The sequence below is a fragment of the Musca autumnalis genome, unplaced genomic scaffold (genome assembly GCF_047663935.1).
Source record: "Musca autumnalis isolate F117 unplaced genomic scaffold, ASM4766393v1 scaffold_2, whole genome shotgun sequence".
Classification (NCBI taxonomy): domain Eukaryota; kingdom Metazoa; phylum Arthropoda; class Insecta; order Diptera; family Muscidae; genus Musca; species Musca autumnalis.
The window spans coordinates 39,598,142-39,664,703 of NW_027411755.1; the positions used below are offsets into that span (position 1 = coordinate 39,598,142).

General features: G+C 37.2%; 2 protein-coding genes across 2 annotated transcripts; both read left to right on the plus strand.

Annotated features, from left to right (window-relative positions):
* Positions 1 to 17,186: 17,186 nt before the first annotated feature.
* Positions 17,187 to 34,705, plus strand: LOC141393942 (uncharacterized). Its single transcript, XM_073967585.1, has 9 exons — positions 17,187 to 17,343; positions 17,408 to 17,523; positions 17,586 to 17,606; positions 32,473 to 32,529; positions 33,051 to 33,458; positions 33,517 to 33,636; positions 33,801 to 33,869; positions 34,059 to 34,466; positions 34,526 to 34,705. Exons 1-9 carry the CDS (start codon positions 17,257 to 17,259, stop codon positions 34,647 to 34,649), a joined length of 1,410 nt encoding a protein of 469 aa, XP_073823686.1. The 5' UTR covers positions 17,187 to 17,256; the 3' UTR covers positions 34,650 to 34,705.
* Positions 34,706 to 48,811: 14,106 nt separating this feature from the next.
* LOC141392733 (ficolin-1-A-like) lies at positions 48,812 to 54,049 on the plus strand. Its single transcript, XM_073965616.1, has 5 exons — positions 48,812 to 48,863; positions 48,920 to 49,032; positions 49,093 to 49,200; positions 53,250 to 53,660; positions 53,814 to 54,049. Exons 1-5 carry the CDS (start codon positions 48,819 to 48,821, stop codon positions 53,956 to 53,958), a joined length of 822 nt encoding a protein of 273 aa, XP_073821717.1. The 5' UTR covers positions 48,812 to 48,818; the 3' UTR covers positions 53,959 to 54,049.
* The last annotated feature ends 12,513 nt before the right edge of the window (positions 54,050 to 66,562 follow it).

Here is a 66,562-nt window from a genome sequence, read left to right on the forward strand (position 1 = left end):
AAATTAAAAATACATATTTTTTCAAAAAGAAAATATCATTTTTTATTTAACAAAAATTAATTTATTTTTAATTTAAAAATAATTTGACAACTTTTTAAATACATTTTTTTAAACTTTGTTGCTATTTTGTTACCAGTTTGTTTCTCTGTGTCGGCAAAAAAGTGAAAACGATAGAAAAGCGCGGCCAAACCTATGACCAAATACAGGTTACCCATGTTTGTGTTATTAATTTCAATGTCAAAATTTGTTAAGATTCCCTTCCGAATTTTACCAACGCAACTCCTCACACCGTAACCTGTTTCAACGGCGAAAAGCGAAATACTTAAGACAAAGATGGTATGAAGTGAATGCGAATTATTTTGCATTGACTACTGCAAACAAGTGACTTCAATGCTTGACTGGGGTGGATGGAGGTGCTGTCGAGTGCAGATCAATTCATTGCTACTACGATGGTAGGAAAAGTCCGTTTGAAAAAGGTGAGTACAATCGGAAAAATCGTGTCGTGTCGTGTCGTGTCCCCCATCTATTGCAGCTGAGGAGCGTCAGCTGCCACGACAAACTAGAGTAGTTTTGGCTCAATTACACTCGGGATATTGCAGTCGCCTAAATTCTTATTGGGCGGAAATCGACCGCGCAGTGCAAGACATCTATCTGCCCAAAAGACATCTATCTGCACGACACAAAACACTGCCCAGACATACCTACTCATCTAACTCCAGTGCACCTGTGGTTACATCTCATCGAACCAGCCACTTTCTTGGAACTGGAGATAGACCCGGATTGAACAGAGGAACGAACATACAAACATAATAGTAAACTCTGTTACAACAACAACAACAACAATTGAACCTCACACACTCCTCTTTGATGGACATTATGCATTAAGATTGGCATTTGATGCGGCTTATAGGCCGGCGGTATTATGGGTTACAATTACTGTTAATGGAATGAATGAAGAAAGTGAATCGTATAAGCAGATTTTCCTCCCTTCTGTCGTTATTAGCAAAGACATCGGAGGAGGTGGAGGCAGAGCCATATAGAGAGCCATTCAAATAAATTAGGCTTTTGTTAAACACGGTGCGCCTTAACTGATTTTAAATGAATGGTGCTTACACCTGGGAAGTTTTTGCGGTTTCTCAAACTATAGTGCTCATAGATGAGAAAAATAAAAAAAAAACCATAAAAAGTCGCCGGAGGGATTTTCAAATAAATTGCGGTCAACGTTCACATTTTTAGGTTTTCACGATTTTGCTTGGATACCATTTTTGAGATATAGAAGTTCAAATTTTGACAATTTACTGGTTGTATCGTCTCCTTATAAAAGAAGGTCATGACTGCAATATACCAACTTAAACTTATATATCTCGAAAATGGTACAACCTAGGAAAAAAATTACGAAAACCAATCTTATAGAGAATTTTCACAGCTATAAGATTTTCGCTAGTCACATTTTCGATAAGACTTGCCGTTTTCAAGCGAATCACGAAAACCTAACAAAAAAACTAAAAATTTGACCTGAACTTCTATATCTCAAAAATGGTAAAACTTCCGAGGAATTTTCACTACTACAACATTTCCATTAGCCCTACTTCGATAGGACTTGCGGTTTCCAAGCAAAATTGCGTAACCCTAAAATAAACCTACAAATGTGAATTTTGACTGTGATTTATTGGATTTTTTTTTTTTTTTGATTTTTCTCATCTGTGAACATTGCTGTTTCAGAAACCGCAAAAACTTCCCAGGTGTAAGCGGTTTTCTTTCATGACATTGTTTTATAGGGGGCCATACAGTCGTACTGATTGTCCTAATTTGAACTTATATATCTCAAAAATGGTAAATCCTACGGAAATACCATTGGGGTCAATCGTGTAGAGAATTTTCACTGCTATAACATTTTCTTTAATCCCATCTCGATAGGGTTTGCGGTATCCAAGCAAAATCGTGAAAACCTAAAAAAGCCCTAAAAATGTGAACTTAATATAATTTTCTATTTCTGCATTAAAATTTATACTTTTTTACTATTAAATTAATAGCTGAAGGTTCAAAACACTGATATTGATTGAAGTTGACAAACATTTCCGTCTTTTTACTCATTTTAATTGCATCATTTTCTCTTCTGGCAACGCAACTACAGTTGAGTTGCTATCCAAAATCGACCCCTTATTTGAAAATCCCTCCGGCGATATTTTTGTTTTTTTTTTTTATTTTTCTCATCTATGGACATTGTAGTTTCAGAAACCGCAAAAACTTCCCAGGTGTAAGCACCTTTAAAAAATAATAATACTAAAAAAATTAAAAACATTTTCTTTATAATAATTTTTTAAAATTAAGTCATTTTTCATTGTTTTTGAATATAATATAACATTAAACATTATATAATATGTATTTAAATATATATTTTGAAAAATGTATTTTTAATAGTTTTTTTGATTAATTTTTTACTTAATTATTTTTATACCCTCAGCATTTATGCTAACGAGGGTATATACACTTTCATACAGACAAAATGTGCCTCATCGAAATAATGGTTTTAGACCCCAAGTATGTTTGGACGAAATGTGTTTCAGACAATTTGGAGTCGATTTAGCAATGTCCGTCCGTCTGTCTGTCTGGCCAATTTTGTCCAAACTTAGTTTAAGTTCGAAGATGGGTTATATCGGTCCACTCCTTCCGGTACCTTCCCCACAAAAGTTCGAAAATGTTCGGAAAATTTGTGCCCACGATAACTCTTGAAGGGAGTAACCGATTTGGCCTATACTTTGCACATCGTTAAATTTCTACCAGACTTAGATGAGGTTCTAATATGGACTCAATCGTTTCACTCCTTTGGGTACCTTCCACACAAAATTTTGGATAAGTTCACTTTAAGGTCTGCTCTCGAATCACTTTAATTTTTGTTGGAGCAACTTGCAATTGCGATGGTAAACGTTTTTTTTTTTCAGTTACAAGTCCATACTTCTTGAGAAAACAGCCCAAAAGGTTGTAAAAACCCCTAATTCACCATATGTAGTGGCTGGAGAACACGATAACTCTCGAACTGATTAAGCGATTTGGTCCGAATTGGAAGTTTAAATGCACATAGGCTGAGGGTATATATCTGTTGGCAAAGCCGACGGATACTTTTTTACTTGTTCTGTTTTTTTTTTTGCATATGGTTTTGCATATGCTCATTTTATGCAAATATGTAAAATTATGCACGATATGCAAAATATGCAAAAATTTCTGGGCCTAATTCGTTTTATTTTGTGATAAAACGAATTTCTGTCTAATCAGCTTTTCTCTACTACCATCCTAACCATATATGCATTTGCATAGGATTCCGCTGTCTATTTATAACTAATGAAATAATTAAAATTATTTTTAAAATATTTATCATTATTCTTTTTAATTTTCTTTAATACTACTTTTTTAACACAATTTAAATGTAACGTCTTTAAAACTATTTTTTATTTATTTTACTTATTTTAAAAAATAAATATTTTTAATATAAATTAGAGTTTTGTTATTTGTAAAATAGTTACTGGTTTGAAAAAAATAATAAGAAGGAAAACTTTTAAACTTTTTATAAATAAACATTGACATAATATACACATAATTTTTTACTTTGTTATTTTTTTATTTAATACAAATAATTACGTTTTTTAAAAATTTTCTGTTACATTATTAAAAGTTAAAAATTATTTAAAAAAAATTGAATGTGTTTTAATAATTTCAAAATTATAATTCTCAAAAAAAAATATTTAAATATTATATAATTTTAATAAAATATATTTAAAAGAAAATATTTTTAAAATAATTTATGGTAATATTTAAATATAATTTTTTAAGTATTAAAACACATATTTTGTTTCAGTTATTTTTTTTACTTAATTATTATTTTTATTTAACAAACTCATGAATTAACAAGTAAGAAAAGTCTATAGTCGGACGGAGCCGACCATGGGATACCCTATACCACTTTCCCTGGACAATCGCTCACCACGGAACTTCTTTTCAATAATTGTGAAAATTTAATTATCAAATATCAGAGATGTAATGTATAATACTTATGACCAAAACCAAAAAGTTATCTAGCATGACAAAGACATTTTTGTAGCAGGAAAGGAAAATTTAGTTCACACAAACTAAAATGTAATGAAACCCACTTATGTAGTACTACTACTTCCGTTGTTTAACCGCTACGTTATTGAAATTTTTACCAATTTCACACAAAAGTTTCAGTCCATTTAAGCCGCTAAGTATTATCTGATCTTCACGTTGGTTTGTACGCTTCTTCTTCATCATAAACTCAAACTTTGTTTAAAATTTTGCGGGTTATTATTTTGACTTACAGAGCCGCTACAAAATTGGTTAAAATTTTGTTTTTGGTCCATTTCATTCCCTGAACATTTCACGATCATCAGCAAAAACTAATCATTTATATTCCGGCCCGAACCCAACCTCCTTAAAAAATTCGTAACAATCGGACCATAATTGTGGCCTTAAGCTTGTTTACAATTTTTAATGGACGGGCACACATCGCTAAATCGCTTTATCTCGTCGAGATATGAATTTTGGCATACCAAATAAGGGGTCTAGGACGAATACGAGTATATCGTGGTGTTACATAAACTTTTGGAGAGACAATATGTAGCATGGGATAAAAATGTGGTTCTCAACACAGAACCCATTATATATTAGGCAGTAGGCCCGTTATCTAGCAAACACTTTATTGCAATTTACATCAGAAGAAAGATCAGTAGCTTTTTCCCATATGTAGGCTACTTTGCGAAATATATATGTCCACAAGGAATTAAAATATCGACCAAAAATAAAATTTTTATATTTTTCATACAAAAGTAATGGTCCATTTCACCCGTTAAAGAATATCAGATCATCATTCAAAATTGTAGGCATCTTTTTCGACCTATACTCTTACCCGGTGCAAAATTTCGTGACTATTGATGTATAATTGCGACTTCTAGCGAGTTTATTATTACACTACAAACAAATAACGGAATATATAAGGCTGTAACTCTGTTATCTGATCATGCACACCAACATAATTGGCATCAATTGAAAGGTCAAGCGTTCCACTTTCAAGTATATCTCACTTGTCCGGAATGTCACTTCCAGGAATTAAGGCCGGTCTATCGCATCTTTGGTTTTCTCCGAGTCAGAAACGTTTTTCATTAAATATAAAAATAATAGTAACTAAAATATTTTTTATTATTTGAAATTTTTTTTTTTATTTAAAATAAAAAATATAAACTAATAATATAAATTAAAATTATAAATAAATTTATTTGTTAAAAAAAAATAAGTTGTAAAAAATATTTTTATTTATTTTTTACCAATTAAGATTTTATAATATTTTAATTTAATTACATTCATTTCATTTATTTTAGCATTATTTATCAATGTGTTTTTTTTTATTTTTTATAATAATTTTTTTTTATTTCTTGAACATGGTATAATTGTTTTTGTTAACCAAAAATGGCAACATCACACTACAAAAAAACCACCTTTAAGAGATAACAACAAATAAAAAATATGTATAGTAATTAATGTATTAATTTACCAAAAAATACTATAAAAAAATACCCTAACAAATTTAAATAAATTTTATAAAAACAACAACCACAAAAATGTTTATAAAATATGGCTTGTTTTCTCTAATAAAAATTAAGTGCTACTTTTTTGACAGTTAAAAAAAAAGAGTTTAATTGGAAAAATATCTATTAATAAAATGTCGATGTAATTTTTTAATAATTTACTAAGTAATTAAATTTAAATTAAAAAAAAAATAAGAAAAAAAAAACAAATTAAATTCTTGACAAGACTTCCTCGAACCTCCCAAAAAGGAAACAAAAAACCAAAATAATTTACAAAAGAAAGAAATGAAACGTTTATTGTATAAAAAAAGAAGTAAAATAAAAAAAAAACAAATTAAAAATTAACATTTTTAATTCAATGTTTTGTTTATAACAACCCAAGTATATATATATATATATATATATATATATATATATATATATATATATATATATATATATATATATTTTTTTTTTTTTTAATTCAAATTTCTAATATTTACAGTTTTCAATTTTTTGTTTTTTGTTTTTTTTTTTTTTTTTTTTTTTTGGAAAATGAAAATAAAAGGTGGGAAACCCTTCTCAATCTTGGTCTTATGACCTGTTGCACCAAGAAGATCCGAATACGAATTCGTTCGAACTACTACCAAACTCCGGTTTTTTGTAAAATATTTGATTTAATGTTGTTTTCAATCAAACAAAAATGTTCTACAACAACAGAAAGTATGTAGTACTAGTTCCGGTTTTTGGCTGTAAAACGAGGAAAGTTGCCACACAGATTAGGGCAGGGTGGTCAAAAAAAAAAAAAAAATAACCAAAATGTTAAAGAAATGGTTAAGTATATTTCAATGTCAGAGGTTCACTTCACATCACCCCTTTAATAGTCAGGGTAAGAATAATAAGGTCTGGTATCGGTCTTCTCATTAGTCCAGCCATTAGGAAGACATAATTTCCTTTTAACCCAAGCGTTTTGGACTTCAACAAATTATCTCCCCAAAATAAAAAAATCCCATAATATTTTTACTTTTACACCACTGTGCAAACCTTTAGTTTTTGTTTATATTTTTCTATTTGATGTTTCTAAAATAGTTTAAAATTGTACATAAGGAAATGCATTAATATTTGATAATAAAAATTACAAAAAAAAACTACATGAGAAAAGAAAACAACAAAAAATATATAAATATACAAACAACAAAAACAAGTATTACTAAGAAACCTATTATATAAGATTAATTATAAATAAAATAAATAATAGAAAAACAAACAAAAACACAAAAACTATAAAATCATTAAGAAAACAAAATCTTACAAAATAAATATATGTGTGTGTTTAGTTTCTATAAAAGAAAAAAAAAACAAAAAATAATGTTTATAAAAAATTTAAAAAATTTTATTTTGTCTATAAAAAATTTAAAGAAATATTAAATACTTTTTCTGTTCTTGTAACCACTGCCATAGAACAACAACACAACAAACATTAACCTAACAGCTGACATACATAATTTGTATTTGTTTAAATTAAATAAAATTTAATTAAACAACAGTAAAAAAACACAAAAATAATAAACCCAACCACACCACACCAAAAGCAGCGCAACAACAAGAAAATAGCAACCAACAATTACAAAAACAAAACAACAACTAATATTTAATTAATTACATTTTGGAAATTGGTAAACTACAACAACAACACAAACATCTTAAACAAAATAATTAAAAAAGCAAATAATGTATTTAAAACAAATCAACAACAACAACAACCACAAATTGATAATAAGTTAATAAGAAGTCAAACTATAAATAATGGAATGAAACAAACAAAAAAAAGAAATTAAGAAAAAGAAACAAAAAATAAAAAAAAAACTATTTTATAAAATAAAAATTTGTTTTTATTTAAAAAAAAATTCGAGTGAGATTCGAAGCAATAAAAACCTAGAATTTTTAAAGAATTTTTAATGGCCATTAGAAGCAATAGACACGTGGATTTTTAAATAATTTATGATGGCCATTCGAAGCAATAGAAACGGGGATTTTTTAAAGAATTTAAAGAAGGATCTATAGAAGCACCCTTTCATTCAGAAAGGATCTATAGAAGCACCCTTTCGTTCAGAAAGGATCTATAGAAGCACCCTTTCGTTCAGAAAGGATCTATAGAAGCACCCTTTCGTTCAGAAAGGATCTATAGAAGCACCCTTTCGTTCAGAAAGGATCTATAGAAGCACCCTTTCGTTCAGAAAGGATCTATAGAAGCACCCTTTCGTTCAGAAAGGATCTATAGAAGCACCCTTTCGTTCAGAAAGGATCTATAGAAGCACCCTTTCGTTCAGAAAGGATCTATAGAAGCACCCTTTCGTTCAGAAAGGATCTATAGAAGCACCCTTTCGTTCAGAAAGGATCTATAGAAGCACCCTTTCGTTCAGAAAGGATCTATAGAAGCACCCTTTCGTTCAGAAAGGATCTATATAAGCACCCTTTCATTCAGAAAGGATCTATAGAAGCACCCTTTCGTTCAGAAAGGATCTATAGACGCACCCTCTCGTTCAGAAAGGATCTATTGAAGCACCCTCTCGTTCAGAAAGGATCTATAGAAGCACCCTTTCGTTCAGAAAGGATCTATAGAAGCACCCTTTCGTTCAGAAAGGATCTATAGAAGCACCCTTTCGTTCAGAAAGGATCTATAGAAGCACCATTTCGTTCAGAAAGGATCTATAGAAGCACCCTTTCGTTCAGAAAGGATCTATAGAAGCACCCATTCGTTCAGAAAAGATCTATAGAAGCACCCTTTCGTTCAGAAAAGATCTATAGAAACACACTTTCGTTCAGAAAGGATCTATAGAAGAATCCTTTCGTTTAGAAAGAATCTATTGAAGCACCCTTTCGTTCAGAAAGGATCTACAGAAGCACCCCTTTGTTCAGCATGGATCTATAGAAGCACCCTTTCATAAAGGAAGGGCCTATAGTAGAACCCTTTCGTTCAGAAAGGATCTATAAAAGCACCCTTTCATCCAGGAAGGGCCTATAGTAGCACCCTTTCTTCCGCAAATTGTCCTTTCTTCCAGAAAGGGTCTATAGAAGCACCCTTTCTTCCAGAAAGGGTCTATAGAAGCACCCTTTCTTCCAGAAAGGGTCTATAGAAGCACCCTTTCTTCCAGAAAGGGTCTATAGAAGCACCCTTTCTTCCAGAAAGGGTCTATAGAAGCACCCTTTCTTCCAGAAAGGGTCTATAGAAGAACCCTTTCTTCCAGAAAGGGTCTATAGAAGCACCCTTTCTTCCAGAAAGGGTCTATAGAAGCACCCATTCTTCCAGAAAGGGTCTATAGAAGCACCCTTTCTTCCAGAAAGGGTCTATAGAAGCACCCTTTCTTCCAGAAAGGGTCTATAGAAGCACCCTTTCTTCCAGAAAGGGTCTATAGAAGCACCCTTTCTTCCAGAAAGGGTCTATAGAAGCACCCTTTCTTCCAGAAAGGGTCTATAGAAGCACCCTTTCTTCCAGAAAGGGTCTATAAAAGCACCCTTTCTTCCAGAAAGGGTCTATAGAAGCACCCTTTCTTCCAGAAAGGGTCTATAGAAGCACCCTTTCTTCCAGAAAGGGTCTATAGAAGCACCCTTTCTTCCAGAAAGAGTCTATAGAAGCATCCTTTCTTCCAGAAAGGGTCTATAGAAGCATCCTTTCTTCCAGAAACCTTCTATAGAAGCAGCCTTTCTTCCAGAAAAGTTATATAGAAGCACCGTTTCTTCCAGAAAGGTTCTATAGAAGCACCGTTTCTTCCAGAAAGGGCCTATAGAAGCACCCTTTCGCTCAGAAAGGATCTATAGAAGCACCCTTTCGCTCAGAAAGGATCTATAGAAGCACCGTTTCTTCCAGAAAGGGCCTATAGAAGCACCTTTTCGTTCAGTAGCACCCTTTCGTTCAGTAGCACCCTTTCGTTCAGTAGCACCCTTTCGTTCAGTAGCACCCTTTCGTTCAGTGCTACCCTATAGTAGCACTCTTTCTTCCGCAAATTGTCTATAGAAGCACCCTTTCTTCCGCAAATTGTCTATAGAAGCACCCTTTCTTCCGCAAATTGTCTATAGAAGCACCCTTTCTTCCAGAAAGGTCTATAGAAGCACCCTTTCTTCCAGAAAGGTCTATAGAAGCACCCTTTCTTCCAGAAAGGTCTATAGAAGCACCCTTTCTTCCAGAAAGGTCTATAGAAGCACCCTTTCTTCCAGAAAGGTCTATAGAAGCACCCTTTCTTCCAGAAAGGTCTATAGAAGCACCCTTTCTTCCAGAAAGGTCTATAGAAGCACCCTTTCTTCCAGAAAGGTCTATAGAAGCACCCTTTCTTCCAGAAAGGTCTATAGAAGCACCCTTTCTTCCAGAAAGGTCTATAGAAGCACCCTTTCTTCCAGAAAGGTCTATAGAAGCACCCTTTCTTCCAGAAAGGTCTATAGAAGCACCCTTTCTTCCAGAAAGGTCTATAGAAGCACCCTTTCTTCCAGAACGGTCTATAGAAGCACCCTTTCTTCCAGAAAGGTCTATAGAAGCACCCTTTCTTCCAGAAAGGTCTATAGAAGCACCCTTTCTTCCAGAAAGGTCTATAGAAGCACCCTTTCTTCCAGAAAGCATCTATAGAAGCACCCTTTCTTCCGGAATGGGTCTATAGAATCACCTTTTCTTCCAGAAAGGGTCTATAGAAGCACCCTTTCTTCCGGAAAGGGTCTATGGAATCACCTTTTCTTCCAGAAAGGTTCTATAGAAACGCCTTTCTTCCAGTAAGGGTCTATAGAAGTACCCTTTCTTCCAGAGAAGAAACACCATTTCTTCAAGGGCAGAAGCACTTTTTTTCAGAAAGGGTCTATAGAAGCACCCTTTCTTCCGTAAATGGCCTATAGAAGCACCCTTTCTTCCAGAAAGGGTCTGTAGAAGCACCCTTTCTTCCAGAAAGGGTCTGTAGAAGCACCCTTTCTTCCATAAAGGGTCTATAGAAGCACCCTTTCTTCCAGAAAGGGTCTATAGAAGCACCCTTTCTTCCAGAAAGGGTCTGTAGAAGCACCCTTTCTCTCAGAAAGGGTCTATAGAAGGATCCATTCTTCCAGAAAGGGTTCAGAAAGGATCTATAGAAGCACCATTTCGTTCAGAAAGGATCTATAGAAGCACCATTTCGTTCAGAAAGGATCTATAGAAGCACCCTTTCGTTCAGAAAGGATCTATAGAAGCACCCTTTCGTTCAGAAAGGATCTATAGAAGCACCCTTTCGTTCAGAAAGGATCTATAGAAACACACTTTCGTTCAGAAAGGATCTATAGAAGAATCCTTTTGTTCAGAAAGAATCTATTGAAGCACCCTTTCGTTCAGAAAGGATCTACAGAAGCACCCCTTCGTTCAGAATGGATCTTTAGAGGCACCCTTTCAGAAAGGAAGGGCCTATAGTAGCACCCTTTCGTTCAGAAAGGATCTATAGAAGCACCCTTTCGTTCAGAAAGGATCTACAGAAGCACCCCTTCGTTCAGAATGGATCTATAGAGGCACCCTTTCAGAAAGGTAGGGCCTATAGTAGCACCCTTTCGTTCAGAAAGGATCTATAGAAGCACCCTTTCATCCAGGAAGGGCCTATAGTAGCACCCTTTCTTCCAGAAAGGTCTATAGAAGCACCCTTTCCTCCAGAAAGGTCTATAGAAGCACCCTTTCTTCCAGAAAGGTCTATAGAAGCACCCTTTCTTCCAGAAAGGTCTATAGAAGCACCCTTTCTTCCAGAAAGGTCTATAGAAGCACCCTTTCTTCCAGAAAGCATCTATAGAAGCACCCTTTCTTCCGGAATGTGTCTATAGAATCACCTTTTCTTCCAGAAAGGGTCTATAGAAGCACCCTTTCTTTCGGAAATGGTCTATGGAATCACCTTTTCTTCCAGAAAGGTTCTATAGAAACGCCTTTCTTCCAGTAAGGGTCTATAGAAGTACCCTTTCTTCCAGAGAAGAAACACCATTTCTTCAAGGGCAGAAGCACTTTTTTTCAGAAAGGGTCTATAGAAGCACCCTTTCTTCCGTAAATGGCCTATAGAAGCACCCTTTCTTCCGGAATGGGTCTATAGAATCACCTTTTCTTCCAGAAAGGGTCTATAGAAGCACCCTTTCTTTCGGAAATGGTCTATGGGATCACCCTTTCTCTCAGAAAGGGTCTATAGAAGGATCCATTCTTCCAGAAAGGGTCTATAGAAGCATCCTTTCTTCCAGAAAGGGTCTATAGAAGCACCCTTTTTTCCAGAAGGGTCTATAGAAGGATCCATTCTTCCAGAAAGGGTCTATAGAAGAACCCTTCCTTCCAGAAAGGGTCTATAGAAGCACCCTTTTTCCCGAAAGGTCTATAGAAGCGCCGTTTCTTCCAGAAAGGGTCTATAGAAGCACTCTTTCGTTCAGAAAGGATCTATAGAAGCACCCTTTCTTCCAGAAAGGGTCTATAGAAGCATCCCTTCTTCCAGAAATGGTCTAAAGATGCACCCGTTCTTCCAGAAACGGGTCTAAAAACACCCTTCCTTCCAGAAAGGGTCTATAGAAACAACCTTTCTTCCAGAAAGGGTCTATAGAAACACCCTTTCTTCCAGAAAGGGTCTTCCCAAGGGTCTTTGCTACGGACGACAAAAGCGAAATAGATTAACATCTGGCTTCAGTAGAAAGACCACCATGCCAATATTCTAGACTTCGGGAATGATGAGGATGACCAGCGACAAGTTGAGGACTTTGGTGACATACTCTACTCCCGGCTCATCCAGCGGTTTCAGCATTATCATGGAGATTTTATCAGAGCCAAACGCTTTGGATGACTTCGCGTTCCTGATGACATTTGCAACATCATCCATTGTGAATTGTGGTGGTTCCTCCTCGGTAGGAAGATATCTGATGTGACGTAGTACTCTTTTCATCTCCCTGTCACTCCAGGGATGCTCGGCAAACTGTGAGTTAAAATAGCTTGCACACTTATTTGGATCAATCAGTGTAATGTGCCAAAACGTGACTGAAGTCCTATCTTCCTTCTTTCCAGACTTCGAGAGTTACTTAACCATTGCCACAATTCACTTATTTCGGCTCCAATGTGGCAACCCTTCAGATGATTTAGCCACTTGTTCCGCTTATGCTGTCCGACTTTGGGGTCACTAGGGTTGGCACGACAATGCACATCACGCTCATTTGCTAGTCACGTAGTCTCTGCTGGGAAGTTTGGTTTCACTTCGGTTATTCGATCAGCAGGTATATGGGGAACGACTGCAGCAGTGATGTTGTCTCTGCTACCCGAACATCGGGTGGTTTGGGCAGATCTCTGTAGCGGTAATTAGTGAACTCTCTGAAACTAGGCGAATTAACGTTCCCGTGATTGATGAAAGTGCGACGTTCAGAGGTGATGAAATCGGGCGGTCTGCTGATGGCGACAATTATGGGGAGATGGCTGACCTCTGCTGGGTAATTTGGTATAACTTCGGCTGTTAGACCAGCAGGTCTTTGGCGAGCGATTGCAGCAGTGATGATGTCTCTGCTACCCGAAAATCAGGAGGGTTGGCCAAATCCCTGAAGCGGTGATTAGTGAACTCTCTGAAACTAGGCCAATAAACTTTCCCATGATTGGTGAAAGTGCGACATTTAGAGGTAATGAAATCAGGCGGTCTGCTGATGGAGAAATTTTATGGGGAGATGGTCTGACCCAAGAGAAACAATGGGTTACCAGGTGACGTCGTTTGTCAGACTAGGTAACATCAATGGGCGTCCGCATTGGCCGTATAAAAGGTAAAGCTATCAATCTGCTCAGCCAGCACTATACCCCTTTAGTCATTTCCGCAGACCGAATGCTACAATACATTGTGAGCATTAGACTCCCCCAAGACCAGTTGGTTATGACCTTCCAAAAGCGGGCTAATGTTAGGCACGAAACCGGAGATAAAGCTATTTATCGGCGGGATGCATACGTTCAGCAATTCTATCTCGGCAACTCCACAACTGACAGAGTCAGACTCATGCGAGATAGGCCTGTATTGAACCGACTGGTGCAATAGGAAATATAATCCGTCACCTCTACTTCTGGTGCGATCCTTCCTCAGTACGTTGTGGTCATCACAGCACTGTGGGCTGCAGTTGTTGTTGAGCTTGTGTGTGCAGTTGGGGGCGACTATGGGGGAGTTTCGTAATCTGACGATGACGACTCTGACGATGTTCCCGCAGCATACCGCAACATAGTCCCTGTCTTAGTCCATTACATGGACAAGTTCAGAACAACCTCTGAGATTCGCCAACTCCCGGCATCTCTTGCATCTCACCGAAGTAAGAGGGACCCGCTGCAGTGGGATTGACGATGTTTTTTTTGTAAGGGTTGTGGATTACTAGACCAACATCCAACCCAAGTTTTTTTTATCGTTTTTAACTGGTGTTAGAGGCAGCTGTCCAGGTGATATCACGGGGAGGTCAGTTTCCACTTGAGATGAAAAAGGGACCATGATAAGTCCGGGGCTTTGTTATGTTAAAGCCGGTCAGGAACGTTGCTTGGCAATTTTCATAACTTACGTCATCCATTATAAAATTGTTAGTTGTTGTAATTCATGCTTACACCTTGCTTATTACGCCGTTTTTATACCCTCAGCCTTTAGGCTAAAGAGGGTATTTACACTTTGATACGACCAAAAATGTGCCTCATCGAAATAATAGTTTTAGACCCCAAGTATGTTTGTACGATATCCGTTTCAGACAATTTTGAGTAGATCTAGCAATGTCCGTCCGTCTGTCTGGCTGGCTGGTACGCACGATAACTCTCGAACGGATCAATCGATTCGGTTCAAATTTTGGGTATCGAAATATTTTGTCCAGATTTGATTTAAGTTCGAAGATGGGCCATATAGGTCCACTCCTTCAGGTACCTCCCCCACAAAAGTTCCAAAATGTTCGGAAAATTTGTGGGAACGATAACTCTTGAAGGAAGTAACCGATTTGGTCCATACTTTGCACATCGTGAAATTTCTACCAGACTTAGATGAGGTTTCAATATGGACATAATCGGCCCACTGCTTCGGGTACCTCCCACACAAAATTTCGGATAAGTTCAGTTTAGGACTTGCTCTCGAATCGCTTTGATTTTTGTTGCAGCAACTTGTATTCACTTCCCCCATACGATGGTACAAGTTTCATAAGGTGCAAGTCCATACTTCCTGAGAAAATGGCCGAAAGGGTGCAAAAAGCCCCTATGACACATTGTGTAGTTGTTGGACCGCAAGATCTGTCGATTCGGTCCAAAATTTGGCCTTCGTAATATTTTATCAGAACATAGTTTAAATTCGAAGATGGGCTATATCGGTCCACTCCTTCAGGTACCTCCCCCACAAAACTTCAAAAATGTTCGGAAAAATTTTGCGCACGATAACTCTTGAAGGGAGTGACCGATGAAATCCATACTTTGCACATCCTAATATATCTACCAGATATAGATCAGGTTCGAATATGGACTATATTTGTCTACTCCTTCTGGTACCTCTCACACAAAATTTCGGATAAGTTCACTTTAAAACCTGCTCTCGAATCACTTTGATTTTTGTTGAAGCGATTTGCATTCGCTACCTCCATTACGACGGTAAAAGTTTTTTCAGGGGCAAGTCCATATTTCTTGGGAAAACCGAACCGACCGAAAGGTGTAAAAAACCCCTATGTCACCATACGTGGCGGTCGGTGAGCACTGTTCAACCGATTTGGTCCAACATTTGGTCTTCGTCATATTATATCCAAACTAAGTTTCATGGGTCATACCGACTCACAACTTTCGGTACTCCTCCCCAATATTTAAAAAATGTCACTAAAATGCTAGGACGATATCAGTTGAATGGGGCAACCAATTTGGTCCAAACTTTGGATCTCCTAATATTTTAGTTTAACTTAAAATGGCCCATATGGGTCCTCCCTAAGGGTACCTGCCCTACAAAAGTTCAACATTTGTGTCATAGTGCAGTTAATTCCTAATCCACATTTTTGTCGGCAAGTTCAAATGTCCAAAAAGGGCCACAAAATTCTAAAGAGGCCTTAAATACATTCGATCTGTCCGGAGGTAAAAAGTTTCGCTTCACATTGGCTGAGAGTATCTATCTGTTGGCAAAGCCGACTGACACTTGTTTACTTGTTCTTCATCAGATTAGCTTGTCAATGTTGATTTAAAACTTGAAATCAGAGATGAACACGAGAGTAGCGGCCTTAAATCTAAAATAAGATTCTGCATATAAATACTCTCACAGCATTCATCTACGTTTTAAATTCTTTATACATACGAGGGCGGTTCGGAAACTTCTTAGCCTATCAATGAAAGAGAATATTTAGTTTTTCAAAAATATTTTTATTTTTCAATATAATCTCCTGAAACTTCAATACACTTAGTCCAAGGCTTTTCTAGCATTCTATCCCTTGATTAAAATAGTTTTCCTCAAGGTATTCAAAATAGTGGTTTACAACTGTAATTGCATCTTCATTTGAGGTAAAACGCTTGCCAGCAAGGAATTTTTTTAGAGTTGGGAACAAGTAAACGTCACTGGGAGCTAAATCAGGAGAATAAGGTGGGTGGTCAAGCAACTCGTACTTTAATTCGTTGATTTTAGCCATTGTTAAAACACTCTTGTGCGCTGGTGCGTTGTCTTTATGAAAAATGATTTTTTTGTGTTGTAAGCCAGGACGTTTTTCTCAAATTTGTACATTTAATTGATCCAAAAGTTTGCAATAGTACTCTGAATTTATTGTTTTACCCTTTTGCAGATAGTCAATCAATAAAATACCTTTGAAGTACCAAAAAACCGTTGCCATAACCTTACCAGCCGATTGAATTGTTTTTGCCTTCTTTGGGGCACTTCCTCCAGCTTCAGTCCATTGTTTGGATTGTTCTTTTGTCTCTGGAGTATAGTGGTGGATCCATGTCTCATCAACAGTTATGAAATGATTAAAATCCATTTTATTTCGCTTAAAACGATCCAAACAAGCTTGAGAAATGTTTATTCTTATGCGTTTTTGATCGAGTTCTTCATGCAAAATTAAAAGGACTCGATTATTTGAGATGCCCATGATATTAGCAATTTCACGCACTTTTATTCGTCGATCATTTAATACCATATCATGCACTTTGGCTACAATTTCTGTTGCTGATTTTGGACGTCCACTACGTGGTTCATCTTCAATTCTTGTACGACCACGGTTAAATTCAGCAACCCAATTTTTTACTGTTGCATATGAAGGAGCACTTTCACCTAACACATTCACCATATCATTATGAATTTCTTGTCCCGATAAACCTTTTTTATGTAAATATTTAATGACAGCACGCATTTCTAATTTTTCCATTGTAAAAAAATTGCGGATGCGTCTTTTTTGAACACCTGTTTCTATATGAAGGAGTTGCCAGATCGAAACAAAATTTAACATGTGTTCATACCAGGGATGGAAGTTTCCAAAACACTTAACTGTTTTCTGTTTATACCGCGCTTTTTGTGCTAGGCTAAGAAGTTTCCGAACTGCCCTCGTATAATCGGAATAAAAATTGTCTTGATTGACTCATATTGACAAGATGGGGATTTTTCGCAGTTAATTAGAATTGCTTATTGATAAGAGATTGAGAATAATGAAAAAATATAAACTCACTTGGCAGCTCAAGATTAAATAAGTTAGTACATAATCGACGTTCGATTCGTAAACAATAATGAGATTACTTTGCTTGCTGGTGGTGTTTCATGTAGCTTTTGCTGGAGAAAATACGAGTAATGCGGATTCGACAAAGCAATATTTGGTAGAATGGAATTGGATTTTTTTGTTTCGAAAAATGTGTAATATTTTGATTTTGTTTCCAATAGGATCTAAATGATGCGGAAGACAATGCATTTTTGTGGAAGAATCTTTTCATAAAATTAAATAAAGTTGTAGAGGCAACGGAGAAATTCGAAGAAAATTTTAAGAACATAAACACAAGGTGAGACCACAGAAAACTGTTTTATATGAATGGCTTTGTTAATTGAATTTTCTAAATTTCAGATTCGATGAATTGGCAAAAACGTAAGTATTCTTATTTTATCTTGAAATATTAAAAAAAGTTAAAAATAATCAGTCGGCTTTACGACAGTTAAATACGCTTAGCCAAGATCTAGTTCGAAAAACAAATAGCAGGAGTGATGGACCTAAATGTGCCATGAACAAATCCCTAAATGTACAAAATAACGCGTAGAGCACGAGCTAGGTATTGGGGGAATGGAAAGAAGAGGCGCGTCTTTTTCGCAAGAAAAAGAAAGCAAGGGGAAAGCGGGAGCGTGAAAACATTTGAGATGTACAGGAGCCAGAATGAAGACCGAAAATTCTACCAAAGAGTATAACAACAGGCACAGACTACCGTAGAGACAAGCAAGGTAATCTGGTAACAGATGCAAGTAGTGTGCTCAAGCTATGGAAAAATCATTTTTTGCAAACTGTTGGTGTCCAATGCTAGAAAAGATGACCAAGTTACTATCGATCCAATCTCAAGATGAAGTAAATACAGCAATAATGCCGCAAACCCTGTTAGCAAAGCTACTGGTAGGGCAACCCTTGTCGTCAAGACTGAAGGTGAACGCCGAAGCTGAGAACAATCCACAACGTGGTCACACCATGACCAAAAATCATGAAATTTTTAAATGTTGGGTAGGGTGACATAGCCCTATTTTAAAGGTTTTTAGTCGATTTTTTAACAATTATTGAGACAAGGTGTATAAAATCAGTGAAGAGAGAGTTTAAAAAATTTAAAATACAATTTTGGAATTTGGTACAGAGTAATATATATTATGTATTAGTTCTTGGATATGTTTTATTGAAAATTACCATATCAGACCACGTTCGGTATGGTTATCGGTATTTGTAAGTTGTACACCACATATGCTCACATTTTGGTATATCTCAGAATTTGTAATATCCGCAATTGTTTTCGCTAGATTTTCAGTATTCGAAGATCTTAATTTAATTTCTAATAATATTTGCTATAATAAGGATTTTAGGACTTTTTGGTTGGGGAACCTCTATGCTGAAAGTGGTTAAATAGATCTATGTTTTAATGCATATCGAGATATCGCCTTTTTTTAGACCCATTTTGCAAAAAGTATTTAGTGGACAAATCTTTGACGCCCATACATTACATATTAACATCTTATAAACCTTTTAATTGGAATTTGGTATACTTTAATATGTCAAGGTATTTTAATATTTTTTAAAGTAATTTTATAAATTGAATACATCCGACATCGAATAATTCCAATTGAAAATTGTCTACTGCTATTGTGCGGATAACCTTACATAATATTTACCCAAGAACAAAATGTTTAATGTTTTTAAAATTTGGACCAAGTCTCCAGCCATAGAGGCGGACTGGGCTAAATGCTTGTCTGAGTATTTTTAAGGAAGTTCGTTGTAATAATATATTAATCTGGTTTTTGAAAGTCTGCTGAGAAACCGAAAACGTTTTAATATTAGGAGGTAACAAGTTCCACAATCGAACAATTCGGTTAAAAAAGGATTTTTATTAAATATTTATTTGTATCTGAGAGCTTCTAGAAGACGATACAAATATATCACCAATATTTTTGAAAATTTAACATAGTTGAAGCCAAGGTTTACCCTTTTAGAACACGCGACTTGTAATTGTATATTACACAAATTAAATGTTTTTGTCTAAAATGAGATGTTTTTGGACGTGGCAAAAAATATTAGCATCAAAAGTTAATTTGCGTGGAAGCTGTGGTTATATTTATGTTAACAAATAGGTAAAAATGGGTTGAAGCCAACGTGTCTTTTTTTGTTTTCTCTTGATTTGTGAATAAACCAAAGTTTTCCCGATTTTCCTGTCAAAGTAAAAGTAGAAGCAAACTAAATAAGGATCACATCACTAATGTATTACTTTTCAAAATTTGATCTGCTTCTACCATTCAATGATGCTGACATTTTGTAGTCAGATTTACAGTGTTTTTTGACATTTTCTTCTAATTTCATTCCGCAAACAGGTTTTTCAAAAAATCGTATATAGGATTGTAGAACTCGCGATTCTGAGTTATTTGATATATGTGTCGTGAATGTAGTCTGCACAGCTTCATAGAAATCTGCATCCAAATACGGAAATTTTGTGCGAACATTTTTCTAAAAATCATATTGATTGTACATTTTAGTTTTTTAAGTTCCGGATCCAATAAATCATTGCCCGTGAAAATCCATATACTAAAACCCGAGTTACGAGAAATTCCAAAGTAGAAAAATCACCTAAAAATGTTTTTGAAAATACCGCGTATTTTATCGCGTTTTCTGCGGTTCGTTTCCATTTTTTTTTGTAGTAGTTTATTTTTCTTCATTTTATATACAATACTTACAAACTATAAATAAACCAAAAAAAGTTTTACTAATATGTACAAATATTATATAGCCCTAAAAAGGGAACTCAAATAACATATATAATTAATCTTATTTAAAGCTTTTATCGTAATATTTTGTATACATTTTAATAACGTTATTTTATATTTTTATGTAATGAAAAAATTTTAACAAAAACATTACATCTTTAATAGAGAGGATAATGCGGTTCGTTTCCACTGCAATGAAACAACTAGTACAGCATTTGAAAACAGAGATTTGAAAACTTTAATGATAAAGGAGCTACCTTCATTTTATCCCAAAAATAGTGTGGGATGCTACATCCACTGTTCTTGATTGATCGCCATGAAATAGATATATATCGATGTAGATTTTCATGGTGGATATTGAAATCGGATGCGGACAAAAATTGTATTCAATTTGCGCAAGTTAGCGATATTTTATAGGGTTTGTAGTGCTAAGATGCAGCCGATGCTACATCTTAGCCTCCAAATTAAATTTCGAAAAATATATACAAATTAAAAGATATGGTCTTGCTGTACATGAAAATCACATGCGGACAAAATTATTTTGAAAATTGCGCGATTTACACGTATTTTAAAATGTATATAAATTAAAATGGGTTATGTGACCTCTATTTCCATTTCAGAAGCCTTGAGATATATCCTCAGCAACCCAATTATCTTCCTCAATAGGAAAGCTTTTATATGAATGTCTATAAAGCAAAATCCGTATATTTTAGTGGGAGATTTAAGCAAAATGAAGGAAGTATTCCTATAGATTTTTCCAAAATTTTATACTACATAATGAATGTGAAAAAATATTGTTTCAAACAAAAAAATATTTTTTTAAACAAAATATGTGTTTATTTTGGCTGTGACATCGAAACTATAACACAAATCTGTATGATTTTAGTCTCATTTGATTCGCCGTGAAGTTTTTTTCCATACGAATTTTATCGTAATTTTATAACGGGTAAATGGACCTTTATTTTGAAAAAAGTTGACTTACATTCCATAATTTATCATTTTGTTACACATTTCGCGAGTACTGAGTAACATTTAACAAATATTATGCAATATACTAACTCAAGGCACTTCCAGATAACTTTTTAGTAGCAATTGCTCGCGGTAAAATAATTAGCGTTTTTATAATAATTTTTTCTTTAAAACGAAAATAAAACCGCCATAACTTTTGTCCGCATCAACAAAAAACTAGATCGGGAGCGGATTCATACTGGGAATTTGTTTCTTAACCTATGTACCAAAAATCTTTGATGTAGCGCGAAAAAAAATTTAATTTTTTTTTTTTTTTGAAATGGAATATGAAATGTTTGACAACATTTATGATATAATCAAATTAAAAAAGGAATAGAGGTATCAGATTTCAACAAACCGATCAAATGAAACCCCTACAAGCTGAAGGAAAAACTGTGAACAATTATTTCTGCAAACATCTACCATACGCAAATTTTAATATTTGACGGAAGCTGGACATAAAGTTGTTTATATTATTTCCGTGGTACCCAGTATTACCTCAATACCATAAAGAATGTGAACACTAAATTTGTGTATAGTCCACGAAAACCCCATTTCATGCACTTCCCTTCCCATAATATTGAACTCGTCATATTTTTTGATACAGGATACCATAAACCTCAAAAATTAACTAGCAAAGATGGAGTGTAATCATTACGGAACTCCGAGTTCATTAATTTATTTATTTTTTTGATACTGGAAAGATATGGCATAAAGCCGTAATACAAAAAAAAATTGGAAAATTTCAAGCAAAAAGTTAAAAATTTTCGAACAAAAAAATCGAAATTATTTCTTACAAAATTTGTTAACGAAGTATATTTTCCGTACAGAAACTTCAGAAAATTTATGTTTTCATTTGAAATATCCGAACATAAAATTATTTTATGAGAAAGAAAAAGCTAATGATCTGTTACAGTAGCTAAAGGAATTTTTGGTCTACCAAACCATTTCGGGGGGGGGTCCACGTTTTGGTGTATCCCCCATATAACGCCCCATATATAGTACGCCTCACTTTAAGATATTTTGAATGTGTTAGTCCCATTTTGCCACAGAATCAGTTGTAACTTTGTATTTTGTGTTTCCAGAGGCTAAGAAAAATTTCTACCATAAAATGTTTATATAGGTCCACGTTTCAATATAGCCCCCATAGGACGATATTTCCCTATTATCGGTATTTTAAAGGTTTTAGCCTCATTATAACACCGAAATGGCTGAAATTTGGTAGTTAGTTTTCGTTGGGGGTATACAACTTTCCAGCTGAAATTTGTCGGTATAGATCGACGTATTCACATAGCCCCATAGTACGGTACCTCCTGATTTTCGGTATTTTGAAGGTTGTGAACTCAATATCCAACCGAAATTACTGAAATTTGGTAGTTAGGGTATACAACTTTCCACCTGAAATTTGTCGGTATATGTCCACGCCCCCATAGGACGATATCTCCCAATGTTCGGTATATCTTTTGAATGTTTTAGCTACATTATCCTACCAAAATGCCTGAAATTTGATATTTCGTCCTCCTTTTGAATGCAAAACTTTCTCCCAGAAATTTTTCGGTATAGGTCCTCGTTTTGATGTACCCCCTATAGAACGGTACATTCCAATTTTCGGTATTTTGAAGGGTTTAGCCTCATTATAACACCGAAATGACTGAAATTTGGTGGTTAGTCTTCGTTGAGGGTATAAAACTTTCCATTTGAAATGTGTCTGTATAGAGGTCCATGTCTTCATATAGCCCCCATAGAACGGTACCTCCCGATTTTCGGTATGTTGAAGGTTGCTGCTCAATATCCCATCAAAATGAGTGACATTTGGTAGTTAGTCTTCGTGCTCCACTGAAATATCTGATATTTGGTATTAAGTTTTTGATAGGGGTATGAAACATTCCACCCGAAATGTAACAGTATAGGTCGACGTCGTCAAATGGCCCCCACAGAACCGTACCTCTCGATTTACGGTATTTTTAAGGTTGTGTCATCAATACCCCATCGAAACGGTTGATATTTAATAGTCCGTTGGTGGTATAAAACTTTCCACCTGAAATTTTCCGGTATTGTTCCATGTTTTTATATAGCCCCCATAGAAACGTCCGTCCCAATTTTACCTCCAGCAAGTTATCCGTACAGGTCAACAGGTACAGGTTTTATACAGCCTCCATAGAACGGTGCTCCCGATGTTGTTAACTATCCAAATCTAGAATATCCAGGTTTAGGTCTAGTCGGTATAGCCCAATTTTATGTATTTCGCTCAATTCGGAAAATTGTAAATATTGGTCCATGTTTTGGAAAGAACAAAAATGTCGCCCCATACGAGCTGTTTTGAAGGGAGTATTATCAGTTGAGATATATGTACTACTCCGGTAAAAAACGAAATTAAACTACTTGTTCCTATTCACTTCAATACAGTTCGTGGTGGAGGGTATAAAAATTTCGGCTCGGCCGAACTTAAAGCTTTTCTTACTTGTTTGCGTTTAAAATTTACAAGTGTCATTCAATTTCCTTTGAACCCCGCGTGAATTTAGTTTTTTTACGCGACTGTTTTTGAAGTCATATATTTGGAAAATAGTAACGGGGTTAGATTCTTAACACTTTGAGCCACTTAGAAACAAAATCATTTCAACCTGGCAACGCTTCATGACCACATACCGGACTGTCAAAGATATTGCATCTTACATTGTAAAATTTTATAAAAATATATCAAACGAAGAACAAATTTGTTTCGCTCGACAATTAAAAACCGCTAACATAATAAACAGTTTTTTTTTAATGGATAACACGTGTAAAGGTATGTAAATTAATATTCTGATTAAGAATTAAAAAAAGTTAGATATTGTAAGGAATATTTGATGTAGACTTGTGGTGTATTTTTTGTGTAGTTTATATGGTTTATGGAATAGAACTCTCGGTATTGCGACGTATTCGCGAAACTATATGTATGTGGTAGAAGGTAATAGTGAGTACTATATGTGTAGAAAATTTTATCCCCGTATGGATCCGTAAACTTATAGAAAAATACTTACAGATAGCGTGACACTTAAAAATTTAGATATTTTTAAGTATTGGGCTGGGCTGGGAGTGGGACTTGCAATATGACACAAGTCGCGAAATTTGATAGTTATCTTAGTCGAGTTATACCAAGCATTGAAATCTTTTATGTTCAAGATCTCGTAAATTAGTAATTGGGACTAAATTTAAAAAGCTTGACATGTAATTATAAAGTAATCATCAAACGTCAATACGTCAAATGATCTCCGAGATTTCGCGTTTGGGTAAAACCCGTTGTGTGGGAGGTCCCCCGCCCCCTCCATTTTTCGGTATAAAAACTACCTTACGATCTATTCTAACTATCTTACGATCTATTCTAACCCCCAGTTTTTGTAAAAATTTTTATTCTTCTCACACGAATTGTCAAATTTTGTAGATCGATTTACTCGCTTTAGCGCAAATGTAGAGCGCTGATTTTTAAATGAGGAATCCTTAACGATATATGGAACGGGTATACTAAAAATTAGATGTGTATGTCATGTGGGGGCTGAGCTATGAATGCCTAAATTATTACGAATATAGACGAACGAACAAAAATAAGTTACAAAAACTGGGGGTAAGACCTAAAGAATCTACAGTCAAAATTTTATCAAATTCGGTCCAGCCATTTCGGAGGATTAATATTTCGAACATCATGGCAGAGCTGAATAATTTTCTATATATATGTAGATATATATACCTGAACAGATCAGAACCAAATTTTCTGAACGAGATTCTTAATTGATCAGGATGTACCATATCAAATTTTAAAGTCATCGGATGCAAGTTGTGACCTTAGTACGGTTTGGGTGACGTAGGGGATGAAAGATACCAAGGAACGGTCCTGACCGGCTTTAACATGGTAAAGTCCAGGATTTATCTTGGTCCCTCTCTCATCTCAAGTGGACACTGACCTCCCCGTGGTGTCACCTGGGGAGCTGCCTTTAACACCCGTTAAAGGTAGTGAGCTAACGTGTGCCGCGCGTTCACCCATAAGAACGTTAAAAACTTGGGTTTGGGCGTCGGGCTAGTAACCCCCCTCCCTAGAAAAAAGCAGCCTACTATGAAAAAACGAAAGAAAAGAAAAACAAACCCCTCTAAAGTGGACGACCCCCGCAAACGTTTTAAGGACCATGATCGGCGAATCTGCACCTGGAATGTTCGCACTCTTTATAGAGAAGGTGCAGTTTATGCGCTGGCAGATGTACTTGAAAAGTACAAGGCCGACATTACTGCCATACAGGAAATACGATGGACTGGGAAAGATGTCACAAACAAAACATTGTTCCACAACATCCCATACAGGACAAGGGAGACTTCTCTCCGTGGTGCAATGGTATGCACGCCCGCCTTGCACGCAGAAGGTCGGGGGTTCGATTCCCCGGCCAAGCAACATCAAACATTTTTCAACGGTGGCAAAATACCCCTCAGTAATGTTGGCGACATTTCCTGAGTATTTCAGCCTTGAAAAACTTCTCCATAAAGTGGTGTCTTAAGACACGCCGTTCGGACTCGGCGATAAACAGTAGGTCCCATATCATTGAGCTAAATATGAATCGGGGTGCACTCATTGATATGAGAGAAGGGAAAGATGTCACAACAACACCTAAAGGTGACGCACTGTATTATAGCTGCCATGACACAAAGCATGAGTTTGGTTGCGGTTTTGTAGTTGGTCAGAGGTTAAAACATCTGGTCTCCAGCTTCACCCCAGTGAATGAAAGACTTGCTACAATTCGATTAAAAGCAAAATTCTTCAACATCAGCTTTATCTGCGCTCATGCTCCAACCGAAGACAAGGACGAACAGACCAAAGATATATTCTACGAGCGCTTAGAAGAAACATATGACCGTTGTCCTGCCCATGACATTAAAATTGTTCTAGGCGATTTTAATGCAAAAATTGGAACGGAAAATATCTTTGGACAAACAGTCGGGAAATTCAGTCTACATAGTGAAACATCAGACAATGGAATGAGGCTGATAGACTTCGCAGCGGCAAAAAACATGGTAGTTAGCAGTACCAGATTTAAGCATCTCGATATTCATAAGGGCACTTGGCTGTCTCCAGACCAAAGAACAATAAATCAACTTGATCACGTTGTGATAGATGGAAGACATTCATCGAGCGTGTTGGATGTACGATCGTTCCGAGGAGCAAACATAGATTCGGACCATTACCTCGTTGCAGCAAAGGTACGTACCCGTAACGTTGCAAATAAAGCACGGACAGACACAGCACGAAAGTTGGACATCGCTAAGCTGCAAACACAACAGATAGCCACAGCATATTCCACTCAACTGACCCAATTGCTTAATGATAGCACTTTTTGTCCCGATAACATATCAGCACAATGCAAAATATTGCCCACTCCATGCAAACTGCAGCAAAATCAGTACTTGGATACCAGAGACCTCCACCAAAGAATCCATGGTATGACCAGGAGTGCCGTGCTGCTACCGAAGAAAAAAATGCGGCATATAGGGCTACTTTACAATCAGTAGCAACGCGTAGCGCACGAGAGAGGGGTGGGGAGAAAAGGAGAGAGGAGAAACGTCTCTTCCGCAGGAAAAGAGAGAGATGGAAAAGAGGGAGTATGAACAAATAGAGATGTACAGGAGACAGAACGAAGTCCGAAAATTCTACCAAAGAGTGAAGCATCAAACTGATGGCTTTGGTACAGGCATATCCTCCTGTAGAGACCAACAAGGTAATTTGGTAACTGATACAGATAGTGTGCTCAGGATATGGAAAGAACATTTTTCCAAACTGTTGGTATCCGACAGCAGTGAAGACGGCGAAGATACCACAGATCCAATCCCAGAAGATGGTATTGAATGTATACCGCCCAGCCAAGATGAGGTAAGGACAGCAATAAACCGGCTAAAGAATAATAAGGCGGCAGGAGCAGATGGCCTACCAGCCGAGCTGTTCAAAACCGGAGGCGACACGCTGATAAGGTGTATGCATCAGCTAGTTAGCACCATCTGGCAGGAAGAACGCGTACCCGACGATTGGAACGTGAGCATCCTATGTCCATTCCACAAGAAGGGTGATAAGACTGTGTGCTCCAATTACAGGGGCATAAGTCTGCTCCCTATTGCATATAAGATAGTATCTGGCATATTGTGTGAGAGACTAAAGCCTATGGTCAATGAAATTATTGGACCCTATCAGTGCGGCTTTAGACCTGGCAAATCCACCATTGACCAGATATTTACCTTGACACAAATCCTGGAAAAGACCCAAGAAATGCAGATCGACACCTTCCATCTTTTCGTCGATTATAAAGCAGCATTCGACAGCCCTATACGTTCAAAGGTGTTCCAAGCCATGTCTGATTTTGGTATTCCTGCAAAGCTCATTCGGCTTTGTAGAATGACACTAACTGAGACGAGATCCTCAGTTAATATAGGAAAGAACCTCTCCGAAGAGTTTATTACCAAAAGAGGTTTCAGACAAGGAGACGGCCTGTCGTGTGATCTATTTAACATCCTGCTGGAAAAGGTCATACGAGACGCGAAGGTCAAAAGAAATGGAACAATATACACGAACAGCCATATGTTACTGGCTTATGCCGACGACATTGACATCATGGGTCGATCGGTAAAGGAAGTAACTGACACCTTTGCAAAAGTCGAAAGAGAATCTGCTAAAGTTGGTCTGGCACTAAACGGCGAAAAAACCAAGTTGATGGTATCGACGCGTAATATTTCCACAAACCCCGCACCATTTGTGAATGTTGGTACCTACAATTTTGAGGTAGTAAAGGACTTCGTCTACCTCGTCACCGCCATAAACACAACAAATAACATCAGTTGTGAAATACGAAGAAGAATAGTGTTGGCTAACAGATGCTACTTTGGGCTGAGTAAGCAGTTTAGGAATAAAGCCACCTCTCGTCAAACAAAAGTAACACTTTACAAAACACTGATACTACCCGTGCTAATGTATGGTTCCGAAGCATGGGTACTTGCTCAAGCAGATAAGGCAGTGCTTGGTGTGTTCGAGAGAAAAATTCTTCGAAAGATCTACGGGCCAATCTGTGTTGACGGCGAATATCGGCGTCGTATGAACAAAGAGCTGTACCAACTATACAATGACATCAATGTAGTTGAACAAATCGAGATACAACGATTGCGATGGCTAGGCCATGTTATAAGAATGAGTGATGATGAACCCGCTAAAAAGGCGTATAAATACGGGCCGCATGGAGGTTCTCGCAGATCTGGAAGGCCAAAGCTTCGTTGGAGCGAACAAGTGAAACGAGATATTAGTAAGCTACATATCCCAGATTGGGAAAATACAGCAGCAAACAGAGAGGATTGGAGATTTTTTCTTAGTTCGGCTTATGGAACAAATGTTCTGTAAAAGGCCAGCTAAGTAAGTAAGTAAGTACGGTTTAAATATAAAATCGGATGAAATAGGTTGAAACATATATACGAAAGTTATATATATATATATATATATATATATATATATATATATATATATATATATAAATATATCTGAACCGATTCCTTCCAAATTTTGCAGATATATTTTTATGCTCACTATAAACATCAGGACGAAATTTGAAAGGTCCAGCAGCTTCCAGTGACTTGTTGCCTTAAAAACCTGTCATATTGCAGAGCTCCGATTTGCTCGTTTTTACTCGCGAGTGGGAGTACTCGAAGAGTGCGAGTAAAAAGTCCGATTTGCTCGTTTTTACTGGCAGTAATCGAAGAGTACGAGTTTTACAAGAACCTTACTCTCCACTCTTTTGTTTTGTTTGGGAGCACTCGCGAGTACTCTTGGTTTACAAATAAGAGTGCGAGTGAAAATACTCGAAATAGAGTATGAGTTTACTCGAAGAGTAAAATCGAGTGAAAAACTATTTTTTGCCGTTTGTGTAGCGAACAGGTTTTGATGTTCCTGTGGACTGAATATGGAAAGAGAAAGTTGTTCGGAGGTTCAGAGGAAGTTGTTCCGAAGTTCGGAGGAGGGTGGTCGGAGGTCCAAAGGAAGTTGTTTCGAAGTTCGGAGGAGGGTGGTCGGAGGTCCAGAGGAAGTTGTTCCGAAGTTCGGAGGAGGGTGGTCGGAGGTCCAGAGGAAGTTGTTCCGAAGTTCGGAAGAGGGTGGCCGGAGGTCCAGAGGAGGTTGTTCCGAAGTTCGGAAGAGGGTGGTCGGAGGTCCAGTGGAGGTTGTTCCGAAGTTCGGAGGAGGGTGGTCGGAGGACCGATATTATATCCCCTACCACTAAGAACTCCAAATAGCAAATTACAACCAATTCGAACCGAAAATGTAGATAAAAACTTCAAAATACCTGAAATAAGGAGGTAACGTTATATTGGGGTTATACCAAGACCTGGACCTATGACCACAATTTTTGGTGCAGAAGGTTTTTGATCATTGAGAACTCTAAATAGCAAATTACTACCAATTCGAACCGAAAATGTAGATAAAATCTTCAAAATACCTGAAAACGGGAGGTACCGTAATATGAGGGCTATACCGAAACCTGGACCTAATACCACAATATTTGGCGCATAAGGTTTTTGACCATTGGGAACCCCAAATACCAAAGTACAGCCAATTAGGGCCGAAAATTTAGATAAAAGCTTAAAAATACTTGAAATCGGGTGGTACCGCTACATGGGGGCTATGGGAAAAACTGGACCCATATTGATGGTATGGCTAAAGTATTTTTACTTACTTTTAGCATATACTGAAAATATCAGATTGATCCAACGATTATAAATAATTTTGTCGCACCTTTCCATACAATTGGGACCACTGTGGCATCGGCCAATTTTGTGAACGCGAACAGATTTGAAACCAGCATTTTTTCCTTAACTTCTACACCAAAAATTGTAGATGTGCTTCCAATAACAAAAAAAAAATAATTTTTTTCAAATGGAATTGTAAAGGAAATTTGGTTTTTACCATATGTATATAGTCATATTTGTACAACGATATAATTTTATTCTCCAATTTCTGCCGAAATTTGCCAGAATTTTCCAAAAAAAAAAAAAAAGCTATAGGCCCTTTTATTTATTATGACCGTGTTGTTATTATTCTTGCTTTGATGTGTATATTTGTATACCGGGCTGTTTCGGTCAGATGTACATGAGATAAATAAAACTAATTTATTTCATTTTTACTCTACGTTTCGTTGGTTTGATTCCAACTTCATCAGGAGTCTTTATTGAAAATCCTAAGACAAAACATTCATTTTAGTTCCAAATCATATTTCGAATTTCTTAGTTTAAAGTTTTACTTACAATTAGTTTCTCTTACATAGTCGTGGTATTATTCTTAATTATATGTGTGTTCGTTTACTCAAAATTTGTACAAATTGTTACTGGATGTTGTTCGTTTACTCTACAGTACAATGCAAAAGACCTTAGTCGATTACAAGAAGTTACTGGACTTGTACAAATTTGTACAAATTGTTGAGTAAACGAACACACCTTATAAAAAACTGGACTTCACAACACAAATTTTTGTATAAATAAAAATAATAATCACAAACTTAAATAAAAAATAAAAATATTGCAGCAAAACCTTAAACTAAATCACAGAACGTCCTCTTCAAAATATTGCAACCGAGTATTGATATTTAGTATTATCCTTGTCTTCTTTTGTATTCATACATTCACACATTCTCTCTTGGATTCTTAGACTCTCAAGAGTATATCTCTTATTTTCGTTTTTCTCTCTATCAAGTATTTTTACATTTTTAAAATCTGCTACATGGCCCCACTGTTTAGTATGTTGGGATAAAGCTGTATTTTCTTTGCATTTCTTTATGTCGTTCTCCTGTTCACTAAGTCTAACACTCAGCCTTCTCTTCGTCGTACCGACGTACACCTTATTGCACTTCTCCCCTTCTCTGCCAATGCATGGTATTTCATATACGACATTGCATTGTTGTAATTTGTCTGTTTTCGTTTTTCGGGAGAATACAGTGTGGAGTGGGTGATTTGACTTATAAGCTACTGATGTGTTGTTGTCGTTTATCATGGTTGCTAATATGTTTTTGTCTGTCAATCTGTGAATATATGGAACACTGATAAAATTTCGTTCATCGTCCAGATGCTTTTCTTCTGGTTTATTTTCTGGATTTGCAGTTCTCTGTTTTATTAGTTTGTTGATAATGTTTATTGGATAGTTGTTTTTTAATAGGATTTCTCTCATTTTGTTTGTGTTTTTAGTCATGTATTTTTCATCGCTTATATAAAAAAACTTTCTTGATTAAGTTATTGGCTGTGTTTATTTTCATGTTCTTTGGTTGTGTAGAGTAATAATTTATCATTCGTCCGGATGCTGTGGGTTTTGTGTACCAATCAGTTATTATCTTCGTATCATCTCTTATTATTTTCATGTCCATGTACGGTATTTGGTTATTCTCTTCCATTTCTACCGTGAATTTTATTTTATTGTGATATGAGTTTAATAGTCTCAAAGTTGTATCTAAATCAGGGACGAGCTTCTTTGCTTAGATCGTATAGTGAGGGCGCCCACTGAGTTGTTTTTGCATTTGCTTCTCTCTCTCACGTACAGTGTAAATGAATGAAAACAAACAAAAACATAATGTGGTTGTTGCTTTTTTCACTCATACGTTCATACACGTCTTCGCTTTGGTTGTATTTCTGTGGTCATCGCTGATCTAAATGCTTTTTGTCCAGGATGGCAAATATGTCATCAACATACTTGCAGATAAATTTGAATTCAATCCCCTTTTCTTTGAGTTCCGTGCTAATGTTATTTAGCAATGTGTCCAATACAATGTCGGCTATTGTTGGCGATAGGGGGTTGCCCATTGGCATACCATAAGTTTGATGGTAAATTTTTTCGTCATACTTGAAATAGTTATTATCTATTAAGCAGAATTGCAAAAGTCCAAGAAATCTTCGCTTCGGAATCGTCGTGTGTTGTTGTAATGTTTCCCATTTGTCCAGAATGTTCTTAATGACTAAATGAATAGGTATATTGGTGAACAATGATACCACGTCAAATGAAACGAGAATGTCATCTTCATCCAAACTTATATCATTTAACTTTTCTTTCAATTGCATTGAGTTCTTTACATTTAAATGTGGCGAGATTATGTGTCTTAAAATTTTTCCAATGTATCTGGAGAGGTTATAGCATGGTACTGTTTATAAAACCTATCTAAAAAATACGTAAAAAATTATGCTGGAAACTTCTAAAACTTCTTTTGAAACCTACGAAAATTCTAATAATTTTTAAGTCCATATTTACATTAGGCAATTTTTCTTGTGGCAATTGTCAGTTTGTAGGTGAGAGAGGGTGTTGAGGGGCAAAGGGTTACCATATGCCTCACCTCTCTCCCCAGCAAACTGACAATTGCCTCAAGGAAAATTGCCTAGTATAAATATGGACTTAGTCAAGAATCTCTTCATAGTCCAATTAGGTTAACCACGCCTGTTATTGTGTTGTATTCTAAGATTTTTCATTCTTCTTGTTCCAGACAAAATGAGCAGGAAAGTCGTTTGCCGAAGTTGAATGCAAATAAAGTTCCGGAGAGGTATGTTGTTTTAGCTTATAAAATATCATTTTAATTACCAATGTACAAATTCATCAGCCAAGTGATCCTGGCTGATGAATTCACACCTGAAACCGTAGAGGTTCTCATAATGATATAATAATTGTTCCACAAACATCCCATAAGGGACAAAGGGAGACTTCTCTCATATCAATGAGTGCACCCCGATTCATATTAGCTCAATAATATGGGACCTACAGTTTATCGCCGAGTCCGAACGGCGTGTCTAAAACACCACTTTTGTAGAGAAGTTTTACATGGCTGAAATACTCAGGAAATGTCGCCAACATTGCCGAGCGGTATTTTGCCACCGTTGAAAAGTGTTTTGATGTTGCCTGGCCGGGGAATCGAACCCACGACCTTGTGTGTGCAAGGCGGGTGTGCATACCATTGCACCACGGTGGCATAATGATATTCAAATGATATAATATTCTCATAAAAATCTACAAACATCGGCCGACTTTTCTTTATAAAAATAATAATATATAATCGCAAATTTTTAGTAAATGGACCACCATATTACGACGCCAGGATGCTTCAGTGAACTTCGATCGCCGGTGGAATGAATATAAAAACGGTTTTGGTAATCCAGATGGCTCATTCTTTATTGGTTTAGAAATGTTGCATCGTCTTACCACCATGGGTGTGACTCAAGAGCTTTTAGTCGTCCTAGTTGATTATGAAAATGAAACACGTTATGCCAGATATGATAGTTTTCGCATTGATTCGGAAGAAGAAAAATATGCCATCACAGAGCTGGGTTCATATACTGGTGATGCTGGCAACGGTATGAGTTGGCATAAAAATCGTAAATTCTCAACCATCGATCAGGATAATAATGCTGGTAGTATACGCGATTGTCCTAACACATTCAAGGGTGGTTGGTGGTTTCATGATCCCTGTTATAGTGGGTAAGTATCGTATTGAAGGTTTCTTAAGAAATAGCTTTTCATAAAACCCTTCTTTTAGACATTTACATGGACCATATAGATCTAAGCAAGATTCCAACACATGGGGTGTTAGTTGGGATCCGTGGAGAAAATGGAATGTTTCGTTGAAGTACGCCGCAATGATGATACGCCCCAAAATGTAAATATTCGATGGCAGGTTTTTTGATATTAGCAAAGTTTTTTTATATTCAATATTATTAAGTTGCCAATACAACTAGCCAGCAAAACTCCCATTACCACTTAGCATAAACAACTAGGTGAATTTATGGCCAATTATAGTTAAATTTGTCCTTCTTCTTCTAGGCAAAAAGAACAGGAAGGTCGTTTAAATGAAGTAGAGCAGAAGATGAATGCAAATAAAGTTCCAGAGAGGTAAGTTTTTGAACCTATAAAATGTCATAATAAAAATCAATATACCCATTGATCAGCCAAGTGATACTGTTGCTATTCACGCCTGAAACCTTAAGGGTTCTCATAATCATATTTTTATATATGTATACCTTAAACATCGCTAGTAATTTTCCCCGAATAATAAAATAATATATTTTAATACAATTTTAGCCAATGGACAACCATACTACGTCGTCAGGATGCTTCGGTAAACTTCGATCGCCTATGGAATGAATATAAAAATGGTTTTGGTAATCCAGATGGTTCATTCTTTATTGGTTTGGAAATGTTGCATCGTCTTACCACCATGGGTCCGACCCAAGAACTTTTAGTCGTCTTAGTTGATTATGAAAATGAAACACGTTATGCCAGATATGATAGTTTTCGCATTGGTTCGGAAGAGGAAAAATATGCCATCACAGAGCTGGGTTCTTATACTGGTGATGCTGGCAACGGTATGAGTTGGCATAAAAATCGGAAATTCTCAACAATTGATGAGGATAATAATGCTGGTAATTTACACACTTGCCCTGAAACTTTTAAGGGTGGTTGGTGGTTTCATGATCCCTGTTATAGTGGGTATGTATCGTATTGATGACTACTTAGGATATATGTTTTAATAAATATCCTTCTTTTAGACATTTGCATGGACCATATAGATCTAAGGAAGATTCCAACACATGGGGTGTTAGCTGGGATCCGTGGAGAAAATGGAATGTTTCGTTGAAATATGCAGCAATGATGATACGTCCCAAAATGTAAATGAATGCCAAGTCGAATTATCTAATTTTAATAAAGTGCCAAGACAACCCCACCTACTGGACATGCCTTTTTATATCTAATATACATATATTAGACATATATTTGTTTGCATGCAGTCCCAAACATAACATATGTTTGCGTCCTGCAAACAAATATATGTTTGGGTGCAAACAAATTATATGTTTGGGTGCAAACAAATACAAACCCAAAAGCCAAAAAAAAAAAAAAAACAATGTAAAAACAAACACATGCACCAGTGGGCGCTTTCTGAGAGCAAGGGAGCGTAAATGTCAATGTGAAACACATTGAAATGTATGCTCACCTGCTCTCAGCAAGCGCTCACTGGCTATTTCTAACATTTAAACTCATTTACAAATGGTGGTGTTTTTATTGAAGGGCATAGAAAAAAGTAAAGCAACAAAGACACGTAGTTACATACAAAATTCCAAGGATATACATAACACACTTTAATAAAAGAAAAACTGAATGAAATAAATTATAAAATGTCGCACTTTTAAAAAGAAAAAAATATATAGAAACATCGTTGAACGCTTCTTCTTAATAGTGAAATAAAACACATTTTCTTAAAAGTTGAAATCATCAGTGGGAAATCGGCATCTGGAATCAAATGATTATATAATGTAATAAATAGGTACATCCATTAGGCCGGGGCGATTTGTGTGAAAGGAAAAAAACCTTAATAGGTCCTTCGCGATTCTGATTCCTGGGATTGAACTGAGCAAAAAAGTCTACTGGAGCATATGTCTACGATGAAAATCGAGCCTCCCGATTTTGACTTTAAGTTTTTTATCTTTTTTGACATCTTGGCATATAACAGCCAAACCATTGAGATTTTCGATCCAACACAAAGACAAAAATTGTATCCAAGATAGTAATTGAAAATTTTCTTCTTTATTTGCCAACCCGTATTCGGGTGTTATTGTGGTTTGGATAATGGCTTGGATGAGCTTATATTTATACCCTACACCACTATGTGGTAAGGGGTATTATGTGTTAGTGCATTTGTATGTAACATACAAAAGGAAGCGAGATAGACCCATAGTTCCTTCTAGGGATATACATAGAATCACTTTCTGAGTCGATTTATGCATTTCCGTCCGTCCGTCCGTCCGTCCGTTCGCAACGTACAGGTAGCATTTGTTGACCGATTTCGCTGAAAATTGGGGAATACCATTTTTTTAGCCGTCGGAAGATCAAGTTCGAAGATGGGATATATCGGTCCACGTTTTGGTATAGCCCCCATATAACGGTACCCCCCGATTTACGGTATTTTGACGTTTTCAGCTACATTTTCAGACCGATTTGGCTATAATTTGACATTTAGGGTTCTTAAGTGTCAATAAACATATGTAACAAAACTTGTGGACATAGGTCCACGTTTTGGTATAGCCCCCATATAACGGTACCCCCCGATTTGCGGTATTTTGACGTTTTTAGCTACATTTTCAGACCGATTTAGCTATAACTTGGCATTTAGGGTTCTTATGTATCAATAAACCTATATAACAAAAGTTGTGGACATAGGTCCACGTTTTGGTATAGCCCCCATATAACGGTACCCCCCAATTTGCGGTATTTTGACGTTTTTAGCTACATTTTCAGACCGATGTAGGTATAATTTAACATTTAGGGTTCTTAAGTGTCAATAAACATATATAACAAAAATTGTGGACATAGGTCCACGTTTTGGTATAGCCCCCATATAATGGTACCCCCCCCCCCCCCTTTTGCGGTATTTTGACGTTTTTAGCTACATTTTCAGACCGATGTAGGTATAATTTAACATTTAGGGTTCTTAAGTGTCAGTAAACATATATAACAAAACTTGTGGACATAGGTCCACGTTTTGGTATAGCCCCCATATAATGGTACCCCCCGATTTGCGGTATTTTGACGTTTTTAGCTACATTTTCAGACCGATGTAGGTATAATTTAACATTTAGGGTTCTTAAGTGTCAATAAACATATATAACAAAACTTGTGGACATAGGTCCACGTTTTGGTATAGCCCCCATATAATGGTACCCCCCGATTTGCGGTATTTTGACGTTTTTAGCTACATTTTCAGACCGATTTAGCTATAACTTGACATTTAGGGTTCTTAAGTGTCAATAAACTTATATAACAAAAGTTGTGGACATAGGTCCACGTTTTGGTATAGCCCCCATATAACGGTACCCTCCGATTTGCGGTATTTTGACGTTTTTAGCTACATTTTCAGACCGATGTAGCTATAATTTAACATTTAGGGTTCTTAAGTGTCAATAAACTTATATAACAAAAGTTGTGGACATAGGTCCCCGTTTTGGTATAGCCCCCATAAAACGGTGCCCCCCGATTTACGGTGTTTTGATGTTTTTAGCTACATTTTCAGACCGATATAGCTATAATTTGACATTTAGGGTTCTTAAGTGTCAATAAACTTATATAACAAAAGTTGTGGACATAGGTCCACGTTTTGGTATAGCCCCCATATAACGGTACCCTCCGATTTGCGGTATTTTGACGTTTTTAGCTACATTTTCAGACCGATGTAGCTATAATTTGACATTTAGGGTTCTTAAATGTCAATAAACTTATATAACAAAAGTTGTGGACATAGGTCCACGTTTCGGTATACCCCCATATAACGGTACCCCCCGATTTACGGTATTTTGACAGTTTTAGCTACATTTTCAGAGCGATTTAGCTATAATTTGACATTTAAAGTTCTTAAATGTCAATAAACTTATATGACAAAACTTGTGGACATAGGTCCAAGTTTTGGTATAGCCCCCATATAACGGTTCATTTAAGTTCATATTTTCGTATAGCCCAGATACCTCCGAACTAGCTGTTAATGACATTTGAAGTTCCCACGTTATGTACCGATTTCGATATTTTGCAGATTCTAGCTAAATTTTTTAACCGAATTAGGAGTTATTTGACATTAAAAGCTCCCATCAAAAACTGTCAACATAGGCCCATGTTTTATTATAACAGTACCTCCCAATCTCTAGCCCACCAAAAATTGTCAACATACAGAGTTAGATATAGGCACCATAAAAAAGGGCCTCCCGAATGAAGCATAAATGTACATAAACATTATCTGACATTTTAACGTACCCACTTAAAGTTGGGGACAGGAATGAAAAGTAATTATTCCATTTTAGTTCAGAATATTTTATGGTGGAGGGTATGAAAAGTTCGGTCCGGCCGAACTTAATGCTTTTTTACTTGTTTTCATTGCGCATTATATGACCCAGATAAGATGTTTTTCGGCTTTTTACATCGCGTGTTATTTGTCGTTCCACATTCATCCGTCGCAGTACTTCTTAATTTGAAACGTGGTCAGTCCAGCGAATTTTTAGAATTCGACGATAAATCAACATTTCAAAAGTCGTTTTTCGTCGGCTAACTTTATCGTCCAAGTTTCGGCAGAGTATAATAATACTGACCATATGTAGCAGCTGACAAAACGTATTTTCGTTGAAAGGCTTATGTCATGGCTGGTTAGCGTTTTCTTATATTTGGAAAATGAATTTCTTGTCATTTCGATTCGGCACTTAATTTCACTTGACATATCAAATCGGTCATTTATCTGGACTCCTAGATATTCTTATGTTCTTACTCATTCTATTTCTGTGTTATTAATTATCATAGGTACATTATTTCCCACCTGTTTTCTGCTGACAATCATATATTTAGTTTTTCTTATGTTTATTGTTAATCCATATTTTTCACTGGCCTTCATGAGTGCATCTATTAGTCGTTGTAGCCCTGCTAAGCTGCTTGCCCGTAATGTGGTGTCATCAGCGTAACGAATGTTACTGATGAGGGTATTATTTATGCTAATGCCAATGTTTTTGGATGCTATTGATTCTTGAAAAATTTTTTCAGAATATATATTAAAGAGAAGAGGTGACAAAATACATCCTTGCCTAACGCTGCAGTTACACCTGCCAGTAAATTGGTGCAAATTGAGTACATGTATTATACTCGAAAATGCCGAAAAAGTGTTCGACTGGCATGCAGTTTTCTTCTGTGTTTACACATGCCAGTGCAAGTTCAATTTCAAAATTCTTTCAAGCCGCATATAACACACAAAATTGCATTATATTTCAGATTTAAAACACAATTCACAACATATTTTATTATTTTTATTTTATTTCGTTTTAAAAAGATTGTTTTCAATCATAAACATAATTAATCTGGTATTGCCGTCTTTTCAATATTGTATAATCCCAGAGGGGAAATTATTTGTCAACCTATATTTGTATGAAAAACATCAAAATCAAAATTCAAAATTATTTCTTTATTTACCACTAATATATTGCGGCTACCAAGATGTATTATTTGTATTTCATAAAATATGCATAAAATCTTTGCATTCTTAAAAGGAACCAAAATGTTCATGTATTAAAAAATAGTATCGGCAACTCTTTTTTTCATTTTCGACATATCACTGGCAGCCAGTTCAAAATTTTGCTGGCATGAAAAATCTAGTGCCAGTGGAGTCGACAATTCAAAAAATGTAATTGTGGTAGTAAAATATTGTGTATGTATTGAATTTTTCGAACTGTCACTGGCATGTGTAAATACTGGGTTACACCTTTCGAAATTCGAATATTGTCAGATAATTCACCGTCCACTTTAATATTTGATACTTGATTCCAGTATAGATTTTGAATACATCTTTTATCGCATTCTTCTAGTCCAATATCGGTTAAAATATCCATCAACTTATCGTGTTTTACGGTATCAAACGCCTTCTCGTAGTCGACAAAACAAAGAAAGACGTCCTTTTGAACTTCGCGGCATTTTTGTACTAGAACGTGAACTCCAAGCAATGCTTCTCGGGTACCCATGCCTTCTCTGAATCCAAATTGTGTGTTACCCATATGCATCTCGCATAATGGGTATATTCGTCTGTGTATTATTTTTAAAAAGATTTTTAGAGCATGGCTCATAAGGCTAATTAGTTTAAAATCACCGCACGAATTCGCATTGTTTTTTTAGGTATGGTTACAAATATCGATTCCAGCCAGTCTTGAGGGTAATGTCCTGTGGCGTAAATTTGATTGAATAATCTCAATATTAGTTGTATATTTCTTCCTTCTATTAGTTTCAGTACTTCGGTGGGTATTTCATCAGGACCCGATGCTTTTTTATCTTTCATGGTTTTTATTGTTGATTTTAATTCTTCCTCTGTAATGGGTCTTATCGTTAAACCGCTTTGATTTTCTGTATTTTGTAATTGTGTTCGACTTTCGTCCGTAAATAGAGCTTTTATATATTTTTCCCATAGTTTTTTCTAATCAGAAACTTCATAATGGGCTATATTGTTTTCATCAAAGATAAATGTGGAAGATCTTCTGGAATATATCCCGCATGCCTCTTTCAATTTTTTATGGAGATTGAAATTGTCGTGGAGAATTTGTAATCTTTCAATTTCCTGGCATTGTTTTCTTATTTGTGCATTTTTTGCAGCCCGATTTGCGATTTTAATTTCCTGATTATTTCCCAGTATTTTTCGTAGTTTATGTTTTTGTATTTGCTTCTTTCTTTGCGTAGAGCTCGTATTTCATCTGTCACCCATGACTTTTCTCTATTAGACGTTGTGGTGCCTAACATATTATTAGTTATGTTGTTGATGGATTCTTTAACATAATCCCATATATTTGGCTATCTTCAGCGATGTTATTCAGTTCGGCGTTTAGTTGGGTTTTTACCGAGTGTCTCAATTTGTCAATTCATCATCAAGTCTATCAAAATTTAACTTCTTCTGCGTTTTTTTCTTGCGTGTTATTGACAGTTTTATGCGTATTTTGCAAACTAGAAGAATGTGATCCGAGGGAACGTCAGCGCCGGGATATGTGGAACATTTGTTCACACAGGAAGCATATCTTTTATTTATTAAGATGTAATCAATTTGGTTTCTGACAATAATCTCACTGTTATCTTGTGGCGACTTCCATGTATACAAACGCCTCGGATGGAGGCAAAACAACGTATTAGTAACTTTGTATTTGTACTCTTGGCAGAATTGAATTAATCTCTCGCCTCTTTCATTTCGTTTACCTAAACCAAATTTTCCAGTTACATCAGTTGTTTCTTCCTTCCCAACTTTTGCATTAAAATCTCCCTGGATTATTGTAATTTCGTGTTGTTTCGTCATTGTCAATAATTTTTCCACATCATTATAAAATTGTTCTACTTCCTCATTGCTGCCATCACATGCATGGTACAATCATAACAAGGTAGGACACAGCAAACATCTGATTACAATTTTTTCTTGTGGTCCTCCTATTGTGTCAAACGCGTTTTGACAAAGTTGACAAACGACAAAATAAATTTATTTAAAATCAAATTTGATATACACACATAAATAAAATTAGAAGACATACATATTTGAAAACAGAAATGGTTTCAACATTGTCGAGGGATACTTTCGTTAAGAAATTTGGCCAGATTAGTGGAAATGCCGTGGCTATGTGTTGTGATTGCATCGTGCCGATGTCCAACTTTGTGTCTGTTTGTACCTTTGCTGCAACAAGATGGTGATCCGAGTCCATGTTTGCTTCTCAGAACGATGAATGTCGAGGTGCTTAAATCTGGAACTGCCAGATTTTCAGCTACCATGCTTTTCAGCTGCGAAGTCTATGTTCTACGAGTTCATAAAATGTGTATTTGGTATTTTCGTCCTTGTCTCTGTGGGTGCATGAGCACAAATAAAACTGATGCTGAAAAATTTAGCTTCTGTATGAAGCTGTAATACGGTGTGTCACCTTTAGGTGTTGTTGTTACACCTTTCCAAATCCATCTTATTTCCTGTATCTGACATGTATTTTTCAAGTGCATCTGCCAGTGCGTAAATTGCACTTCTATAAATAGTCGGAACGTTCCAGGTGCAGATTCGCAGTTTATGATACATAAAACGTTAGGGGGAGTCTTCAACCATAGATGGGTTATTTTCAGTTTCTTCATAGTACGATGGATGGAGGGATTTTTAATGTTCCAATGGGTTAGCTCACTACCTGTAACGGGTGTTAAAGGCAGCTCCCAAGGTAGCACCACTGTGAGCTCAGTGTCCATTGGGCCGGGCCGAACGTTTTATATAGAGTTGTGTAGTTCCGGAACGAACTAGTTCCAAGGAACTATTCCGGACAAGGAACTATTGGATCTATATCCGGCTCTTTCATTTATATAGTTCATAAAGTTCCAGCCCTGCATATAATTTCATTTATATAATTCATTTTCTTTATTTAATTCCACACTCACTTCGATCTTTCACGTTCGGTACCTTCATCATTCAGATTCGGCCACCTTGTTAAACGTAAACGTAAATCACATCCTCGTTACGTCGATGCATATTATTTATTTTTTGTCAATTCATCCAATAAAAGATGAAAACAAAAAAAAGTTTCGTTAAAGTACTTCACTCTCGGAACTATTTGGAATGAAGGAAATAAAAAGAACGAGGAACGAGAAAGATTCATTGAACTATATCGGTCTTTGGAACGAAGGAAATAGAAAAAGCGATTAAAGAGAAAGATTCATTGAACTATATCACTCTCGGAACTATTTGGAACTATGGAACTATATTAAGGAACTAGTTCCTTCTGGCAAACGGAACTAGAAAGATCGATCCGCTCCAGGAACTGTATTGCCCAACTCTAGTTTTATATCCTCCACCGTCATGTTTTCTGAACTAAAATCTGCAGGTACCGTTATATGGGTGCTATACCATAACGTGTTTTTTTAAAATGTTTTTAACCTCTGCAAATACAAAATCCTATTTACAAGGGCAAATTGGGCTAATACATTTAAAATTCCTAAAAGCGAAAATTCGCGTTATATGGGGCTATACCAAAACGTGGACATACATATATAAAATATTTTAATTTAAATATTTGACAATATTTCAAATAAACAAAACCTGTTGAATTTGTTATTATCCATTTGAAGTTATCAGCAAACTGGCATCAGATTTGTTTTTTATAAATTCCTGAACCTGCCCAACCTTCTAATAATTGAACCATGATCACATGTATGTAGGTGCATAAACTTGTATTACATTAATGTTAATCGGTTTTGCGGACAATTTAATCGTCATTACTCTATCAGATACTGGGAAGAATCCTGTGACGCTGGGTGCAATATTGTTTTTGACTAGGATAAAAACACCTTTTCTGCGGATTCCGTTAACATTGCCTGAGTGATAAACCTTTGTGTTTTCAGAAAAAAACTCGGAGCTTTCAGTCCACCATGTCTCACTTATACCCAATATATCTATTTGTAGCCGTTTCATCTCGCTTATGGTGTTATCAAGTTTTCCAAGCTCATAAAGACTTCGAACATTCCATGTTCCGATTTTAAGTTTTGTTTTACCTCCGGGGATTCTTAGTACCCTCGTTTGGCCGGAGACTGAGGGCCGGTTGTTATTTTGTGTTTCCATTTTCATTGTATGATTTTAATGGGGGTGTTACTTCAGTGGTTTTCCGTTGCCTTTCGAAGGGTTTACAGTTTTCCATCTCTGTATTGAGCCGCTCCACTGGAGTACAGACGCTGTTTGCAATCGCCCAATGTGGGAACAGACACTGCCTTTTTTCTTTTGGTTCGCCCCGCATATTTGATTTTTGCGCTACCCATCATACTGATGAGCGTTCCCCTATCCACCACATGGGGAGGCCTCCGATGGCAGAAAGAAAGTGAAAAAAAAACAACTCCGCACGGAGAAAACTCTCTAATACATCGCAAAAGCATTGGAACGCTCCTTCAGGCAGTTTTGGCCTTAAGAATGTGCAAACTTTTCGGAAAGTGTCGATAAATGACATTGTGCTACAAAATTTGACCAGAAAATTATTCAAGCGTTCGGATGCAAAATTCTATCGTGTTGGAATCCATGGACAGCGAAAATGCCTTTATTTCGATTGGGTAACTCCGTTTCATTTTTTTTTTAACACTAAAAGTAGTGAACATCTGGGTTTCTTATATTTTCAAATTTAAACGCCTAGATCTTCTTTTTTTCACAGCAGATTTCTATTGATCCTTCTTCCGTTTATAGGGGTGAATAATATCTTTTGAATAAGCTACTTTTTGTTCAAATCGGCTAACAAATGACTAAGTTATAGTGGTTTAAGTCTGAAAACCCCCACAAAAAACTATAACTGAATTTCTCATAATTTTCAAAAATAAAAATTTAAACCACTATAACTTAGCCGTTTGTTAACCGATTTAAACAATAATAGCTTATTCAAAAGATTTTATTCACCCCTTTAAAAGGAAGCAGGATCAAAAGAAATCCGTTGTGGAAAAAATAAGATATACCCGTTTAAATTTTAAAATATATGAAACCAAGATTTTCACTGCTTTTACCGTTATAAAAAAATAAAACGAAGTGACCCAAATGAATTAAAGGCATTTTCGTTCTCCATGGGTCCCAACACGATGGAATTTTGCATCAGAACGCTTGAATATTTGTCTGGTCAACTTTTGTATCACAGTGCCATTTATCGACATTTTCCGAAAAGTTTGCACCTTCTCAAGACCAAAACTGCCTGAAAAAGCGTTCCAATGCTTTTGCGAGGTATTTGAGAGGTCTTAATTACTGTCTTGGCTACAATTTTTGTCTTTGTGTTGGCTCGAAAATCTCAATGGTTTGGCTGTTATATGCCAAGATGTCAAAAAAACGTAGATAAAAACTTAAAGTCAAAATCGGGAGGCTCGATTTTCATCGTAGACATATAGTCCAGTAGACTTTTTTGCTCAGTTCAATCCCAGGAATCAGAAACGCGAAGGGCCCATTAAGGTTTTCAAATCGCCCCGGCCTAACATCCATATTTCAAATATGCATATGTATGTATGTATTTGAAAAATGTACCCAGTTGTTGGATAAATAGCAATTGTCTACTTTGACATAGGCATGTAACTAGTTACTCATTGATCCTAGTTACTTTACACCCAAAAATGGCACACAGGCTATTCTGCTATCCGCTTTTATCACTGGAAATAGGCTTCCTTGCCTATCATGTCAATTCACTAGTTACAGGTAATGCGGCGTATTATAGATTGACTATTTTATAGACTAGCGATGGATAGTGTAATAGACAATTAGTCTGTTCCAGAACCTGCAAGAAGCTACTATTTTTTACTTCGATAACATTTTTTCCTTTATGTTATCGAAAATAATATTAAACATTAGTAGATTCTTGCAGTACTGGAACAGACCAAATGTTTCTCTCTTGTAATATTTTTTCAACATTTGGTCTGTTCCAGAACTGCGAGAATCTACTAATTTGAACTATTTTTTCCGATAACATAAAGGAAAAATTGTTATCGTAGTAAAAAATAGTGGCTTCTTGCAGGTTCTGGAACAGAGCAATTATTTCTTTTTTTAACAAAATAGAAAAAATATTCTGTCATTTTGTTTGTTTATTCATAATTAAAAAAAAAACTTATTGATGTGTTTGTTGTGAAAAAATTTAAGATGCAAAAAAGAACGTGCTACCAGCTAAATCATAAGAAGGATGAATAATTTAAGAAGAATATTTATAATATATATGTGGTAAGTATTGATACATATCTTGACACAATTCATTATCGCATCATTTCATTAAACTTCTATATATTTTATTTCAGGAACTTTTGAATGATCTGAAGGAACCAAGAGAAAAACATTCCATGGATCAAATAAACATAAGTCGATGTATCAAGTAGTCATACACTAGTTCCAGTATCAAGGATCAAGATCTATATCTACACAAGACTTTATTATCCTTTGTAAAATATTTGCACTCCATTTATTAAAATAAAGTGTGGCTAATGCATATATGCATTAACCCATTTATCTGACTTCACTAGTATTTTTGGCTATCATTTCTGACTACCGAATTGACTGGTTACTCGTAGTGCACTGAGGAGACAATTGCCTTTCACACGACTAACGAATTGGGTGGTTACTGGTAATAAAGTGAGGGTACAATTGCCTTCCACATGACTATCGAATTGGGTGGTTACTGGTAATGCAGTGAGGGGACAATAGACCCCTTCCTATGACATTCCCATGTTAAATTCACCAGTCTATAACATTGAGAGTAGATTGGGTGGTAACTAGGGGTGTTTACCAGTAGCCAGTAGTTACCCGAACAACTGGGTATTGATGTAATTACCAATATTAAATGCGATTTCTTCCTTGTCCAATAAAATATTTCCATTCACCTTTTTGATTCAATTATAAAATGTATTGGACATTTTATTTACTAAAAAACACAATTTCTTTAAGAAAAGACAAAACACAGATTTATTCACTCACTTCACCGTCTTTACTCAACGATGTTCTCTAGAACACTGATGAAAAAGACAACATAATTAATACCATTTTTTTTCTTTTCCTCTTCGCTTGCTATGTTGGTTAACAAAGCACGAAACACACGTGTTTTACACATTACACTATGCACACAGCTCTCTATTATATATATTTGTTTGGACACAAACAAATTATGTTTGGATCCAAACATATATTTGTTTGCAATCAGTCCCAAACAAATATTTGTTTGAATCCAAACATATTTCTAACATATATTTTTCTGCGTGTACCCAATTGCCTAGATTCCGCAGACATTTCTTAATTTATTTTTTGAGGGTTTGTACGGACTGGGATAGGATAATTTGGATTTACTTAAATTTTTTTATTATTTGTTGATTTACCGCGAAAATAATAATAAATTTAATAAATATTTAAACATCTACGAATAGGTATGGGTCGCTGTTAACGATTTATGCATAAATTTTCTCATAACAACAAATAAGATATTTTTAAATATTTTTTCTTTATATGAGAATAAAAACCGCTATAACTTTTGCGTGCATCGTTCAATTTTGTGAACGCGAACAGATTGGAAACCAGAATATTTTCCTTAACATCTATACCAAAAATTGTATACATATGTAATAGCAAAAAAAAGGTAAAATTTTTTCAAATGGAATTGCAAAAGAAATTTGGTTTTTACCATATATTTTCTTGATCAGGATAAAATTTAGAGTCGATCTAGCCATGTCCGTATGTCCGTCTGTTGTAATCACTCTAGCGTCCGCAAGAGTTGAGCTCACGATTGTCTTTTTCCATAGGCAGGTCAAGTTTGAATATGGGCTACATCGAATTCGGTATTTTGAGGATTTTACCTACAATTTTAACTGAATTAGCTGTAATTTGACATTTAGGGTTCTTAAGGGTCACAACACTACTCCACCAAAAACTCTCAACATAGGTCCATGTTTTGGTATAGCCCCCATATAAGGGTACCTCCTGATTTTCGGTATTTTGAGGATTTAAGTTACCATTTTTACCCGAAGGTTCGTCACGAAACTTAAATTGTGGACAGGGAAGGACACTAATTATTCCATTTTAGTTAAAAATATTTTATGGTGGAGGGTATAAAAAGTTCGGCCCGGGCGAACTTCGTTCGTTTTAAAGACAGTTTGACCCTGTTTTGCCTTTTTGACTACATTGGTGTAAGTTGATGACGGCTTCTCTCCTCTCTCCGCGACTATCTTCCGGGTTTTCCTTTCAGAATCCCCAGTCTGTCCAGAAGATTCAGTAATCAGACTCACCTTCTTCATGTGCGAGTTGACTGGGTCGCCCTCTACTAAAGAAATCGCAGTACATTCTCCTTTGTGCGGATCTTGAAGAGGTTTACTCGCGGCATTTGAAGATGGGAACCTCTGTTTGGGTGGTTTTGCAACCTTCTACTCTTCGGGAGATTTTTTCCTCTTCGCCGTTGAACCCCTGACAGCTGCTATATTCCACTTGTCAGCTTTGTATTGGTCACTTCGTCCACCATCTCGTAAATATCCTCTTCAGTTGGGTTGTGTTTGTATTGTTGTTTCGGATTCTCGTTGTCAGAGTCACTCCCGATTTCTGATGGTTGGGTCAAGATAAAAATTTCTCTGAGCTTCTTCTTCCCTTATTGCAGGAGATAACGGCACAAAAGCCTCATGAGTATCTATTTTGGCTGAAACTTTGCACATCTTAAAATTTCTTTCGAACGTACATCAAGTTCTTAAGACTCCTTCCAATGGAAAGGGTGCTTCTTAAGACCTTTTCCAATGGAAAGGGTGCTTCTTAGAGCCATTTCCAATGGAAAGGGTGCTTCTTAAGACCCTTTCCAATGGAAAGGGTGCTTCTAAAGACCCTTTTCAAAGGAAAGGGTGTTTCTAAAGATCCCAAGGCTCGAAAAAATCCTACTGTGACCAACTAAACTATGACCGACGAATTGAGTGAGTGACATTGGTCCAACTGTTGCACATCGTAATATTTATCTCAAACTTAAATCAAGAGTGAAGATGGTCTATATCGGACACATCTTCTGGTACCTCCATCAAAAATTTAAATAAGGGAGTTTAAGGGGTGTTAGAGCATCGTTTTGTGATTTATGCCGAATGTACTGCTTAGTTTAGTAGGGCTAGAAAACCATATTTCAGAAACCAAGAATGCCGGGTTGCTGTTGAACAGACTCTTCCACACACATCAGCAGTTTCTAAACATATGGTGACCAAACCGCATTTGGAACCATGAACTATTGACCATCACATTTGTCAAGGAAAATTACGTTGGATAGGCCCCACTCTCCGAAGACCAGCTACAAATAATAATCAATAAGCGCTTCGCTGGAATCCTCGAGGAATGGGCCGGACAAGGTCGACCCATGCAGAACTACAAGCAGTAAATTATTCAGGAAAATATTGAGCAACAGAGTTCGTTTTAAATGGATGCTTGAGGTCCTATGCTCCTCACGGAGTCAAAGAAAACATTAGAAGAACACTCTGGTTGTTTGTGAGTGTATTTCGCAAAGGTTAAAATTTGGATAATCCAAGAGCATAGAAGATCGGTTTTTTCTTTGAAACCTCAAAATTTATATTTGTTTCTTGCTTACGTTTATTTATTTTATTATTTATCACTGAGGCTAGCCAGCTGCAGCTTATAAAGTGGGTTTATTTTGCAACAAAAAAGTCATTGTCCCATTTTAAAAGTTAAAAAAACGCGTGTTTTAGTTCAATGGAATATTTAATTGCATAATAAAAGTATTTAAAAAAGCTAAGTATATTGCTCTACTTTAGTGCTCTTCGACAAGTTTAAAGTGAAACAGTATCCAGAAGAAAAAATTTAATATGAAATTAATTTTCTTATTATTTTTCATACATTTCGTATATTCGGTAAGTTAAGAAAATATATAAAATATAGTTTTAATTAAAAAAAAATAATTTTATAGGCCCCTCCCGAACAAGATGAAAGGACCCTGTGGAAAAATCTATTCAGCCGTTTAGATACGGTATTGGCTAGAACCGAAGAACTAAGTCGTAACCTTAAGGAAGTTAATCGAAGGTTGAGTGCAACAATTTTCTTTTAAAAGAAACGTCCAATATTTTCTTGATTTTATTTCAGACAAAAGGATCTGGAAAGCCGCATGACAAAGCTACAAGACAGTCTAAATGAAACGCAAATGAATTTTAGCGGAAATTATACACAAACTGCATTAGCTGTTAAACTAAAGTGAGTACATAAATCCAACCCTGTCAGAGATTTTTTTCTTAAATACCACTTGGTGCTCCTCTACTGAACATTTGACCAATGTTAGGGGATGTTTGGTATTGAAAATGGACCATATCAGACCACGCTTTAATATATCGCCCATAGAACGGTATATCCCGATTTTCGGTATTCTGAAGGTTGTGGCCTCAATATCCCACCGAAATGGCTAAAATTTGGTATTTATTTAATCCACGCCTAAAGGCCAGTTGAGCCTCGAAAAAAAATATTCTTAAAAATCCACGCCTAAAAGGGAGATGAGCCTCGAAAAAAATATTCTTAAAAATCCACGCCTAAAAGGGAGATGAGCCGCGAAAAAAATATTCTTAAAAATCCACGCCTAAAAGGGAGATGTGCCAAGAAAAAAATATTCCTAAAAATCCACGCCTAAAAGGGAGATAAGCCTCGAAAAAAATATTCTTACAAATGCACGCTTAAAAGGGAGATGAGCCTCGAAAAAATATTCTTAAAAATCCACGCCTAAAAGGGAGATGAGCCTCGAAAAAATATTCTTAAAAATCCACGCCTAAAAGGGCGATGAGCATCGAAAAAAATATTCTTAAAAATCCACGCCTAAAAGGGAAATGAGTCTCGAAAAAAATATTCCTAAAAATCCACGCCTAAAAGGGAGATGAGCCTCAAAAAAAAATATTCTTAAAAATCCACGCCTAAAGGGGATATGAGCCTCGAAAAAAATATTCTTAAAAATCCACGCCTAAAGAGAGGACAGTTGAGCCTCGAAAAAAAATATTCTTAAAAATCCACCCCTAAATGTCAGTTGAGCCTCGAAAAAAAATATTCTTAAAAATCCACGCCTAAAGAGAGGACAGTTGAGCCTCGAAAAGATATTCTTAAAAATCCACCCCTAAATGTCAGTTGAGCCTCGAAAAGATATTCTTAAAAATCCACGCCTAAAGAGAGGCCAGTAGAGCCTCGAAAAAATATTCCTAAAAATCCACGCCTAAAGAAATGCCAGTTGAGTCTCGAAAAAATATTTTTAAAAATCCACGCCTCAACAAAGGCCAGTTGAGCCTCAAAAAAATATTCTTAATAATCCACGCCCAAAGGTCAGTTGAGCCTCGAAAAAATATCAGTAAGTCGAGCGCCACCATGACTGTTCTATCGCACGCCTTGTTCCGTTTGGGTCCTCGACTAATATATGTGTCGTGCTGCTTACGGAAGACCTGCTGATGATCGGAAACTGGATAGCAATTTTGCTGGGCAGGAGTAGGGCCTGAAGAGTCTTTGCTACGGGCGAAATCGTTTTGTACGATACACCTTTGCTAACATCCTTGTCTGACTTCAGTAGGGAGACCACCCTGCCCATTTTTCAGACTTCGGAAACAATATAAGTGGCTAGCAACATGTTGAGAACATTGATGAGATACTCGACTGCCGGCTCATCCAGCTGCTTCATCATTACCATGGAGGTTCCTAAGAGGCCCAACACTTCGGATGATTTAGCGTTCCTGATGATATTCGCAACATCTTCCATTGCAGATATTGGTGGCGAGCGGCTGCAGCAGTCATGTTGTCTCGGAAATTCTTCACTGTAACCCGAAAGACCAGAGGGATTGGGTAGTTCTCTGTAGGGTTGTTTGGTGAATTCTCTGAATCCTGGATAAATGGCTTTCCCATGATTAAGGAATGTACGGTGTTCAGATTTTACGAAGTCGAGTGTTCATTGAGGGAGATTAATATAGGTAGATAATCCGACCCAAGGGGAATCACGGGTCGCCAAGTCAGGCGGACTGAGGTACTCTTCTCTAATCCTGCAGGTGGTGCTATATATCAACTCAGCCAGCGTTATGCCTCTCTAGTCATTTTTGGTCATGCAAATCTCTAATCCTGGCGGGAGCGTTCTCGTTATCAACATGTTAAGCCAGTGTTATGCCTCTCTGTTCAGGCGAACTATGGCAGTCTCCTGTAATCCTCGTTCAGTGGGCAAAATGTGGAGCTATCTATCAGCTTAGACAGAGCTATGCCTCTATAGTTATTTTCTGGGATCGAATGCAACAGCTCATGATGCACATTAACATCTTGTAAGACCCTGCGGTTATCGCCTTCCAACAGTGGGCTGATATCAGGCAAAAAAATGGGACGCAGCTGTTAATCGGCGGGATATGCACATTAAGCAGTTCTAAAAACCAATGAAAAACTTTGCAGGTGGTAACAATCTTGAAGGAATGCGAGGACATAAATTCACAACGTAAGGTCTGAGTCGGAAAAGTTCTCCCGCGACAAACTCGAAATATATCCTTTTGTCGGACGATGAGTTGGACACTACAGTTACCCCATCAAAATCGAACAATGAGGCTTCATTTCTTCGAAAGAGCACGAGCCCAGACAGCCAGGGATAAAATCCCTCAGGGGCTTAACGTCGGTCTCTACTGATAGACCTGTCCTTCCCAGGCAGGGCTATTTGAAGAATGAGGCTGTAGATTACCAACCACCATAGGCAATAAGACCTGGGAAAGAAAGAACAAGCATGTCTATATGATAGCGGAGCAATAATATTGTAGCAAGTTCATAGAGAAATCCCCAGGTGATGTTTCGGAGGCGGAATTCCGAGAAATAAGACTTAAGCTTCGCTTTCTGAGGCTCTTCGAGCGGAAGTACCTCCACATTGAGAATCGAAGTACCTCCACATGCGATGACCGCAACGGATCTATGTAAGCCCCAAAAACCTCTGCCTTTAGGCTATCCGAACCCGTTGTGGACACCAGTAGTGTCTGCGGCAGCGAAGCAATTAGATTCCATCGGCCCAACGACATGGTCGAATTCCGCCAAGTTGACTTTCGTTCCGAATTTGAAGAAGCCGAAGGGGTAGACGCAGATCAAGCAGTCCCATAAGGTCATATCCAGTGTAACAGCTCCGCCTCCGACTACTGCTAAAGCTGCTGGGGGAAACAGAAGCTCGAAGTGTTCTAGATATTCGATCCGAGAGAACTGGCAAACAGATCACTGCAAATTTGGTGGCACCAAACAAGCCCGGTCAATTGCAGGGAGGGCAGGTATAATGTAAAAAGATGGTGGGCGGGTGTAAGGTGACTAATATGACTGACGGTCCGTCAACCTCCCATATGGCAAGTGGCTCGGCGACAACCCTTCACAACAGGTGTGTGTGTGTGTGTGTGCGATCTTCCGAGGTCCCAAGGACAGGTGCTAAGAAGGTGGTTAAAGGAGCCCAACCTGGAAGGCTTTGCAAAAGTAACCAATGGCACAAGTTCCCACAACCGTCTGGTGAGAGGTCATGTCAGCCACTCAAACCTGCTAGGATGATCGTCCCAAATGATCTTAATTGATAAGTTTGACCCTGAAGGCAAGAACCGTAAGGATACTTGGTTGCTTGTTGAAAGTATTCTGTGGAAGGTTATAATTTTTGGCATCGATATTTTACTGTGGCAGACCGATATCAGTAAGTTGGTCCGAACTAGAATTGACCCCAAATAGGTTCGGTTAGCTTTTCGTCCGTCTATCTGTCTAGTGCGATAACTTTCGAACGGATCAACCGAATTGATCCAAACTTTGCATCGGTCCACACCATTGGGTTTCTCACCAACAGAAGTTCATTCAAAAGTTAACTCTCGAAGGGAGCAATTTTTTTCGTAAGCAAGTCCATGCTGCCTGAGATAAAGGCCCAAAAACTAAAAAAACTCTGCCTGCAGAAACTAAATTAGCAGATGACCACGACAACTCGCGAATGAAGTATTCGATTTGCTCGAAACTTTCAACATCGTACAAATTCTTAAACACGTACATCAAGTTCTAAGAATGTATTTGTAGGACCAGTCCTTCGGATACCTCCTTCACAAATGCTTAACATTTGCGCTTCAGTGCAGTTTAAGGAGGATAGTTTTTACATTTTTTTCGGAAGGTACTGTTTTTTAAGTTTAGGGATCTGTTCAAAGTACATTTAGGCCCACCTCTCCTGTTATTGTTTATTTGGACAGTCGTCATCCCCATCATCATAGCTTACCTAATCAATATTATTTATATTATTCCCCTAACAGACAATCCTGGACCCCTATATTACGACGACAAGATGCCTCTGTGGATTTTAATCGTCCCTGGCTTGATTATAAACTTGGTTTTGGTAATCCTGATGCATCATTTTTCATTGGATTGGAACGTTTGCATAAAATGACCTCCCATGTGGGACCACAAGAACTGTTGGTGGTAATGACAGATTTTCAAAATCGTACACGATTTGCCAACTATGATGTCCTTCGTATTGGAAATGAAACGGAGAATTATGCAATCAAAGAATTGGGAGAATATTTTGGTGATGCCGGTGATGGTTTGGGTTATCACAAGAATAAAGAATTCTCAACATATGATCGCAATAATAATGCGGGTAAAATTAAAGATTGTCCACATCACTTTCAAGCTGGTTGGTGGTATCATGATCCATGTTATAAAAGGTAAGGGAGGAGCAATTTTTTACATTTATGAAATCCAGAGGATTTTAACTGTCAATATCACTCAAATAAAAACCCATCTAAAATCCAGTGGATTTCGTTAATTTAAACGTACTCTATGTTCCGCTCTTTATGGACAATTTCTTTTTCTTTTAGCAATTTACACGGTCCCTATCGTTCAGAGCTGAATTCACAAAATCCCGGTGTGAGTTGGGATCCATGGATGCATTATTCAGCCGATACCTGGCGTTGGGATCAATCGCTAAAATATGCAACAATGATGATACGGTCAAAGCTATGAAATCGTTTAGCTTTAGAAAACTTGAGAAAATTTTTTATGTATAATATTCACAACAACAACGAATAATATAACACAAAATCGACCTTGAAAATATGGTTTAAATATTTTATTTGGTTTATTATGAAATTATAAAACAACTGGGTAAATACGAACGCAGTCAGAACTTTTTGTGAAATCTCTAGAATATTATTTGGATAGCATGGCCTTTCCTCACTCGTTATACTATTAAACCTTCTTTGCCTAAATTGTTCATAAGACCCTTGGCAAAGGAAAGAGTGCTTCTAAATACAATTTTCAAAGAAAAGAGTGCTTCTAAAAACCCTTTTCAAAGAAAATTGTGCTTCTAAAGACCCCTTTCAAAGGAAATTGTGCTTCTAAAGACCATTATCAAAGGAAAGGGTGATTCTAAAAACCATTTTCAAAGGAAATGGTGCTTCTAAAAACACTTTCCAAAGTAAAGGGTGCTTCTAAAGACACTTTCCAAAGTAAAGGGTGCTTCTAAAGACATTTTTCAAAGGAAAGGGTGATTCTAAAGAAGGAGAGGGTGCTTCTAAAGACCCTTTTTAATGGAAAGGGTGCTTCTGAAGACTCTTTTCATGGGAGAAGGTGACTTTTAAGATCCTTTCCAAAGAAAAGGGTGCTTCTTAAGATCCTTTCCAAAGGAAAGGGTGCTTCTTAAGATCCTTTACAAAGGAAAGGGTGCTTCTTAAGATCCTTTCCAAAGGAAAGGGTGCTTCTTAAGATCCTTTCCAAAGGAAAGGGTGCTTCTTAAGATCCTTTCCAAAGGAAAGGGTGCTTCTTAAGATCCTTTCCAAAGGAAAGGGTGCTTCTTAAGATCCTTTCCAAAGGAAAGGGTGCTTCTTAAGATCCTTTCCAAAGGAAAGGGTGCTTCTTAAGATCCTTTCCAAAGGAAAGGGTGCTTCTTAAGATCCTTTCCAAAGGAAAGGGTGCTTCTTAAGATCCTTTCCAAAGGAAAGGGTGCTTCTTAAGATCCTTTCCAAAGGAAAGGGTGCTTCTTAAGATCCTTTCCAAAGGAAAGGGTGCTTCTAAAGACCTTTTTCAGGGGAAAGGTTGCTTCCAAAGCCCCTTTTCAAAGGAAAGGGTGATTCTAAAGAAGGATAGGGTGCTTCTAAAGACCCTTTTTAATGGAAAGGGTGCTTCTGAAGACTCTTTTCAAAGGAGAAGGTGCCTCTTAAGATCCTTTCCAAAGAAAAGGGTGCTTCTTTAGATCCTTTCCAAAGGAAAGGGTGCTTCTTAAGATCCTTTCCAAAGGAAAGGGTGCTTCTTAAGATCCTTTCCAAAGGAAAGGGTGCTTCTTAAGATATTTCCCAAAGGAAAGGGTGCTTCTTAAGATATTTCCCAAAGGAAAGGGTGCTTCTTAAGATATTTCCCAAAGAAAAGGGTGCTTCTTAAGACATTTCCCAAAGGAAAGGGTGCTTCTAAAGATATTTCCCAAAGGAAAGGGTGCTTCTAAAGATATTTCCCAAAGGAAAGGGTGCTTCTAAAGATATTTCCCAAAGGAAAGGGTGCTTCTAAAGATATTTCCCAAGTAAAGGTTTCTTCGTAAGACCTTTTCCAAAGGAAAGGGTGCTTCTAAAGACCCTTTTAAAAGGAAAGGGTGCTTCTAAAGACCCTTTTAAAAGGAAAGGGTGCTTCTAAAGACCCTTTTAAAAGGAAAGGGTGCTTCTAAAGACCCTTTTAAAAGGAAAGGGTGCTTCTAAAGACCCTTTTAAAAGGAAGGTGTGATTCTAAAGACCCTTTTAAAAGGAAGGTGTGATTCTAAAGACCCCCTTTCCAAGGGAAAGGGTGCTTCTAAAGACCCTTTCCAAAGAAAAAGCTGGTCCTACAGAAGGAGAGGGTGCTTCTAAAGACCCTTTTTAAGGGAAAGGGTGCTTCTGAAGACTCTTTTCAAAGGGAAGGGTGCTTCTTCAGATCCTTTCCAAAGAAAAGGGTGCTTCTTAAGATATTTCCCAAAGGAAAGGGTGCTTCTTAAGATATTTCCCAAAGAAAAGGGTGCTTCTTAAGACATTTCCCAAAGGAAAGGGTGCTTCTAAAGATATTTCCCAAAGGAAAGGGTGCTTCTAAAGATATTTCCCAAAGGAAAGGGTGCTTCTAAAGATATTTCCCAAAGGAAAGGGTGCTTCTAAAGATATTTCCCAAGTAAAGGTTTCTTCGTAAGACCTTTTCCAAAGGAAAGGGTGCTTCTAAAGACCCTTTTAAAAGGAAAGGGTGCTTCTAAAGGCCCTTTTAAAAGGAAAGGGTGCTTCTAAAGACCCTTTTAAAAGGAAAGGGTGCTTCTAAAGACCCTTTTAAAAGGAAGGTGTGATTCTAAAGACCCCCTTTCCAAGGGAAAGGGTGCTTCTAAAGACCCTTTCCAAAGAAAAAGCTGGTCCTACAGAAGGAGAGGGTGCTTCTAAAGACCCTTTTTAAGGGAAAGGGTGCTTCTGAAGACTCTTTTCAAAGGGAAGGGTGCTTCTTCAGATCCTTTCCAAAGAAAAGGGTGCTTCTTTAGATCCTTTCCAAAGGAAAGGGAGCTTCTTAAGATATTTTCCAAAGGAAAAGGTGCTTCTTAAGATATTTTCCAAAGGAATAGGTGCTTCTTAAGATCCTTTCCAAAGGAAAGGGTGCTTCTTAAGATCCTTTCCAAAGGAAAGGGTGCTTCTTAAGATTCTTTCCAAAGGAAAGGGTGCTACTTAAGATCCTTTCCAAAGGAAAGGGTGCTTCTTAAGATCCTTTCCAACGGAAAGGGTGCTTCTTAAGATCCTTTCCAAAGGAAAGCGTGCTTCTTAAGATCCTTTCCAAAGGAAAGGGTGCTTCTTAAGATCCTTTCCAAAGGAAAGGGTGCTTCTTAAGATCCTTTCCAAAGGAAAGGGTGCTTCTTAAGATCCTTTCCAAAGGAAAGGGTGCTTCTTAAGATCCTTTCCAAAGGAAAGGGTGCTTCTTAAGATCCTTTCCAAAGGAAAGGGTGCTTCTTAAGATCCTTTCCAAAGGAAAGGGTGCTTCTTAAGATCCTTTCCAAAGGAAAGGGTGCTTCTTAAGATCCTTTCCAAAGGAAAGGGTGCTTCTTAAGATCCTTTCCAAAGGAAAGGGTGCTTCTTAAGATCCTTTCCAAAGGAAAGGGTGCTTCTTAAGATCCTTTCCAAAGGAAAGGGTGCTTCTTAAGATCCTTTCCAAAGGAAAGGGTGCTTCTTAAGATCCTTTCCAAAGGAAAGGGTGCTTCTTAAGATCCTTTCCAAAGGAAAGGGTGCTTCTTAAGATCCTTTCCAAAGGAAAGGGTGCTTCTTAAGATCCTTTCCAAAGGAAAGGGTGCTTCTTAAGATCCTTTCCAAAGGAAAGGGTGCTTCTTAAGATCCTTTCCAAAGGAAAGGGTGCTTCTTAAGATCCTTTCCAAAGGAAAGGGTGCTTCTTAAGATCCTTTCCAAAGGAAAGGGTGCTACTTAAGATCCTTTCCAAAGGAAAGGGTGCTTCTTAAGATCCTTTCCAACGGAAAGGGTGCTTCTTAAGATCCTTTCCAAAGGAAAGCGTGCTTCTTAAGATCCTTTCCAAAGGAAAGGGTGCTTCTTAAGATCCTTTCCAAAGGAAAGGGTGCTTCTTAAGATCCTTTCCAAAGGAAAGGGTGCTTCTTAAGATCCTTTCCAAAGGAAAGGGTGCTTCTTAAGATCCTTTCCAAAGGAAAGGGTGCTTCTTAAGATCCTTTCCAACGGAAAGGGTGCTTCTTAAGATCCTTTCCAAAGGAAAGCGTGCTTCTTAAGATCCTTTCCAAAGGAAAGGGTGCTTCTTAAGATCCTTTTCAAAGGAAAGGGTGCTTCTAAAGACCCTTTTCAAAGGAAAGGGTGCTTCTAAAGACCCTTTTCAAAGGAAAGGGTGCTTCTAAAGACCCTTTTCAAAGGAAAGGGTGCTTCTAAAGACCCTTTTCAAAGGAAAGGGTGCTTCTTAAGACCCTTTTCAAAGGAAAGGGTGCTTCTAAAGACCCTTTTTAAGGGAAAGGGTGCTTCTAAAGACCCTTTTTAAGGGAAAGGGTGCTTCTAAAGACCCTTTTTAAGGGAAAGAATGCTTCTAAAGACCCTTTTCAAAGGAAAGGGTGCTTCTAAAGCCCCATTTTAAGGGAAAGGGTGCTTCTAAAGCCCCATTTTAAGGGAAAGGGTGCTTCTAAAGACCCTTTTCAAAGGAAAGGGTGCTTCTAAAGACCCTTTTCAAAGGAAAGGGTGCTTCTAAAGACCCTTTTTAAGGGAAAGGGTGCTTCTAAAGACCCTTTTCAAAGGAAAGGGTACTTCTAAAGCCCCTTTTTAAGGGAAAGGGTGCTTCTAAAGCCCCTTTTTAAGGGAAAGGGTGCTTCTAAAGACACTTTTCAAAGGAAAGGGTACTTCTAAAGCCCCTTTTTAAGGGAAAGGGTGCTTCTAAAGGAAAGGGTGCTTCTTAAGATCCTTTCCAAAGGAAAGGGTGCTTCTTAAGATCCTTTCCAAAGGAAAGGGTGCTTCTTAAGATCCTTTCCAACGGAAAGGGTGCTTCTTAAGATCCTTTCCAAAGGAAAGCGTGCTTCTTAAGATCCTTTCCAAAGGAAAGGGTGCTTCTTAAGATCCTTTTCAAAGGAAAGGGTGCTTCTAAAGACCCTTTTCAAAGGAAAGGGTGCTTCTAAAGACCCTTTTCAAAGGAAAGGGTGCTTCTAAAGACCCTTTTCAAAGGAAAGGGTGCTTCTTAAGACCCTTTTCAAAGGAAAGGGTGCTTCTAAAGACCCTTTTTAAGGGAAAGGGTGCTTCTAAAGACCCTTTTTAAGGGAAAGGGTGCTTCTAAAGACCCTTTTTAAGGGAAAGAATGCTTCTAAAGACCCTTTTCAAAGGAAAGGGTGCTTCTAAAGCCCCATTTTAAGGGAAAGGGTGCTTCTAAAGCCCCATTTTAAGGGAAAGGGTGCTTCTAAAGACCCTTTTCAAAGGAAAGGGTGCTTCTAAAGACCCTTTTCAAAGGAAAGGGTGCTTCTAAAGACCCTTTTTAAGGGAAAGGGTGCTTCTAAAGACCCTTTTCAAAGGAAAGGGTACTTCTAAAGCCCCTTTTTAAGGGAAAGGGTGCTTCTAAAGCCCCTTTTTAAGGGAAAGGGTGCTTCTAAAGACACTTTTCAAAGGAAAGGGTACTTCTAAAGCCCCTTTTTAAGGGAAAGGGTGCTTCTAAAGCCCCTTTTTAAGGGAAAGGGTGCTTCTAAAGACACTTTTCAAAGGAAAGGGTGCTTCTAAAGACCCTTTTCAAAGGAAAGGGTGCTTCTAAAGACCCTTTTCAAAGGAAAGGGTGCTTCTAAAGACCCTTTTCAAAGGAAAGGGTGCTTCTAAAGACCCTTTTTAAGGGAATGGGTGCTTCTAAAGACCCTTTTCAAAGGAAAGGGTGCTTCTAAAGACCCTTTTCAAAGGAAAGGGTGCTTCTAAAGACCCTTTTCAAAGGAAAGGGTGCTTCTAAAGACCCTTTTCAAAGGAAAGGGTGTTTCTAAAGACCCTTTTCAAGGGAAAGGGTGCTTCTAAAGACCATTTTTAAAGGAAAGGGTGCTTCTTAAACCCCTTTCCAATATAAAGGGTGCTTCTTAAACCCCTTTCCAATGTAAAGGGTGCTTCTTAAGACCCTTTCCAATGTAAATGGTGCTTCTTAAGATCCTTTCCAATGTAAAGGGTGCTTCTTAACACCCTTTCCAATGTTAAGGGTGCTTCTTAACACCCTTTCCAATATAAAGGGTGCTTCTTAACACCCTTTCCAATATAAAGGGTGCTTCTTAAGACCCTTTCAAATGTAAAGGGTGCTTCTTAAACCCCTTTCCAATGTAAATGGTGCTTCTTAACACGTTCACGGACGCAAGCAAATTCAGAGAGGTGAAAACAATGACACCCAATTATTTTCGAAATTAGTTTTTTTTTGTTTTTATTTATTAATTACTGATTATTATTATTATTTTTATTTATTATAGAATGTATCTTGTTGAAATAAATCGTATTATGTATATTAATCACCAAAACTTAAGATTGTATACAAGTAAATGAACAAAAATTGGCTGACAATGCGAATGCTATAGCATTCACGTCATTTTGCATCGGAATGCTACAGCATTCACGTCCGCGAACGTGTTAAACCCCTTTCCAATGTAAAGGGTGCTTCTTAAACCCCTTTCCAATGTAAAGGGTGCTTCTTAAGACCCTTTCCAATGTAAATGGTGCTTCTTAAGATCCTTTCCAATGTAAAGGGTGCTTCTTAACACCCTTTCCAATGTAAAGGGTGCTTCTTAACACCCTTTCCAATGTAAAGGGTGCTTCTTAACACCCTTTCCAATGTAAAGGGTGCTTCTTAAGTCCCTTTCCAATGTAAATGGTGCTTCTTAAGATCCTTTCCAATGTAAAGGGTGCTTCTTAACACCCTTTCCAATGTAAAGGGTGCTTCTTAACACCCTTTCCAATGTAAAGGGTGCTTCTTAAGTCCCTTTCCAATGTAAATGGTGCTTCTTAAGATCCTTTCCAATGTAAAGGGTGCTTCTTAAACCCCTTTCCAATATAAAGGGTGCTTCTTAAACCCCTTTCCAATGTAAAGGGTGCTTCTTAAGACCCTTTCCAATGTAAATGGTGCTTCTTAAGATCCTTTCCAATGTAAACGGTGCTTCTTAACACCCTTTCCAATGTAAACGGTGCTTCTTAACACCCTTTCCAATGTAAAGGGTGCTTCTTAACACCCTTTCCAATGTAAAGGGTGCTTCTTAAGACCCTTTCCAATGTAAAGGGTGCTTCTTAAAACCCTTTCCAATGTAAAGGGTGCTTCTCAAGACCATTTCCAAAGGAAAGGGTGCTTCTTAAGACCCTTTCCAAAGGAAAGGGTGCTTCTTTAGACCCTTTCCAAAGGAAAGGGTGCTTCTTAAGACCCTTTCCAAAGGAAAGGGTGCTTCTTTAGACCCTTTCCAAAGGAAAGGGTGCTTCTTTAGACCCTTTCCAAAGGAAAGGGTGCTTCTTTAGACCCTTTCCAAAGGAAAGGGTGCTTCTTAAGACCCTTTCCAAAGGAAAGGGTGCTTCTTATGACCCTTTCCAATGTAAAGGGTGCTTCTTAAGACCCTTTCCAATGTAAAGGGTGCTTCTTAAGACCCTTTCCAAAGGAAAGGGTGCTTCTTAAGACCCTTTCCAATGTAAAGGGTGCTTCTTAAGACCCTTTCCAATGTAAAGGGTGCTTCTTAACACCCTTTCCAATGTAAAGGGTGCTTCTTAAGACCCTTTCCAATGTAAAGGGTGCTTCTTAAGACCCTTTCCAATGTAAAGGGTGCTTCTCAAGACCATTTCCAAAGGAAAGGGTGCTTCTTAAGACCCTTTCCAAAGGAAAGGGTGCTTCTTTAGACCCTTTCCAAAGGAAAGGGTGCTTCTTAAGACCCTTTCCAAAGGAAAGGGTGCTTCTTTAGACCCTTTCCAAAGGAAAGGGTGCTTCTTTAGACCCTTTCCAAAGGAAAGGGTGCTTCTTTAGACCCTTTCCAAAGGAAAGGGTGCTTCTTAAGACCCTTTCCAAAGGAAAGGGTGCTTCTTATGACCCTTTCCAATGTAAACGGTGCTTCTTAACACCCTTTCCAATGTAAAGGGTGCTTCTTAACACCCTTTCCAATGTAAAGGGTGCTTCTTAAGACCCTTTCCAATGTAAAGGGTGCTTCTTAAGACCCTTTCTAATGTAAAGGGTGCTTCTTAAACCCCTTTCCAATGTAAAGGGTGCTTCTTAAGACCCTTTCCAATGTAAATGGTGCTTCTTAAGATCCTTTCCAATGTAAACGGTGCTTCTTAACACCCTTTCCAATGTAAAGGGTGCTTCTTAACACCCTTTCCAATGTAAAGGGTGCTTCTTAAGACCCTTTCCAATGTAAAGGGTGCTTCTTATGACCCTTTCCAAAGGAAAGGGTGCTTCTTAAGACCCTTTCCAAAGGAAAGGGTGCTTCTTAAGACCCTTTCCAATGTAAAGGGTGCTTCTTAAGACCCTTTCCAATGTAAAGGGTGCTTCTTAAGACCCTTTCCAATGTAAAGGGTGCTTCTTAAGACCCTTTCTAATGTAAAGGGTGCTTCTTAAACCCCTTTCCAATGTAAAGGGTGCTTCTTAAGACCCTTTCCAATGTAAATGGTGCTTCTTAAGATCCTTTCCAATGTAAACGGTGCTTCTTAACACCCTTTCCAATGTAAAGGGTGCTTCTTAACACCCTTTCCAATGTAAAGGGTGCTTCTTAAGACCCTTTCCAATGTAAAGGGTGCTTCTTAAGACCCTTTCCAATGTAAAGGGTGCTTCTCAAGACCATTTCCAAAGGAAAGGGTGCTTCTTAAGACCCTTTCCAAAGGAAAGGGTGCTTCTTAAGACCCTTTCCAAAGGAAAGGGTGCTTCTTAAGACCCTTTCCAAAGGAAAGGGTGCTTCTTAAGACCCTTTCCAAAGGAAAGGGTGCTTCTTTAGACCCTTTCCAAAGGAAAGGGTGCTTCTTAAGACCCTTTCCAAAGGAAAGGGTGCCTCTTTAGACCCTTTCCAAAGGAAAGGGTGCTTCTTTAGACCCTTTCCAAAGGAAAGGGTGCTTCTTAAGACCCTTTCCAAAGGAAAGGGTGCTTCTTATGACCCTTTCCAATGTAAAGGGTGCTTCTTAAGACCCTTTCCAATGTAAAGGGTGCTTCTTAAGACCCTTTCCAAAGGAAAGGGTGCTTCTTATGACCCTTTCCAAAGGAAAGGGTGCTTCTTAAGACCCTTTCCAAAGGAAAGGGTGCTTCTTAAGACCCTTTCCAATGTAAAGGGTGCTTCTTATGACCCTTTCCAATGTAAAGGGTGCTTCTTATGACCCTTTCCAAAGGAAAGGGTGCTTCTTATGACCCTTTCCAAAGGAAAGGGTGCTTCTTAACACCCTTTCCAATGTAAAGGGTGCTTCTTAAGTCCCTTTCCAATGTAAATGGTGCTTCTTAAGATCCTTTCCAATGTAAAGGGTGCTTCTTAAACCCCTTTCCAATATAAAGGGTGCTTCTTAAACCCCTTTCCAATGTAAAGGGTGCTTCTTAAGACCCTTTCCAATGTAAATGGTGCTTCTTAAGATCCTTTCCAATGTAAACGGTGCTTCTTAACACCCTTTCCAATGTAAACGGTGCTTCTTAACACCCTTTCCAATGTAAAGGGTGCTTCTTAACACCCTTTCCAATGTAAAGGGTGCTTCTTAAGACCCTTTCCAATGTAAAGGGTGCTTCTTAAGACCCTTTCCAATGTAAAGGGTGCTTCTCAAGACCATTTCCAAAGGAAAGGGTGCTTCTTAAGACCCTTTCCAAAGGAAAGGGTGCTTCTTAAGACCCTTTCCAATGTAAAGGGTGCTTCTTAAGACCCTTTCCAATGTAAAGGGTGCTTCTTAAGACCCTTTCCAATGTAAAGGGTGCTTCTTAAGACCCTTTCCAATGTAATGGGTGCTTCTTAAGACCCTTTCCAATGTAAAGGGTTCTTCTTAAGACCCTTTCCAATGTAAAGGGTGCTTCTTAAGACCCTTTCCAATGTAAAGGGTGCTTCTTAAGACCCTTTCCAATGTAAAGGGTGCTTCTTAAGAACCTTTCCAATGTAAAATGGGCTTTTTAAGACCCTTTCCAATGTAAAGGGTGCTTCTTAAGACCCTTTCCAATGTAAAGGGTGCTTCTTAAAACCCTTTCCAATGTAAAGGGTGCTTCTTAAGACCCTTTCCAATGTAAAGGGTGCTTCTTAAAACCCTTTCCAATGTAAAGGGTGCTTCTAAAGACCCTTTCCAATGTAAAGGGTGGTCCTAAAGACCCTTTCAAAGGAAAGGGTGCTCCTAAAGACCCTTTGCAAAGGAAAGGGTGATTCTAAAGACACCTTTCAAAGGAAAGGGTTCTTCTTAAGAACCTTTCCAATGTAAAGTGTTCTTCTTGAGACCCTTTCCAATGTAAAGTGTTCTTCTTGAGACCCGTTCCAATGTAAAGTGTTCTTCTTGAGACCCGTTCCAATGTAAATTTTGGTTCTTAAGGCTCTTTCCAATGTAAAATGTGCTTCTTAATACCTTTTCCAATGTAAAGTGTTCTTGAGACCGTTTCCAATGTAAAATTTGCTTCTAAATACCCATTGCAATGTAAAGGGTGCTTCGTAAGACCCTAGAAAAGGAAAGGGTGCTTTCTTAAGACCATTTTTCTCAGGTCGGCATTGTGACAAGTTTGAACATTCCTCTACTGCATATCGCCATAGGTCAAGTTTCTGAGATATCGCTTGATGATTTTGATTTTTGCCCTATAATACTTGGAAAATTAGCTATATATCTGTGATTGGTGTTGTTGTAGCCTCTTTTTGCGGTGACATATATTCAGTCAAATCGATTGGCGAATCTTTTTGTAACTTAATTCTTTTCAAGTCCTTTTCGTCCTATATTTCTTGAACCGTAGTGAAAGTACCACAAGATGAGATTTATCAACTATTTCTACCTGGTTAACACTGCACTTTAAGAAAAAGAATGTCATATTAAAATATTTATATTTCCTTGATAAAATTATAAACTAACTAAAATCCGTTAAGGTACCTTCAGAGAAAGACACAATGAATGAGAGATTTTCTTAATGAGGTTCTCTAGTAAAAATTTACTCGTTCAAATGCTTATGACATAGTTTTAAAACTAACAAACTCATAACAGCCTGTGGTTAATTCAAATAGTTTATATTTGTTTACTTCATTCAATATTTGTTTCTAAATGAATTCAGAAAACTATTTTTGCCTAAAAGCAAAACTGTCTCAGTAGTAGTCCCTCTCACTATACCCAATAAATATTTTTGTGCGAAAATGAAATTTAGTTTATTTATAATTCTATTAAATTTAGTCACTTCTGCACCTCAAAATAATAACCAGAACAAAGATAATTTTAAAAGTGAAATTAATCATGTCTATAAAACGAAATTTTCAACTGATATCAGTGAAAATTGGGATATTACAATTGAATCAAATAGTGAACCAAGACCAAGCTATTATCAGAACTATAGGAGGAACATAGTAACAAATGATGTAATATTTTTAAAAGAATTGTTTTCCGGATGTAATATCAATATTTTTTTTATTTTCCCTATATTTCAGAGTTCCAATAAAAAAGCGAGCGACAATAAATCCTTCGAAAAAATACTTTTCAAATTAGATGTAATTTTGAATAAGACGGAAAAGCTTAATGGTCGTATAGAGACATTGAATAAGAGGTATTGTATGGAAAATGTCGAATTTTAAAAAATTTAATCCATTGAATTTAGTAAATCCAGTCCAATCCAAACGTAAGACTAGACTTGGCTCCATGACATTATGTCAGGATAGTTTTAATCGACAGTTTTGAATTTGTATGGGGCAGCTACCTGAAAGTGTTGTCCAATATCGACCTTCTCGGAATTTTATGTACGTTTTTACGAAAATGCAAACGTTGTCCCAGTGTCAGTTACTCCTTTTGATAGTTATCTTGGACCTGTATGCCAAGAAGCATAGAATTGTCAATGAAAAACATCATATCGATGTTGATAGGGCCGCGAGGAAAATTATTGGCTAAAATTTCAAAACAGTCCTCGAACAACTCAAACTACACAGAAGCAAACATTTTGAACTTTCGTGAGGGAGGTACAAGAAGGATTTGTCCTATATAGTGCATCTCCGAACTTGATATATATAATGTTAATCACTCCTTTCGATAGTGACCATCAGCCATTTTAGTTGGTTACCGTTGGATTTTTCAGGCATTTTGGGTCATGATGTCAAGATGTCAATTTGCAATTCTGCCGACTTGAGCGAAGGTTCTAGCTGCACAACTCCTCCCCACTAGGAGAAACTGCTTCCCAGTTACACAACATCGGCATTGATACAGGCAAATGCATAGTACCCAAACAGCATTACAGGCCATTTCCATACATAATAGTCGAGTACTGATCAAGAACAAGCAGTGAGACCGAACTATCATTGTGCCTCTTTATCTACCAAAGGCCTTAGATAACGTCATGCCGAAATTTTCGAGGACATAGTGAAAATTTTCCTCGAATGAAACAGACTGTTCCCCAAGGTGGGGTGATATCTCCGGGACTTTTTAACCTCAACATTTCTGAAATTTCACATCCTCCGCAAAACTAATATATTGTAATAAATGTGAATGATTGTACGATCTTGGCATCGGGTCCTATCGTTGATGACATAGATATGTGATGGGTTAAATATCTACATAGCTGACTTACTGAAGATCTAAACATGGTGTCTTGACCACTAAATACGCCAAGATTTTGGGTGTAACGTTCAATAGCATTTTTAAATAGTCCGCTATTTGAGACAAGATCAGAAGAGTAGGAGCATGGTTCTCATGTCGCCGCACTTAAGGTGCTGCCAAAGAAACCTTGTTTACTTATTGTGCAGCAATAGGCCAGTAAGCTATGCGGACCTAGTGGAAAGCTATGCGGACCTAGTGCATGACTATTCAAAACAGTCATAATGCCGCCCTGATGACTGCAGCAAGGTTACGCATTCTGATATCTGTGGAACATCTTTATATGGAGGTGAAGGTTTTGTCGGTTCATTGGAACATAAATATGAAAGACCTGCTGGGTTGTAATCGCCATGTGCATTTCTGACACAATTTTGTGGACAGCTAGT

Bases quoted from the DNA above. Each gene is read 5' to 3' on its own strand.
- LOC141393942 (XM_073967585.1), top strand. From the start codon at position 17,257: ATGAGATTACTTTGCTTGCTGGTGGTGTTTCATGTAGCTTTTGCTGGA. The intron at 17,607-32,472 runs GTAAGTATTCTT...TTCTTGTTCCAG, and splicing joins TTCGATGAATTGGCAAAAAC to ACAAAATGAGCAGGAAAGTC. The intron at 33,459-33,516 runs GTAAGTATCGTA...CCCTTCTTTTAG, and splicing joins CATGATCCCTGTTATAGTGG to ACATTTACATGGACCATATA.
- LOC141392733 (XM_073965616.1), top strand. From the start codon at position 48,819: ATGAAATTAATTTTCTTATTATTTTTCATACATTTCGTATATTCG. The intron at 48,864-48,919 runs GTAAGTTAAGAA...ATAATTTTATAG, and splicing joins TCATACATTTCGTATATTCG to GCCCCTCCCGAACAAGATGA. The intron at 49,033-49,092 runs GTTGAGTGCAAC...ATTTTATTTCAG, and splicing joins CTTAAGGAAGTTAATCGAAG to ACAAAAGGATCTGGAAAGCC.